At 36.8% G+C, this 59,263-nt stretch overlaps 4 protein-coding genes across 10 annotated transcripts; 2 read left to right on the top strand and 2 right to left on the bottom strand.

Annotated features, from left to right (window-relative positions):
* Nucleotides 1–10,210: 10,210 nt before the first annotated feature.
* Nucleotides 10,211–12,795, bottom strand: LOC121798326 (probable xyloglucan endotransglucosylase/hydrolase protein 32). Its single transcript, XM_042197266.1, has 4 exons — nt 12,396–12,795; nt 12,044–12,144; nt 11,643–11,860; nt 10,211–10,937 (listed from the first exon to the last, which is right to left on the bottom strand). Exons 1-4 carry the CDS (start codon nt 12,601–12,603, stop codon nt 10,571–10,573), a joined length of 894 nt encoding a protein of 297 aa, XP_042053200.1. The 5' UTR covers nt 12,604–12,795; the 3' UTR covers nt 10,211–10,570.
* Nucleotides 12,796–25,437: 12,642 nt separating this feature from the next.
* LOC121799028 (FAD synthase-like) lies at nt 25,438–34,472 on the top strand. Of its 6 annotated transcripts, none has more exons than XM_042198342.1 (17): nt 25,438–25,703; nt 27,667–27,792; nt 27,872–27,917; nt 28,189–28,358; nt 28,672–28,789; nt 28,889–28,971; nt 29,610–29,669; nt 30,206–30,454; nt 31,317–31,413; nt 31,798–31,848; nt 31,995–32,075; nt 32,259–32,330; nt 32,957–33,019; nt 33,280–33,432; nt 33,901–33,958; nt 34,043–34,095; nt 34,166–34,472. In XM_042198342.1, the coding sequence occupies exons 2-17, from the start codon at nt 27,692–27,694 to the stop codon at nt 34,241–34,243; spliced, it is 1,533 nt and encodes a 510-aa protein (XP_042054276.1). In that variant the 5' UTR covers nt 25,438–25,703; nt 27,667–27,691; the 3' UTR covers nt 34,244–34,472. The 6 variants fall into 6 exon arrangements, with proteins under 6 accessions (XP_042054276.1, XP_042054278.1, XP_042054273.1 ...); XM_042198344.1 differs by lacking the exon at nt 25,438–25,703 and adding an exon at nt 27,208–27,358 and having other exon boundaries at nt 30,206–30,437; nt 31,312–31,413; XM_042198339.1 differs by lacking the exon at nt 25,438–25,703 and adding an exon at nt 27,208–27,358.
* An 80-nt stretch (nt 34,473–34,552) lies between these two features.
* Nucleotides 34,553–37,000, bottom strand: LOC121799029 (S-adenosylmethionine synthase 3-like). Of its 2 annotated transcripts, XM_042198346.1 has the most exons (3): nt 36,895–37,000; nt 36,718–36,790; nt 34,553–36,041 (listed from the first exon to the last, which is right to left on the bottom strand). In XM_042198346.1, the coding sequence occupies exons 1-3, from the start codon at nt 36,983–36,985 to the stop codon at nt 34,862–34,864; spliced, it is 1,344 nt and encodes a 447-aa protein (XP_042054280.1). In that variant the 5' UTR covers nt 36,986–37,000; the 3' UTR covers nt 34,553–34,861. The 2 variants fall into 2 exon arrangements, with proteins under 2 accessions (XP_042054280.1, XP_042054281.1); XM_042198347.1 differs by lacking the exon at nt 36,895–37,000 and having other exon boundaries at nt 34,553–36,078; nt 36,718–36,856.
* A 15,795-nt stretch (nt 37,001–52,795) lies between these two features.
* Nucleotides 52,796–58,096, top strand: LOC121800789 (protein BIG GRAIN 1-like B). The gene is made up of 2 exons (XM_042200289.1): nt 52,796–53,251; nt 58,025–58,096. Exons 1-2 carry the CDS (start codon nt 52,796–52,798, stop codon nt 58,094–58,096), a joined length of 528 nt encoding a protein of 175 aa, XP_042056223.1.
* The last annotated feature ends 1,167 nt before the right edge of the window (nt 58,097–59,263 follow it).

The raw sequence follows: 59,263 nt of genomic DNA, 5'->3' as shown, positions 1-59,263 counted from the left end.
CCCGATCGACGACCAAGATGCCCCCAAAGGGCAATATGGGTGGACACCCGAGCCTAGAGCGAGGTCGAGCGGCCTCTCCCAAACTCCAACTCCTCCTACTCGCGGTGCCCGCACACCGTACACTCCGGCGGAGATGGAGCAATTGTTCAAAGCGTTCTTGTCAATCTCCAAAGATCTGGAGGTTGGCGGTTGGCACGAACCAATCCGGCGATCATTATTGGTGGCGCATCTGTCGCCGGTATAATGAAAACCGGCCGGCTGGAACAATCGAGCGCAACGAGAGTATGGTGCGCAACGCCATATACAGAGCCAACGAAGAAATCCAAAAGTTCTAGGGGTATTACCTCCAGGAAGAGCGGTCGGCGGGGAGCGGCCGGAGCGAGGTCGACATCATCAGTTCCGCCTTGTCGACCTACCAATCCATGAACTACAAGCCGTTCAAGTACCTCAACATTTGGCAGGAGACGCGGTCGCATCCGAAGTATAGGGGAGGCGTAACATCCACCTCTAGCGGTTCCTCCAAACGGTCAAGGTCGGTATCCTTATCCGACGCCGGCTCCGAAGACATAGCTAGCCAACTTGAGTAGCCCGAAGCCGGCCCGAGCGGTTCCCAGCGCCGACCGCAAGGAAGGAAGAAGGCGGCGACCAACTGCTGTCGCTCCGCGACTCCATCCGCCCCCGATCCCTCCCCCGCTCCCTCCCCCGCTCCCTATGTGCCACCTCAACCCCCCACCAACTCGTTGTGGGGGGGTTTTGGCCCAACTCAATTTGGCCGATAGGTCAAATATGACCCCTGAGCAACTTTGATGGCATGTGGCGATGATACGGGGTCTCCAAAGAATGTTGGGGGTATTGCCGGATGATGACTAGTCTTCCCCGGATTTATGCTTAAATTATGTAATTTTTATTTTTTAGTAGTTTAATTATGTAATTTTCATTTTTAGGATTTTAATTATGTAATTTTCATTTTTAGTAGTTTAATTATGTATCTACATGTGAAAAGAAATCAGCTGATTCAATATATCGTCCACCGAGATGACGGCAATGACACTAGTTGTACGAGTGGTGAGTGCTTTATCCCATTTTCTGGATTTTGCTAACGCACGTGACTGATGCGCTGGTCCTGGTCCATTCACTACTTGTGTTCTTCTCTCTATTTTTTTATTAATTGGAAATGGTGAGAATTTAATTTAATTTAATTCAATTGATAGTTTACGTCTGTCTGTTATACTCCCAAAACCCAATCTAACCTCTGACAATACCGCATTAATATAAACCTTACTTTCCTAATTGAATATTTACTACTCCCTTCCTCCTTCACTAAATATCTCATTTTATTTTATTTTTATTGTCAAGCAGTTAATAAATATTTCATTTTATTTTTCTATATTTAATAAGGAGACCATATGTTCCACTAACTCATTCCGCTCACATAATATTATAAACCAATATATAATAGTAGGTCTCATATTCCACTGACTTTTTATATTCACTTTAATTTACAAAGTCAAATATTTTTTAAATTCATGCTAGTTAAATAGAACATTTAATTGTGGACGGAGAAAGATGCTAATTTATGCTAGTTAAATAGAACATTTAATCGTGGACGGAGAAAGTAGCATCAGTGTTCTACAAATAAGCAATGGAATCTGATCAATATCTCATCTGCTTATCAAGAACTTTTATACATTTGCAATTTTAAATTGGCTCCATCATGTTTTAAAGGGTTCTTATTCTAAAATCATCTTAAAAGAATTAAAAGATAGGTTGAACATAAATCAAAGCTCCTTTCCAGTAAAATTGACTTCAATCTCTTTTATTTGTTTTTATCGCGTAAATACACAATATGTAGTACATTAACAAATAGATGTGATCATGTGAAATTGTATATACGCACATAGGCATGCAATTAATTGGCGGCCTTATTAGGTCGAATCCTTTTATTATTTAGTTACTTTTTAAGTAAATTAACTTTATATATAATTATAAAATCATCATCCACCAAATACGTGTCCATCGTATATTATATGTACTATAAAGTTTAAGTACCGGTACGCCTGTTTTTTATCCATCAAAATAATTGCATCTTCACTATAACTGCATATGTTCATGTATTAAGGTCTTCACACCTCTTTAGTGTTAAGCGTCAAACAAATCACAGTTCTTGGATTCTTTGATTGGATGGTTGTGAAAACCTTCATTATTAGACAAAGACGTTATATTATTAGCCCAGATATATTATTAGACTAAAATGTTATTATAAGCTAAGTTTTATTATTAAATTAATAATTTACATTATTAGATGAGACATGTCACTAATTTAACCGTTAAATCACAAAATTCAATGAACTACAAGTATCTTGTTTTTGGCAAAACGCATCCTTAAGTCCTTATACTTTGATTGTTTATTTCTCTAGGTCCAAATACAATTTTTTCGTTTTAGTAAGTCCTTGTACTTTTATATTCGATATATTCCAATCTTTATTTAACGGAACCGTTAACTTTTCCGTTATAAAGTAACACATCATAGGTTAATTATTTAAATATATTTCACCTAATATCCTAGTTGGAAAATATGAACATAACATGTTCCGTTAAATAAGGATTGAAATATATTTAAATAATTAACTTATGTGTTATTTTATAACGGAAAAAGTTAACGGTTCCGTTAAATAATGATTGAAATATATCGAATATAAAAAGTACAAGGACTTAATAAAACGGAAAAATTGTATAAGGATCTAGTGAAATAAACAACCAAAGTAAAATGACTTAAGGATATGTTTTGCCTTTGTTTTTTAACAATATTTACATATTGAAAATGAATAAATGCATGTCTATACATAATTGATGTAAAGTTCCATTTGAAAAACAATTTAGAACATTGATGTAAAGTTCCATTTGAAAAACAATTTGTTCTAAAGTTTGGCATGTTGACGCTAATATTAATATAAATAATATAATGCTAGCAGTCACAAAACACTACCCTATGTCCAACCCTAAAGTGCTACTAATAGTACTACTTTAATTAGTTGGATATTGGAGTAGGACAGAATCTAGTTGTTTGGATAGAGTTTGTGAATTAGAATGTATAGGAATATTCAACTTAGAGACGGCAGCCAATGATTATTTAATATTGTGGTAAGTAGCCATCACTTTTTTATTTTCTGCACTCATCTTCCAAATAATACAATAATAAGGTCATCCATAACGCTATCTCTTATCCGTTACTTAACCGTATCATCTTTTTACTGTTCATGGGTCCCACTGTACTTTTCATCTCATCTCTTAACTAAGAGACAGCACCTGCAACCCTCGATCTTTTAACCATCACATCCCTTAACTATCCATTCAGTTTCATTTTCAACAAATTCAATTAATATCATAAAATAAAATAAAATTACAACTTAAAATTCAAAAAAATAAAAAAAAACACATAATTAAAATCCTAAAAAAATAAAAATAATTTAAAATACAATTTTATAGAAATTGAGTAGAACTACTCCGTCGGCGAATCATCCCCGAAGGAGGTGGCGGTGCACTCAAGCTACCTGGAGGCGGAATACCAATTTATCTTGCCATATACTCAATTCCGGCAAGATGGGCTTGATATTGGGGAGGCGTCATGCGGGAGCGTCAGCCATCGTGGCGGTCAAGTACATGGACAATAGGGTGTTCGAGCCCGAGACCGAACCCGCCTGGCTTGATTTGCCTCGGCCCCTCCTCCCTCTAGTCGCCTTCACCGCCTTGGTCCCTTGCGGCCGACGATGCCCACGAGAGGAGCCCCCTGCATCGGTGGTCGTTCCCTCAAGCTCTTGTCAGGCGTTGCCTGACCCGCCCTCACTAAACAAGTATTGGCCACCCGCCGTGTGCTTCGTGCGTTTCGAGCTCGAGCTCGTGCTGGACTGGACACCGCCGGCCCACCTTTCAACGTCTTTGACGGCCTCTCAAACATCGACATGTTTAAATTCTTTGCCGTTGTCATAAAAAAAAGACTTGCATAGCCGCTCTCATAATGTCGGCTCTACTGGCTCCGCTTTGGTATTGAGCCGCTTCATTCTTGTAGATGCCGCAAAATTTTTTAACATCTCTGTCGACTCGGTCAAAATGACTACGGAACATCTTCATGGTGCGGCGGCAGGACCGAGACGGCTTGTTCTCGTTGTAGGTGTCGGTGACCTTTTTCCTAAAAACACTTGCGGGTTTGTTGATTTCCGACGATGGGATCGTACGAGACGCTGACCCAAGCCTTGAACAAAGTCATCGTGTCCTTGCGGCTGTATGGATGACGGCCTATATCCTCCTCCTCCTCGGCCGCCTCCTCCTCTTCCTCCACGGCGTCGAATGCGCGACCCCTGGAGCTTCCACCGCCTCGTCTTCCTTCCGGATTGTGTTCATCCGGAAAATCCCCCTAATTTGGGATAATCCCTGCGATTGCCCATACCTCGGGGCGGAGAGACGAGAGTATGCATCCACATCAAAATAGGGTGGTTGGTACGCCGCCGGCGTCGACGAGCCTTGGGTGCCGGACGTCGACAAACCGGAATCGGCAGCACCCAAGACATTGTACATGCCCCCGAGTCGCCAAACGTGTTCAAGTCATATCCGCCGGAGCCGCCCTCGTTTCCGTCGCCGGACATTTTTAGATGAAAATTAGAGAGGTGAGATGAAAATTGGAGAGGAAAGAGAGATGATTTGAGAAGAATAGATGTGTGTTTTTGTGTATAATGAGGATGAAAGATGAGTATTTATAGAGTAAAAAAGAAAAAAAAAATACAGTTGAACGGTAAAATACGGTAACATTACTGTTATAAAAATTTTTTTAATTAAAATCGATTTTTTTTAAATGATTTATTGCGTTAGCGTGACGACGCCCACTCGCGGGCCGGCGAGTGGGCCTCACGCCTAGCGCCAGCGCGCGCCACGTGGCGCTGGCGCGTGGCGAGCTGTCCCGCCAATCGTCCCTCCAGGACGAGACACCCGCCGAGACGAGACCGAGACGTATCCCTGCCGTCTCGTATCTCCGAGACGAGATAGATACAGCAACGAGACGCGTTGCTGATGCCCTAAGCATCCGATGTCTTCCAACGCAATTATTTTAATATCTAGTTGGAATTGTGTATTAATTCTCTAACTTCATTATCTGTCCCCAAAAAAGATGATTCATTTCTTAGGCAGCATAAAATTTTATGCAATTTTATTTTTTATATAAAGTGAAAAATTAAAGTAAGAGAGTGTGAATAAAATAGAAATAAAAGGATTTATATTTTTGATAATGAATCATCATTAGTGAGACAAACTTAAACAAATGGATCATCTTTTGTATGAAGGATAAAGTATTAGACCGGAGTCGTTATATTAGACTTTAGTGTCTCGTTTGTAAAACATGCGGTAGTTTAATTTAAATTTTATTTTTAGGTGCAAAGTTTTATATTACCACCCAGTAAACTGTTTTTGAAATTTTCAATGGATCTTAAATTAGTATGGTTAGCTAGATTTCACAAGCAATATCAAATAATCTCAGAAGCTACTAATTGTAAATGATATTATTTGGCAACCATTAGAAATGATCGCATAATCTACACTCAACTATTAGAAAAATAAAATACTATGGATCCAACAAATAATTCCCAGAGACAGGAGAGTGTTTGCTACTCAAACTCAACGGTTGTTAGATACTTAGTAAATTACCATACTCTCCTCTTCTCATTTAAAATGTCATATTTTTTTAAGGATGGCTTATTTAAACTAAAAAGAAGAAATATTAGCATCCATACTTTTAAATTTTTTATTTTATTTTATTCTCTTTTTTATTTAATATTAAAAATAATATTATATAAAACTTTATGCCGAAAAAGAAAGATTCTATTTAAATATTGTGGAAGGATTATATCATATGCCAGAAAAATACAAGAATATACTTAAAAGCATGATTATTGTAAAAATAATTTAGGCATGTCTGATATAAGAGGGTCCACAATAGGACTGCCGCGGCGATCTATTACTGGACAAGGGTGAGCCGTAGTGGGGAGGGCGCAGCCACATTTGCGGCGTGGACGGGGCGGTGGCGGTGGAGCTGCACCACCTATTGCACGGCGGAGAAAGCCGCAATGGTGTCCGCCAGATATTTTTTATTTTTATTTTTAAAATTTTTATCTATAAAATATCTATTCCCAATTTATTTATTTTCATTCCATTCCATTCTATTTATTTTTGTCCAATTAATTTTGTTCCGGTCTAATTAAAATATACCAACAATTGATAAAATAATGTGATTTGTAGTTGTGGCGTGGTTGTGACGTGACTGTTATTGAGCTGGACAAGTTTTTGTGACTGTGCCTTCTGTGGTATGATTGTTCCACTCTACTGTGGACACTCTAAGTGTGACACACCTTGCAAAATTATTGGAAACACGTGTAATGTGGTGTGTGTATGATAAGCACTCACTGTTGTATTGAGGCATAAATTATTTTGTAAGGGCATCCATATCTTATTATGGAGATATAAGCAATTAAATTCATACTTCAATTTTTATGGCTTTAACTGCTCCAAGTGATTATTTTCGTTATCTTTATCTATATTAAAAACCAGTACTCCATCTGTTCCATAGCACTGATGTTACATTTCCATTTTTGAAAAAAAATCACTCTCACATTAATATAAATATACTATTTTTTCTTTCTCCACTCAACACACAAAAACAACATCTCCTAAAATCTCGTGTCATTTCTCAAGTGTGCTATCTATTATGGGACGAAGGGAGTACATAGGCAAACCTTTAAGTTTTAACACCAGAGTGACACCACTCTTAAAGTGACAACGTGAAATATGTGATACATAGGCAAACAATTCGATATATGGTTCCAAGCAGTATGAGTTACGAAATCAAAGCACTATGGTGACACCATAGTTAAAATGACAATTTGGGCAAGCAATCTACGATACATAGACAAACATTATGCGATACATAGGCAAGCAACCCGGAATATGGTTTCAAGCAATCTGCGACACGAAATCAAATATAATCAAGCAATCTACGACACATAAGCAAGCAAGTCTGTCACGTCACCATGTGGCAGGCTAAGGTTGAATCTGCTCCTAAATCTAACGGCCGTCCTTAGTGGTACAATGTCATCTTAAATGGTATTGTCATTTTAACACTATTCACGTTTATGCACTAAACCTGATTTTGTGAATATGCACGGACCTCAATCAGATCATTCGGAAGCTGCAATAAGGTTTGCGAGAGATGTCTAAATGAAAAGTTTGGCCACAAACTTATTTAATAAGAATGGTTATTTTGAGATACGTGGTTACAAAATAACGACGGGTCCAATAATCATCGTCGGATCGAACTATACTATAAATCTAAGAGATATTTAAATAATTATTTCTCAAAAATGTACAATCAATACCATCAAAAATTTAATACTATTAACTTTGTATAATGATAACCATGTAAGTTACATTTACATTTGTGTATTAAACAAAATTACAAAAGTAAATATTGAAGGATCGAATATTATTTTCTTATTAGTTTTTGAGGATCAGAATTTGCATAAAATGTTAAATCCGTATGAAAAAATATGGCTACAAATTAAAAAAAACATTTTTCTGGCCATACTGATATTGAACCCCCCATGAATATGACTATAATAATAATCTAGTTTCTGAAAGCGTGTTCAATTTTTTAACATTCTTAACTCCCCCTTAATTACTTGTATTACTTTTTTATTAGAACTTTAGTAACAACATAAATATTATATACAGTAATTATAAATGAAAAAAGTTAATGAGTACAACTTATATAGTTTTTAGAAATTTTAATATAGTTATATAAACAAATCAATGATACACAAATATTAATCATAATTCATACAACCTACACCTAAAACTCATATCAAGTTGGTAGGATGGCTATTGGGCCATAATTTTAAAAATATAAAGGAAAATTTAAGCCCAATTACAAAATACTCATATTTTCAAAGAAAACACAAAAGTGAAGGTGGCCGTTGGCAGACCAGTGGAGCTGTGGGGAGTATAAATTAATACTCCTTCCGTCCGCCATTTATAATCTCCTGACTGTACACGAGTTTTAACAAATTGTTTAACGTTGTAAAGAAAAAAATGAAAATGAGTTACTGGAATGTAGGCCCCACTTTTATATGGATTCATTTATCCGAAATGGCAAAATGAAAATATAAATCGCGGATAGAGGAAGTATATATAAAAATAGGATCTGCATTTGAATAACTTTTTCACTCATTTATTTATAAGGTCAAATAATTTTTTAAAACTCTTGGTGAGGTAAAACGTAAACTACTCTTCACGTCCCTAAAAATTTGTCACTTGTTTCTATTTATATTCATCCCGAAAAATTTGTCACCTTTCACTTTTACTATTTTGACAGTTGACCTCATATTCTACTAATTCATTCTCACTAATATTTTATTATAAAGCTAATATATAAAAGTATGACCCACATTCCACTAACTGTTTTAACTCACTTTCTATTACATATCTTAAAACCCGTTTTCGAGTCATATGTTAACAAATTATTGGGGACGGAAGGAGTATCCTTTATTCATGATTGGAGGGAGTATGATTTTAAAACCATGCGGAAGTATTTAGCTACTTATGTTCATAGGAATTCTAGCAAAGTATATTTGGTAGAAAACAATAAAAACATGAGCAACTAGGAGAAATGGATGTCACGGAGAAGAGCTGGACGGATGAAAGTCTTCAAATCGATGATATAAGTCATAAGGAAGTCTTCCTCTTGCTCTAGGACAGATTTTCAGTGTTTTGAGCGTGAATAGATGTGTTTGGAGTCGTGTTTGAGGCCATTAAATAGATAGAAATTCGAAACAGAGTCGAATTTGTCTGTGTATGTTCCAGCGGGTCGGTGACTAGTTTCTGGAAAAGTGCACTTTTCGGCGAGTCGCTGGAACTGCGCAGCTCATGTGCAGTTTTCATAAAATGGCCATAACATACTTTATCGAACTTCGATTAACATGTACAAGGAACACACACGAGGATTTTTAGAAGATAAAGAGAATGGCGGTTGGATTACTTTTGACATTCTGACTTCCTTCACTTGTCCACCGTGGTGTTTTTGGCTTGTTTCACGTGTTTTCTTACATATCTCACACAAAATGGTCAAAATAACATAATATAGTGAATATAATATATTAATGCCCTTTTAACGAAAAAATATACATAAAAATTATGCAATTCCTAACTCTAAACACGTGCAAAATCCAAGCTTATCACCTAGGTGTTAGCTTTGTTAATTGAGTTTAAAACCTTTTTTGTTAGTCAGTTTTTCATTAGATTTTCGGTTTCATGTATGCCATCTCTTGAGTTCGATTAAGTGAATAAGATCTCTCTTTCACGAAGTTCCATTCTCATCTTTGGTCACACGATTGCAGCTCAAACGTTTCAAGTATTTTAAACTAGTCGTTGACAATTAAAACAGCTATGCTAATGAACTTCTCTGGCATACCTCTAATATATTCTCTTCATCTCCCATTAATTGGCACCAATTTCCTTTTTTATTCGCTCTTAATTAATTGACACTCTTATTTTTTACTACTGTTGGTGATGAACCACACATTCCATTAACTCATTTTATTCTATAAAATTATTATATAAAAGCAAGATACAAATTTTACTAACTTTTTTCACTCACGCTATATTTCGTAAAATTCGTGCTAAGTTAAACAGCGTCAATTAATGAAGAACAGAGAGACTCCGTAATATATAGCCGTTCTTCTAATTGTTGGGGGTCCTATGGACCGCTGCCATTTGCCAGTGCACCTCACTCTAATTACATGAGTGAGAATACCAATTACATGCATTTTTTTACCACAAAACCTTGGTGTTATTAATTCAGAGACCTGAAATTTAGTGATGGTGTTGGTTGTTGCGGCAGCATCAGGGTGTAGATCAAATTGCGTTGATCACTCTCCAACCACATCAATAAATATGTTTTATACTTTTATATATCCTTTCCCTATCATAAAAATAGATATTTTTAAAATGACATAAATTTTAATATACAATTGATAAAATATGAGAAAGAAGAAAAATGTTAATAAATTATTAATAGTAGAATGAGACTCACTTCATTAAAGATAAATGAATTATTAGGACAAACCAAAATAGAAAGAATATCTAATTTTATGTGAAAAAAATGACACATCACGAAGATAAAAACTTAAAGTTGCTTTATTTGAGAATTGACAAGTGAATATACTATATGGTAGATCTCGATGTATTAAAAAAACACAGCACTATAGTATAGTACCACTTACATCACTTATTTCTTATTATCTCCATTCTAACCCGCTCTCATTCAATGTATACCTTGAACCAAATACATCATCAAAAATACACAAGCAAATTAAATACTAGTAGTACAATAGTTTTTCCCTCTACACTTTTTGGGGTGCTTGGATGCAGCTTCTACTCTTGCAGTCGCTTATAAACTTGCAAGAGGGGAACACATCTCAAGAAACTTTTTTTTTATTCTAAGAATATTGCGATTAATAATAAATATTCAAAATAATTAGCGCCAGCACTCCGGTGTAAGGGAATGGTCCCTTTTATAGTCCTTGCAATAGTCATATACCAAATAGTGACTTTGCACCCATTGCATAGCCCTGGCTTGTTGCCCGGTTAAACGGCTCGACCAGTACGGGAATCCGGAGACAGGGCGGCAGCGGGGCGGGGAGTAGGCGGTGCAGCCGGTGGCCTTGAAGTTGGTGAATCTTCCGACAAAGGGCTGGTAGCGGTAATCGGCCTTGTATTTTCCATTCTCTGTGGCCCAAGATGATGCATCCCATATCGATCCATAAACCCACATTGGCCTTAGTGGAAATGTTGTTGCACTCTTTCTTGGATACCTCCTTATTGGTACATCATCCACAAAAAATCTGAAATTTCATTCCAACCAAATAATGTAGATTACATTATTATATATTGTGTTATTGTAAATGCCAATTGGACCTGGACAATGATTTGGAGTATTGCTATTGAAGAATGTCGCATGGATCTTGTGATAGTAGATAGCTTTTTTTGATGTTTTTCATATTGTTATGGGCTAGCATTTATTGTTGAATGGAAGTTCTAGGTGAGGTTGGCAATAAATCAATCATAGCAAATACTCACTCTCGTCTTAAGAGTCGTATTTGGTTTGGGTACAAAATTTAAGAAATGTAAATAAAGTAGGTTGAATGAATGTTGGTTCCACTTATACATATTAATTTTATAATAAAACTTGAGTGGAATAAGTTGGTGAAATGTGATGCCTACTTAACATTTATGGTAAAAAAGTGAAATAAGACTCTTAATGTGGAACAAACCGAAATAACAAAATAGGATTCTTATTGTGAGACGAAGGGAGTAGAAAATTACACTCCCAATTTTTATGTGGTCACTCCCAAGATTAGTATGGTTAGGAAAAATCTAGTGGTTCGTACTAGTGTGTTCAGTCAATCATAATTGTAGAAATAAAGATATAAAAGAAGAGATAGAATATTGCTGCAATTATAATTGAGTGGACACATAAGTGTCAGTATGTCCGGGCCATTAAATTTTTACTACTTCGTTGTGACCAACTTCGATATTTAAATACTTACGTGATTTCTTTAGGAGTCCATAGGATGGCATAATGATGAAAATCTTGAGTGGGATCGAACCATAAATGAAATTTCATCTCTCTCCCAACGATTCTTCCATCCCCACTTCCTCTCACATAGACATTAGTTTGAAGAGTATAAGGCTTCCCAAATGTTGTCCCAAGAAACTCGATGTCCACCTCATCGTGGAAGCCCGGGTGAGCTTCACTGTTGGAAAGCTGCATAATTCATGTTATTATCAAGGTTTAGCCTCATAAAAATAGGGAATCAAGATTAGTTACTAGTTAAATTCGGTGAATTTAACTTGTTTCACTAAATGTAGTTTCGGTATTTACAATGCCACTTAAGTTTTATGCTGTCATACATTCCCTTTTTTTTTAAAAAAAAACACAAAATCTTACGTAGAAAGCTGTAATAACTCCGGCTGTATAACCACGCTGTAGTTTAATGGAGGCTCCAAAGTAACCGGAACGAAATGGTTTGACGGACTTAAACCCACTTCCTAAGCACCATCCAAAACCAATAAGAATTAGACAATGATTTTACTTTACTAAAATAAGTTGGTACATTACATGAAGCAGAGACAATAACATTAATGCTTGTTTGGACTGTTTTGTATAAGATGAGGCACCTGTTAGGCACTTAAAAGCCCATTTTTATATTAAAGCCCATCTTACTCTAATTATCTTGTGTTATCTTATCAAACACTTGGCATATATTGCAAGTAAAACAAAAGAAGTTGAAGGAACCAACCCGAGTTTCTATCGAGCCAAATGGTGACACCGTTATTGTCCGCATTCTGGTGAGCCGGGCCCCATAGATTCCTATAACCTTGATAGAAGGTCATGGTGCGATACCGGGAGCTAGGGTAGTAGCCCGGAGAGGGAGGCCATTGAGCTGCATTGGCAAGAGTGGAAATGAGGGAGATGATGAGCGCAAGTGGAAGAAATGGAGATGCCATGGCAATAGGAGATGATTCAAATCAATGGCAGGGTAATTGATTGTTTGGAGTTATAAATGTGGGGATGGGGAGGGAGTATGGTGTATTAATAATGGAAAATGGTAGGGCCAAATGGAGAAGTCAGTGATTTTGGGTTTTGGTGCCAGAGTAACTCAGACTGCTAGTCTTTGCCATAGGTGTAATTTTGTGGTGATGAATTACTTACATTTTTCAGGCAATTTAGCTAGGCCAAAATGTCCAATTATTTGTGGATCTACATAGGAGAATTGTAGCCCCTATTCTATGATTGGGGTAGTACTACTACTAGTGCACACGGTGAGTTTCGCTTCGGCCCTTTTTTACTGCTCCTCTCATCGATAGCATCATTGCTACTCTATTACCACCGACTCACAAATGGGTGGGGATCCTCTGCTGTGCCGAAAAGCACTGCAGCCCTTGCTGCCTCACCCAAAAAATAAAATAATCAAATAAATAAAAATAAATTTAATTAAATAAATATATATTATTTTAATGTTTTGTGTGAGGCAGCAGGGGCTGCTGTGCTTTTCAGCACAGCAGAGGATCCCCTCCCCTCACAAATTTGTTGTTAAAAGAGCATGCACAACTGTGGCCCCGCGTCCGTTCGCGCCTCTGGCAAGGACGAGGCTCGCTGCCGCAGCGCCGTACCAGCGAGCAGGACACGTGGCGAACGGCTTTGAATATATATTTTTTATTAAAAATCAGTTTTTAATTAAAAAACCGATTAAAAATTAAAAAAAAAATTCACTTCCCAAAAAAATATATCCGTTTATTACCGTTTTTTACCACTTTTTATTTTTTTTTTATTTTTCCCCCCAAAAATACACACTTTCATCAATAAATACCCCCACTTTCACACCCAAAAATTCACATCAAACTACACAATTCTCATATTCATTCTCTCATATCCATTCTCATCTTCATTCTCTCATATCTATTCTCAATCTTTCTTCCACCCTACAACATAACAATGTCCGACCAAGGTGATGATCACCCGCCCTCTCACGGTTGGAACGCCGAATGGTTCTGTTCACAACTGTTTCCTAGTCCAGAAATGGAATATTCGGCCCCTCCTCAAACCCAAAGTTCGGGCGTTCCGGGTGGCTACCGGTCATACCTAATCGACGATCAAGGTGCCTCCGAAGGGCGATACGGGTGGACACCGGAGCCTAGGCCGACCGCCCCCTCCCAAACTCCGACTCCTCCTACTCGCGGTAACCGCACACCGTACACTCCGGCGGAGATGGATAAATTGTTCAAGGCGTACTTGGAAATCTCCGAAGATGCGGTGGTTGGCACGAACTAATCCGGCGAGCACTTTTGGTGGCGCGTCGCTCACCGGTACAACGAAAACCTCACTGCCGCGCGAGCACCTACCAATCCGGCAACGCCATCGGCCGAGCCAACGATGAAATTGGCAAGTTCAATGGTTATTTCCTCCAGGAACAACGGAATGTCGGGAGCGGCCGGAGCGAGGTCGACATCATCACTGCCGCGCTGAGCACCTACCAATCCATGAACTGCAAGTCGTTCAAGTACCTCAACGTTTGGCAGGATACGCGGATGCACCCGAAGTATATGGGAGGCGTAGCATCCTCCTCTAGCTGCTCCTCCAAACGGTCAAGGTCGGTATCCCTATCCAACGCCGGCTCCGAAGAAGTGGCTAGCCAACTCGCCGGAGCTAACTTGGGTAGCCCCGACGCCGGACCAAGCGGTTCCCAACGCTGACCGCAAGGAAGGAAGAAGGCGGCGGTCAACCGCCGTCGCGCCGAACCTGCTCCCTATGCGCCACCTCCACCCCCGAACAACTCGCTGTGGATGCTCTTAGGCCAACTCAATATGGCCGATAGGTCAACTATGACCCCCACGCAACTTCAAACGCACGAGGCCATGATATTGGGTCTCCAAAAACAATTGGAGTTAGTGCCGCCGGATCAGTAGTCTTCCACGGGTAATATTACCCAATAATTATGTAATTTTTAATTTTTAGGAGTTTAATTATGTAATTTTTAATTTTTAAGAGTTTAATAATGTAATTTTTAATTTTTAGGATTTTAATTATGTCTTTTTTATTTTATTTGTAATTTGTAATATTTATTGTGGTTTTTTATAGAATTTTAATATTATGGAAATATTTTTGTTTAATTGAATTTTAAATTGAATTGTGCTCGTCCTTGCGGAAGAGCACAGCTGTGGGTGTTGTGCTTTTGCCAGAGAGCAAGCAGGAATAGTGTGATACGAGCGTTATCTAGTTTAGATATTATAGGGATTTAGCATATCTTCTTTTATTATTTTGTTTAGATATTATAGGGATTTAGCATATCTTTTTGTATCCACACATATTATAAATATGTGTGGAGTCTTCCATAATATTCAGTCGATCAATATATGAATTTATTCAATTGGCTCATTATCGTGTGCTTCAAGAAACTATCATCAACGCTGCCGACGAGAACCTCTCTCGCGCCCAGCACCCCCCCTTGACCGACGTCATCGCCGACCCAAACCACTTCGGCGCTCGACCACTACGGTCTCTGTTTCTTGATTGTGAGGATTCCGACAGTTAAGGAAAGGCATTCCTTAACAACTGGTGCTTTCATTGAGAGCTCACCCTCCCACCATCTCGAACCGAAGCTACACCGCTGCCCGACAGAAACCATTCCGTGCACAGCAACTGCTTTGGTTGCCTATCCGCCAGATTTATCTCTTCATAGTTGTTCTCCGTTCTACCGAACGTTAGGGATTCAGGTCCTTAACAACTTAGTTTTTAAGGAATGCCTTTCCTTAACGGTCGGAATCCTCACAATCAAGAAACAGAGACCGTAGTCGTCGAGCGCCCAAGAGGTTTGGGTCGGCGATGACGTCGGTCGAGGGGGGGTGCTGGGCGCGAGAGAGGTTCTCGTCGGCAGCGTTGATGATAGTTTCTTGAAGCACACGATAATGAGCAAATTGAATAAATTCATATATTGATCGACTGAATATTATGGAAGACTCCACACATATTTATAATATGTGTGGATACAAAAAGATATGCTAAATCCCTATAATATCTAAACAAAATAATAAAAGAAGATATGCTAAATTCCTATAATATCTAAACTAGATAACGCTCGTATCAACTCCCCCACGGTTAAAATCCACCTTGTCCTCAAGGTGGAAACCACGAAGCAATGAAGAGTTGAAAGAAACAGCTTTGGCAATTTATCTCCTCCGGGATCAAATGTAAACGTGCACGGTCGTTGTTTCAATCTCCAATAACCTACTATTGAATAATCGATGTAAACATCCTCAATGAATATCCTCATGATCGTAACATGAAATGGCTTGTTTTCAAGTTCCCCCATCCTCTTCACACCCATAGGAGAGTATATGGACTTGTCTTTCAACCCATTAACCGTATCTTCGCCAGCATCTTGTAGCTCATCGTTGTACTGATTATGGAGCTTCTCTGGTATTGAAGGAGACACGAGGGACCATGTATCTGTATTCACTCCCTTCACAGATGTCTTTGTTAGACAACCATCAAAATCAAATGTTGCAATTTTACTTAAATCATGAAGACCATCATCGTCATCAATTTTATCCACCTCTATAGCTTGTACTTCTGCATCTACTAATTTCTTCTCATTGTGCCGCAAGGCAACTTGATTCAACACTTTTGAATCACCCTCAATTCCCAAGTATTTCTCTTCACAAGAAACAAGCTTCGTAGCGGAGCGGAGGCTCGGGGGACGCAGGCAGGAGGGCGGGCGTTGGAGCAGGGGCTGCTTCACAGTAGTAGGCAATTCGAGGCAGGCCTCAGCTTGACGGGAGGTGAGTCATAGGATGGCCGCAGGATGGCGGTCGTTGCTGATCCATGTACAGCGGCGGGGGCGGTGCAGCAGCAGGGACTGGCGGCGCTGCTGCGCGGAGGTGACTTGGCTGTGGTTGTTGGTCGAGCACGTGCTGCAGTGGTGGCTTCTGGTCGAGAACGAGCTGTGGATGTGTGGGGGTACGGGGGCTTGGGAATGTGGTGTGCCTCGATCCGGAATAGAAGTCCACATAGTGTTGTTGTTCGGACTCGTCCATCCCCAGGTGGTCGAAATAATAATCGACCCTTGAAATCCAATTCGCCGCGTCTGATTCGTCGAAGTGGGGAGCCTTCATGGAAAGCTCTTTCGGTCTCTCCGTCCTGTGGGTACCGTAATCTTTCCGAGGGAGGGGTGAGTCCCAAGACGTCGGGTGGCGGTACCCCCGACAACTCGTGTCGACATCCCCCAGATATCGGTCCCGCGGCCTGTCCCAGCACGTGCGGTGCCGAGGCTCGGGGCAATCGTGGTACGACGCCCGATGAACGTTCTGCTGCGGAAAACGGTCGTCGGCCAATGTAATGCACGGGCAGCGCCTCGTCGACGACGGATATCCCCACCACGGTCGCGTCGTCCGTGGATGAAAGGCCGATGGACATCGTCGTCTGCCGCCCAAGAGTCGCGCGGGGAGTGATACCCATCGTCATCAAGTTCGTCCGGCGCTTCCAACTTCTCCAGCCTGAGTTCCATTCTGTCAAATCGCGCCAAGATCTTCTCCAACCTGGTGGAGGAAATCGCGGCTGGAAATCGCTCCGCGGATATCGCGGCTGATCGTCGCCGCGTGAAGCCCTTGTGGACGCGCGGCGCGAAGAGTTTCCGATCAGGACTTGCGCATTGCCTCCGGTGAGGAGCCCCGTCGGCGGTATACGTTCATCCGATCCAGCCATGGTGAGTACGCAATGAAAGCAACAGTTGTTAAGGACCTGAATCCCTAACGTTCGGTAGAACAAAGAACAACTATGAAGAGATAAATCCGGCGGATAGGTGGGTCTCGACAACCAAAGCAGTTGCTGTGCGCGGAATGGTTTCCGTCGGGCAACGGTGTAGCTTCGGTTCGAGATGGTGGGAGGGTGAGCCCTCAATGAAAGCACCAGTTGTTAAGGAATGCCTTTCCTTAACGGTCAGAATCCTCACAATCAAGAAACAGAGACCGTAGTCGTCGAGTGCCCAAGAGGTTTGGGTCGGCGATGACGTCGGTCGAGGGGGGGTGCTGGGCGCGAGAGAGGTTCTCATCGGCAGCATTGATGATAGTTTCTTGAAGCACACGATAATGAGCCAATTGAATAAATTCATATATTGATCGACTGAATATTATAGAAGACTCCACACATATTTATAATATGTGTGAATACAAAAAGATATGTTAAATCCCTATAATATCTAAATAAAATAATAAAAGAATATATGCTAAATCCCTATGATATCTAAACTAGATAACACTCGTATCATAGTGGCGCCGGGCCCACAACCGTGCTCACTGGCAAGAGCACGGTTATGGATGCTCTAAGTTCAAATCACAATTATGCCTTCTATCACTCTCCCATCCGGGCCCACAACCGTGCTCACTGGCAAGAGCACGGTTATGAATGCTCTAAGTTCAAATCACAATTATGCCTTCTATCACTCTCCCATTCTTTAAACTTTTATTTCCTACTTTGCTCTTTCTTCATTTAACTAATTAACTATTCTCATGCCAAAAAGAAACATTATCACTTAAAAAGGAACGAAGTGGTACTACTGATCACTAGCCACGACCACATTGGTGGGGTCTGAAAATTTAAGGCGGTGAGGGATGGTAACAAAGGCCGAGGACTTTGTTTACCTAAAAAATAAAAATTATTTTAACTTATACTAGCAAATTTTCTTTCATGGAGTAGGGACAAGAGTATCTTAATATTGAGTTTGAAGATATGATTTGATTTTCTGTCTGATTTTTCCGGAGATTTATATTTTGGACGGTGATTTTCAACTGCAATTTAGTTCAAGTACACACATATATACAATGCAATATGCCTAATTACATTCATGCTTGTTTTTCTATATAAATAGTTTTTCAAGTTACCAATTATTTTCATTTGAGAGTTTCACAAGAAATAACCGATTATAACCAAGCAAACCCACATTAAAAATGCACTTGACTTGCACTGTTTATAATTCATATACTTACTTTTTCATTCATCACCTTATATCGATGACCAAGAACAATGACAATGTACTTCCTTCAACATTATTCGTCAATCTCATTATTATTTTTAATCTTTTTATTGAATTTTAAAAATGAGAAATGAGAATCATGAATATCATTGAGTACACAATTGAAATAAAAATTTTATACAATAATAAAACTATCACTACATTAAAGAATTTTAATTTAGCCTCCAAACCTTTCAAAAACTAGAGTGCTTTTGTGATGAGTATGTTTGATGTGGATTTGGTGCTGAATTTTGTTCATATACTTACCATTCAGCAATCCAATGTTTTATATCTCTCGATTGTTTGGGACCAAAGATTAGGCCATCAGCATTTGTTTCTTTTTTTTCATATTGTTTGTTTATTTATTTTCCAATGTGCCAACTCTATAGCAGATATTATTTGAGGTTTTAGTGCTTCAGTTTTTCTTCTTGTAAATTATATATATACAAATATACGTCCGTTATTATTGAATTAATTAAAGTACATACAAAGCAAACGTTTTCTTTTTTTCTTTCTTTACACATGTATTTGTTTTTTAAATATTAATCGAGGAATACACTGCTTGAGTCATAATGAAAGAAAAGGTCTTTTATTGATAAAATATATAACTATGTATATTACTTCAAAACAGATGTCATCATGTGATGAAGACATGATGTGCTATGAAAGAAGTTTGAAACAAGCGCATGAAATACAATAAAATAAGCTTACTAGTTTGTCGAAATCAAAAAAATTAACAAGACGTATTAGTGGTAATTAACAATTTGATCAAACTCTTACGAGGGCAATACCAACTAAATATGAATAGAGATATACCAAAAAATACAGTAACTAATTTTAAAATGATTACATTTATCGATCGACTCATCCAGAAATTGTCATGTGGCAAATAAATTAAATCCAATTAACATTTACTCTCTTCGTTATGTTATGATTGATTGGTTTATTTGAACACGAAATTTCAAAAAATTGATATTTATTAAACAGACGAAGAATAATAATAAAATAGGAGAGATAATAAAACAGCGAGCGTAAAGTATAAAGCGAATAATCAGACGAAGAACATTGTTTTTTGTTAAAAACGGATTAATCAGTTGTAGCGGAACAACTTAAGAGAAAATGCTTGTCGTGGAATAGATGAAGATAAAATAGAAAAGAGAATAACACATAGAAAAAAGTGTTTCTATTTTTAAAAATAAGTCATTTTAATGAGACAAATAAAAAAGAAAATTGAATTATCTTTATTAGAATGGACGGAGTATAAAAGATTAAAAAATTAAGTTTTTACATGATTAAATTGAAAAGAAAGAAAAAAGAAGAGAAAAACTGAACTTAAATGAAAGAATAAAGTTGCAAATGGGAAAAAAAATCTAGTTTTGTAAATTTGGGATAAAATTTGACGGGACATTTTTTTTAGTCCACGAACTTTGCCTAACTATCATATTTGGTCCGTAACTTTTGAAAATATTTTTCAGGTCCGTCAACTTCGACTTCATATTATTTGAGCTGTTTTTTATTTTTTTTGGACAAAAATATCCTTATGACCATTAGGGTAATTTGGTCTATTTACTCTCTCTTCTTCATTATAATATTTAATTTCCCTCTCTTTCTTTTTCCTCTTCATCCTTCTCTCTCATCTTCCTCATCTCAATCGTCCCTATCCAAGTTAATTCCTACACCAATTTGAAAAATTCAAAGCATCAAACACAAAAAATTCAAAGTCACTTTTTTTCTCTAACTCCTTGTCACCCCCAATTTTAGTGAGAAAAAATTTACCTTTCTAACAACTAATTGTAGTATAGTTCTCTATTAGCTAATTCATTCCTAGTTTTGTATGGACGTCCTACATTAACATGATATAATTTTGTACCATGCCATTTCGATACTATATATACAGTGATGCCTATAATTTTGAATTAATACTACAGACCGGCGTATGTGTGTGTAATAAATAATATTGTACCAACCAACTCACAAAACCATGCTAATAATTCATGTACGGTTCCATTCTAAAATTCGAGTCATTCGACAGTTTTAATGACGAGGGACCTCTTTTAGTATGTGTATGTGCCATTTTTGGTGCCATTTTGCCCTGAATTAGTAATAATATTACTCCATCTTTTATGTTGCAATTAAACTATAATTTATCTTCATTTTCCCATAATTAGGGTAACCTTATTATTTATTATAATTAAAGTAGTATCAATCTAGCAGTATAAGATTATAATTATTAGTACTATATTATTATATTGTTATTGTTATACCAATAATACACCAGTATTAGATTATTTATTTTTCAAAAATTCATATCGATTCTAATTACTTACGTACTACTCCACTTGTCATTTCTTGAACAAGTAAGACGACTTTTCCATATTATGTGTCGGCAATATTTTAGCCTAAATTGGATATTGTTTGAGGGCTTGCTTTTTAATGTGGAAATAACAACTGAAAATTTCCTGCTTTAAACCAAAAGTATCACTTAATTTTTTAAATTTAATATAGCTCTATGGGTAGAACTCCCCATGGTGGATCAAGAAACGAGTACCTCATGTTTGTCATTAAGACTTGAAAGAAGAGTAATTAAGATGGAATTCATGAGTAATTAGGATTATCATAGGACATTTCACTTTCACGCCCTAAAAAGCAAGGCATATTGAAAACAAGCTCTTTGTCTTTATGATCTAACATTAAATCTTCTTCAGCGACAATATCCCTAAACGAGGACAGCACGTGCAAAATCAACACTCTATCCGTTTCATTAAAAGTGACGCGTTTCCTTTTCACACTTATTTTGGGATAATTATAGTACTCCTCTACATGGAGAGAAGTTGAAGTAAAAGAGAGAATATTGTAGATGAGACTCTCCTCTACATTATTCTCTTTCTTACTTTATTTTCTCTTCACTTTAACTATTTATTACTATATGATTTTTCCAAAACATGTGCGAAAAAGAAATATATCACTTGTAAGGCCATCCACAACGCTGTTCCTATACCGTTTCTATACCGTTCCTTAAACCACTATTTGAGGGTCCCACTGTACTTTTTTACTCCATTCCTTAACTAAGGAACGGAACCTGCAACCCTCCGTTCCTTAACCGTTCCTTAACCGTTCCTTAAATTACTATTCATTCAATTTCATTTTTTTTTATTTCCAACCCAATTCAATTTAAATAAACACACTTTAATAAAAAAACAAACACACTTTATTAAAAAACACACAACATTAAAAAAAATTCAACTTAAACTTAAAAAAAATAAAAAAAAGCACACAATTAAAATCCTAAAAAAATAAAAAACAGAAAATAAAAAACACACAATTAAACGTGGGAAAATAAAAAAACTACTCCGCAGGCGAATCATCCTCCGGAGGCGGTCGAGGTTTAGGGGGAGGAGGAAGACCAAGAATTCCTGCCATATGCACAATTCCGTTCCACCAGGCCGTGAATTGGGCGTACGAGAAACGGGAAGTGTCCGCCATTGTGGCGGTTATGTACGCCACCATAAGTGTGTCCGAGCCTCCCCGCGAGCCCGATCCCGAGGCCGACTGGCTTGATTCGCCTCGGCCCTTCCTCGCTCTAGCCGCCTTCGCCGCCTTCGTCCCTTGCGGCCGACGGCGCCCACGGCTGGATCCCCCGTATTCGTCGGGCGTTGGATCCCCCGTACCCCCAAACACCTGCGGTTCACCCTCGCTGGCCTCACCGGTGTCACCAGACGAGTAGTTGCCGCTCGCCGTGTGCTTCGTGCGCTTTGAGGTTGAGCCCGAGCTCGAGCGGACACCGCCGGCCCACCTTTCCTCGTCCTTGACGAGCTGCCAAATATCAACATATTTGAACTGTAGACCGGTGTCCTGGTAGAAGACGCGCAAAGCCGCCCTCAGAATGTCGGCGCCCGAAGCTCCGCTTTGGTAGTTCGCCGCTTCGGCCGAGTAGATGCCGCAAAATTTTTTGACCTGTGCGTCGACTCGGCAAAAGTGAGCACGGAGCATTGTATATTTGCGCTTCCGGGCCCCTTTCGGCTTAGTCTGGTGGTAGACATCACGGACCTTTTCCCATAAGCACTTGGCGGCTTGTTGGTTCCCGACGATGGGATCGTACGAGACGGTGAGCCAGGCGGTGTACACCGCCTTAGTTTCTTCGTTGTTGTACGGATGCCGGCCCAGATCCTCCAGTTCCTCCTCCTCCTCCTCCTCCTCGGGTGCCTCAGACGCAGCCCTAGAGCTTCCACCGCCTCGGCTTCCTCCCTGGGTGGGTTCAACAGGGATATCCTCCCGAATCTGGGACAAACCCTGAGAAAGCCGCGAGCCGGGTGGTCGAGCGTAGGCATCCACATCGAAAGTGGGTGGTTGGTACCCACCCGGCGTCGCCGACCCCTGGGTGCCCGGCGTCGACGACCCGGAACCACCAAGTGTGTTGTACATGGTCTCCCAATCGCCGAACGCGTTGAGATCCCACCCACCGGAGCCGCCACTGCCGTAATTCCCGTCGCCGGACATTTTGTGAAGGAGATTGAAATAGAAAATTGGAGAGGAATTGATGTTGGTTTAGGAATAGTAGATGTGTAGTTGTGTGTGAAATGTAATAAATTAGGTGTATTTATAGAATAAGAAAATAAAAATAAAAATAAAAAAAATTAAAAAAAGTTAAAAAAACGGTAATATTACCGTTAATTTTTTTTTTAAAAATCAATTTTTTTTAAAAAAATTAATTATTGCGTCATAGCTGACGTGTCCCACTCGCGGGCCGGTGAATGGGATGCACGCACGAAGCGGGGAGCGCCACGTCGCCCCAGCGCCACGTGCGCCGCAACGCGTTCCGCGGCGAAAACGTTCCGGCTAAACGGCACGCGGAACGCCGGCGGCACGCGTTGCGGGTGCCCTAATGGGACGGAGGGAGTTCTCCACATTAACCTAAATGCAGTGTCTTATAAAATTAAGTAATTTACTGTAAGGTGTGTAACGGTATCTAGATTTTATATTTTGAGAAGAATAAAGATAAATGTACATAAATTGTACACATAAATAATATCCTTAATTTTTAGATTTAATTGAATTAATTAAAATTTAATTTTGTTATTTGTTTTATTATTATGTAGCAATAAGAAAGGAATGATATAGAAACTTTATGCCAAATTGTAACATGATTTCGAGTTTGATTAAAATTAATTATATATTATATAATAAAAAATGTTTTTTCTTTAAATATGTAAATATTTAAGTTAAATTTTCATTTTTTAAATTCTTGCATCATGATTAGTATGTAATTAATTTTAAATAATTAATATTTTTACATAAATTATGTATAATTACCTGCCAATCGTTTAAAATATGTTTTTTGATACTCTATTTTTTTTGTCTACCGACAATATAGGGAACGCCTTAAGATGCTGCCAGCCGACAATTTTTTATTTTTTATCAATCTACTGCAATAATACATTCATTTTCATATAGTAGAACTTTAATTTATGAAAGATGCACCGTCGATTTTTCTATACATAAGAAAGCAGCTAATAAACTCTCCCTTCGGTGCCTATCTATAAATGCCAAAAGAAATTTATACACGTTGACGACTGATAGATTAAATTTTATTTTCTATTTATTTTATCATAGTTTATATCCAATTTTTTACAATATTTACATTTATCTTAATATTTATAAATATTATTTTATAGTTAATTTTTAAATTTTTTTATTAAATCTATCACTGATCTACAACTCAATCACATTTTCATACATTTATTTATTCCGTTTCATCAATTTTCTCTATTAATTTAGAATATAGGAGTATTATTTAATCTATTTTTATTAGGATATTGTCATATGTTTTCCATAGATGATAAGGATTTGATATGTTCTTATTTGATTTGTTTTATTTTCTTAGGATATCTTTTTGTAGGGAAGTATTAATGTCCTTACATAAGTATATATACCATATAAATCACAACCATATAATAGATGGATTGGATGAATATGATTTAAATCACTCGAGCTACATTATTTGGGCATTTTCATACATTATCAGGGCAAAATCGGTATTACACACAAATTTGTAGCAATTTCAAAAGTGCAGTTCTGAGATTTCAGTGAGATTAATTTGAGCGGCGATTTCACAACCCACTCTCTCTCCTTTCTCTTTGTCAATTCTATTCTCATTCACTCTCTCTTCCCACCAATTCAACCCTCCCCAAATCCTGGACACCACCAAATCTCACTATAAAACCGAATTTACACTTGTTTTTCGTTGTCAACAAGATAGAAATTGTACATTATTCCAACGTACAATAACTTTTCATCATTATTAGGAGATACAATACATGCAATACTCATTCAATAAGTGAAATATTGATAGGGCTTGTTTCAAGCATGGTTTATTGGTGGTTTTACACTAATCGGGGCACTAAGGTTGAAAAAATGTAGTCGTTTAAGTGTGCAGGAGCTGAAAAGTGTTGGCGGCTAAGTGTAGAAGCAACTTGATCAATTCGAAAAAGAAGCGAAAAACTAGCCAGAACTGAAGGTAAACTGATCAGTTGGAGACAAGTGGAGCAACTGAGCCTGACAAACTGAGCGAGTTGATCAAGATGAGCTAACCACATGAAGACATGAGATGATGAGTCAGATGAGAGAGAAAGAAGAGATGCACTTTTTGGCAATGGACATTAAAGCCAAATCAGGAGGACTCCGCCCTAGGGATTGATGCCTAAGTTGTCCTATAAATAGAGGAGGAAAAGAAGGAGAAATCATTATCGATCAACACACACTCTACATTCTCATATACACTGGGCCGTTAGATAGTATGGAGCAAGGAAGTTAGCCGCCAATGGAGTTGACGTTCTACCATTACATCCCTCCCTTCTTCCTCTTCTAGGGAAATATAGAATAATAAACTACCACCTTCTGCACCAAATCGAGCTAAAAACAACACTATTCGGAAGAATATAAAAGAGATAAAGGATGGAAACTCACACTTCTGGAGAAAATCAAAAGAGAGAGAATTTAAGAGATCAAGGAAATTGGAGCCAAACTGATTTTATTCACAAAAAGGTACTATGCCCACTTCTTCAAACCTTCTAAGTCAATTTAAAGACATAAACAAGTTACTTTTACCGTCCCACGACTATTCACTTTTCTTGATGTTTCATTTCTCATTGCTTAGTAATTCAGTGAAATAGATTTTGATAAAATGCTCATTAGTTATCTTTAATTCCATTATTCTCTTCATTTTGATGTCCATCAGCACATGCAATTTGATCCCGTTTCCGATTCTACTCTGATGAGGTTCAACAACATTTATATACTCCACGTTATCAGCCTTGTCATCAGCTTCATTAACCCGTTGATCATTTGGCAGCAATTCTTCTAGTGGAACCATACTCGTTTCTGTTAAAATGAAAATTATAGAACAAATTGAGTTCATGCACATCAAAATATTCCATCATAATTATAATTACAAAATAAAAATAGATTTATCCTTCATAAAATAATCTATATTTTTTCAGCCTTAAGTTTTAAAAATCATTCCATCTAATTATTCCATTTATGTCGTTTACTCTGATATAAAAATGATTAAGAATTATATCTATATAAAATTATATTTATCAGAGATCATTTGGTATATTTCTGTTGATCCATATAATTGTATTTTAGATCCCGATAGAGTAACTTGTGAAACAATTATTTTCACGTCTGTTGCATTTATAACTTTACCTCCTACTCATAGTAAATGTCACACTTAGTAATGATACGGGATTTTAGGAGAAGTTGTTTTAAGTGTTAAGTGGAGAGAGAAATTAATAGTATATTTATATCAATGGAAGAAGAAATTATTTCCAAAAAATATAAATGTAACCTCTTTTGTGTGGCAAACTAAAAACTAAAGTGTGATATTTATTATGGGACGGAAGAGGGACTGCACGGGTGATTTGTAAACAAATTAAATTATGAAATATAGTTACAAGCTAAAACCCAACTTCCTAATTATGCTATAAATCTATTGGGTAATGGATGTGTGTTTTAGTGGAAATATTTTTGAATTTGTGTTTTAATGTATAATTGAATATTTGACTCATAAATAGATTTAAAGTATTTTTGTTAGATAGATGAAAATAAAATTAATGCCTAATTATGTGCAAGTGTGTTTACTGTGCGGATTGGGGATCGAGGATGCGATCAAATGCAAACTCTATATATTGTACAATCACTAATCTATGATCTTGATCATTAGAAAATGTCAAAAGATGGTAAAATAATAACAACAAAAAATATCAACACAGTGTCAACGATTGATGTTGTATTGAAATTGTCTTGACACTGTGTTCATATTTTCTGTTGCTATTATTTTGTTATCAATTGACATTTTCTAACAGTACGGATCATAATTTAGAATTGTACAATATATAGAGTTTGCATTTTATCAGCACGCGTGCGGATTGTATGTAAGTTTTACGCATCAACCAACAAATTTGGAATTGAAATTTAAAAATCCCACCAAAATCGAATTTAGTTTATGTGACAAAACGAAGAATGCTCCACTTTAATTTCACATTAACAAAGTATTTTCTTAAGCGGGAAGCTTGATGCATGAGCAGCTACAATGATAGTTTTGGCATTTTGTATAAAATAATTTTTAGGATTTATCCATACGAAACTAAACAAACGGTTTGAGCCTTACAATTTCTTCGCTTCACTGGATGTGGAAGGTAATGCCGCACTCCTAAGTCCTTCAAACATAAAATCTCCTTCACGTTTCGCGTTTCGCGTTTCAGAGCTCATCATTTCTGCAGATTGGTTTTGGTTTTGGTGTTGTTCTGCTGAATTTTCATTATTTGCAATTTTTGTAAGCAGCATCTGATTTTTCATTGTTAAACCCTTGAGATCGTATGATGATTCAGTGAATTCCTTAAGAATGCTTATGTGTATGGCTACGGTTGCATAATTTTTCCGATTATTCATAAAATTCCACTTGTGAAGGCTAATTGAGTTGCATAATTTTGGCACTTGAATTCAGAGTGGTTCAATCATATAAGTCAGAGATGGAGATTGACAGAGCAATTAAAGAATGCGATGATAAAAGGTTGAAGACAAAGTACAACAATGCCATCTATGTTATCCAAAGGGCTCTTGCACTTTACTCGTATGCTCCCATTCCCCATCACAATTCTAAGTTTTCAACTTTCTTAGTAGATTTAAAAACTGAATATTTTCATTGGCAGTGTTGAAGAGGTTGCCTTAAGCTTCAATGGAGGGAAAGATTCAACTGTAAGTAACACTTTTTCCCCCTAATAAAATCCTAGGTTGCATTTGGACTTTTGGAGTGAGGGATGGAATCCAGTAAAGTCACTTGAATGATTATTTTTATAATTTATTTACAATCCATAATTCTCAGTTCAAATATTTGATTCTGTTAAGTTGCAATAATATGTAGCCAATTGAAGTACTTTCCCCATATTCCTCCACAGAAATGCAACCTTAAGACGTCTATTGTCATGAATGCTAAACATATGTAATACTATAGTTCTCTTTTCTATAGGTTTTGTTGCACCTTCTTAGGGCTGGCTATTATTTGCATATGGCTGGGAAGAATCAGTCCTTTGGGAATCATGGAGATGGTGAAACCACATTGCCAATAAGGACAATTTATTTTGAGAGCCCAACTGTTTTCCCTGAAATCAATTCATTCACTTATGAAACAGCTTCTATGTATGCTCTCTCTCTCTCTCTCAATTCATTCACTTATGAAACAGCTTCTATGTATGCTCTCTCTCTCTCTCTCCGCTTTATCTGATTCTCTTATCTTTTTCTCCTTTGTTGCTTTGCGTGAAGCTCTGCATGCTTCTTCCTTTCTTTCCGTTATTATGAAAGTAGAGTAAAATTTATAAATATGCATGGCACAATATGATTATATTTCTTTCTATTCTCTTGCAAATAGACGACAGGTGCAACAGTCCTATTTTGCATCCTCTAATGATATTATCCTTTTAGTATTTATACACTTTCTTTCCAACCTTGATAGTTTCAGATTGCAAATGGACATTGTCCGCTCAGATTTCAAATCTGGCCTGGAGGCTCTTTTAAAAGCTAAGCCCATTAGAGCTTTTTTTCTTGGTGTTCGAATTGGTGATCCGACTGCAGTATGTGTTCCACTTTCTCTCTGCATGGATGTTGACTATGCACTATTAGTTTGAATGAGAGAACAGAATTTTTAGAGATTAATTTACCATAATCTTTAGGTAGGGCAAGAGCAGTTCTCCCCTAGCTCACCTGGTTGGCCACCATTCATGAGAGTGAATCCCATCTTGGATTGGTCTTACAGGTTGGTCCTCTATTTTGAAGTTGTATCAAGTTTTTGTAAGTGTTTAGTAGTATCTGAATGATATAGTTATAAAGATATATGAGTTAGTGGAAGATTTTTGCATCATATAGTGGCAAGGTTTCAAAATATTTTCTGATATCTTTCAACTCAATACTTCTTCAGTTCGGATAAAAATAGATGTACCTGGTGATTAGAGTATGCTCTTTTTCTTTATCCTTTTTTAAAAGTATTCAAAAAGTATGAATGTTTCTTTAATCGTAAGTCGGTTATCTAGAAACATAAAGAAACATGTATATTAAACTGTTCGTAAGCTATAATAGATTATTATCATACAACATTGTTGCATATAATGGTGTTTTATTAAACTGTTACCATTAATCCAAACCGATACACACATACATGGACACAAAATTAGGATTAATAGAGGATCTAGGTAAAGGTGCTTAGTGGTTTATATTACTTGGAATGCATGGCTTGATTAAGTTTAATTATCATCTTATTGGCTACTTGTTCATTTTGGGAGGAAGCTACCCAATAATCATGCCGGAAATTTAGAACTTATTTCTTTGTAGGATGAACAACTTCTTGTTGTCTGTTACCTTAAGTGTATGTCTAACCTTTAACTAATTGTGTTGCAGAGATGTTTGGGAATTTCTCTTGACTTGCAAGGTCTCGTACTGCAGTCTCTATGATCAAGGGTAATTTATTGCCTGTAGGCCTTTGAATCTCAAGTTACTAAGAATACTACTCCCTCCATCTTCCAAAACATGACATGTTTTGCCGTTTCGGGTTGCCGCCATTTAAAGACACATGTACCTTTCCATATTTAGTAAATGGGTCTCATACTCCATTAACTCATTACACTCACATTCTACTATAAAATTAATATACAAAAATGGGACCCATATTCCACTAACTTTTTCTCTCATTTCCTTTATAAAGTTAAACAATTTCTTAAAATCCATGCTATATCAAAACGTGTCTTTAAATGGCAGACAGAGGGAGTAGTTTTTAGTAGCTAGCATGCATCTTTTGAATAATTGGTTAAAATCTAATATCTTTCTAGTGTTTGTTGTTCTCTCCTTGATTTTGGTCTTATCTTGTCTTTAAATTTACTGTATTCTGCCATGTTCTCTAAATTGTTTGTGGTATTTAATTTTCATTTCTTTTATTACTTTTATCTTTTTATGTATTTGATATTGTTCTAATTGTTTTTCTATAACTTTTTCTCCAGTTACACTTCAATTGGTAGCATTCATAACACAGTTCCTAATGCACTGTTGTCCCTGAGCAAATCCACCAGCAGTGAAGATAAATTTAAACCTGCTTATATGCTTTCTGATGGAAGATTGGAAAGAGCTGGGAGAGCTAAAAGTTTCATTTCTCAGCCATCGTCTGCTGCTGTTAAGGGCTTCAAAAATGAGGATTATTTCATGAAAAGCATGTTTACAGCCTCGGTCATTGCTGTGGGTGAAGAAATCCTGTGCGTTCTTTGTTGTCCATTCCTATCTTGAAAACTCTTTTCGGCCTTGGCCTCCATAGGGATGCATGTTATCTTCAAAAGTTCTAATTGTGGTTGAATGTCTTCTTGCTTAATCCATTAATTATTTTTCCTCATTTAGCGTTTGTCTATTAGCTTGTATTAGATTTGTTTGGCTATCGTTTTTCTACATTTTGTATGCTCAATAGTCAGTCGTTCTTGTGTAGTTGTGTTTGTGTAAGTGTGCATGTGTTATTCTTATTTTCCCATGATAAATTAGTTTTGTTGCAGTTGGTTATGGACCCCATATACTTTTGTTTAGTTATAACTCATTCATGGAATTTCGATTTTTCTATTAACATTTAGTGTAATGTATCCACAAATAGGTTTTATTATGCCAACATTTCCTCCATCTTCTGAGACTGTTGCATCGATTGAACGCGCCTTATTTAGCATTTGTACACACAACTAGATCTATAAACTAGTGGCACTTGTTTCATGGAGAATTTAAATTTAAATGCAGAGGTCCTCCATCTTGCTTCTGTATAGGAAAACACTGTCAATAGAAAGGTATCTTTAGGGCCTGTTTACTTTGCAAGTTATGCCAAGAAAATAATGATTAGATAAATTTTACTTGTGTTTAATTTGCAAGTTACAATTTTTAATGGGCCTTAGAAATAATCTTAGGTCAGCATTTGTCATTTACTAATTCATAGTTAGTATTTCTCACCAAAAAATAACTCTATATTCTCCAAACATTGTTCTAAAAGCTAACCCTATCTATCTAGTTATTGTACTATCTGGTTAGAATATGTGATTCTCTTTGTTTTGTAAACAATGTTTTTGTGTTGTTCCCATAGCTCAGGTTTGGCACAGTTGAGGATCCAATGAGATCCATATTGTCCAGAAAGCTTCATTCCATAGGCTGGGCTGTTTCACATGTTGCTGTTATCAGAAATGATGTATGTTTTTCTAATATGACGCCTCTTGTTTTTTACTTTGTTCATGCTCTTTGTCCTGCTGCTGAATCATACGTTGAGCTATAGGCCTCTGCTATGTAAATATATGAGTTTTAACTCATTTGGCTAAGATGTAAACTGGTGGGTTGCACTTGCACCTTGCACATTCCCCCCTGCACCTCGCACAAGTTGCATTTTTCAACATCTTCTGTGTGCTTGCATAATGCTGGGAAATTCATCACCATGCTTTCTGATTTCATCTTCTTCTTTCTCGAGCAAGACATGCTTATTTGCAGCCCTTTCCTTTATAAGAGCTTATGATTTGTTGAGATTCTTTTCTGTTCAAATGCATTACATGCGTTTGACTTCACTTTGGTCATCTTCCAGATTGATTCTGTTGCGGATGAAGTTGAGAGACAAAAGTCTATGACTGATATGGTATACCTTATGTCTCTCTCTCTCTCCCCCCTTACATGTGTGCGTAACTGCGTATGCACACACATATGATTGTGAATTAAACATATTTAAATGCAATTTGATTTGAGACTTTCTCTAACTGATATAAGGGTGTATTGCTACCACAGGTTTTCATATATGGAGGTTTTGGTCCATTACCATCTGATGTTACTGCAGCTGGTGTCGCCAAGGCTTTCGGTGTCCGCATGGTATATCTTGTCTGTTTCCTGGATCTTTTAGCCTATGTTAATGATTCAAAATTCTAGTCCTTGTGGTCTTAGTTAATCTTGTAATGAAAAGTTAGGAGTCAGTTAGATGCCTTTGTAGAGATTAATAATTGGCTGTTACCTTCACTGCCCCATACGCTTATTACTGCTCTTCTTTCTCCAAAGGCCCTTGAAAAAGAATTTGAAGAATGCCTACAGAATCTTATAGGGGAAAAGTGCACAGTTGAGAGGAATGAGGTAACTTAATGTACAATTTAAGTGTAGTTAATGATTTCATTTCATGATGAAATATTGCTAGAAATAGTGGGACTATATGGATAAGCAAATTTATACCTGGATGAATGTGAATTTACTCAGTAGAAAACCTTATCCACTACCTGCTAGAACTAGCATAAAATTTTTCTTATACAAACATGTCAGCACAACCTACTACGTTGAAGATGTAACATCTTAGTTCATTTATTAGGTTTGCATAAGAAGTGAGTGTGAAGTGAAGTGGGATTAATTCTGGACATCATCTTCTGTAAATGATAAGAAGGGTCAAAAGTATATGTGAAGGAGAAGTTGGTTCAGAGACTAGGACTGGAGCATTTAAAGAACTTGGCATTAATCCAAATTAGAGGTTTAAACAATACAGTCAAGGATGATTATAGTACATTAGTGAATAACTATCAAACCTTCTCTTGCAGTTTTTAAGTTTCAGAGAACTAATTTTTGAGAAAAGAGGGTTACTCTTTTTTATAAAAAAAATTAAAATAAAAACACCCCTAAAGAGAGTTACTCCATTGAATCATTGATGTCACATAGCATAAGTATATTGAATTTCTTGTTGACAGTTTATCTTGTCTGTTTCCAATTACCAGATGGCTAAGTTGCCTGAAGGAATCACTGAGCTGTTGCATCATGAAAATCTGAGTTTGCCTTTGGTAAGTTAATCTCATCTCCTGCAGTTTTGGCCCTTATATTCATATTTCATACCAATTACAAAGTTTTTGATAAGAGTGTTTGAGGCGTAATGCTGACTGCTTTAAGATATTTGCCTCATGAGAGAGCAACGGAAAATCTTTTCATTTAGAGACTAGTAACTATTAAGCATGTTAACCCATTATTGCTTGGAAATCACTTGTCTTTATTTGGGTATCTGAAGATGGATCTATATAATTCTGTTTCCATCTCTATTTAATAGATCAAGTGCCAAAATGTGATCATTCTTAATGCAACAAATGTTAAAGAGCTGGAGCAGGAGTGGGATTGCTTGATTGAATTAATGAGATCCTGTGGGTATTTGCAAATGACGGGACCATTTGTGTCAAAGAGATTAGCGACGATGCTTTCTGATGTGAGTCTCTATGAGCCTATTTACTTATACTCCTTCCGTCCACGACAAATAGACCACATTGTGAATGGCACGGGTTTTATTGAAGATTGGTAAAGTAAGAGAGAATGAAAAAAAGTAAGAGAAAAGTGGTGTTAGTGGGATGTGAGGTCTATATTATTAGTAGTGTTTAATTGTGTTAGGTAGCAAATGTGGGGTCATTTTTCAAACTTGGTTTATTTTTTCGTGGACAACCAAAAATGACAAATGTGATCTATTTTTTATGGACGGAGGGAGTATGTTATTATTCTTCGGTTTGTCAAACCTTGCATTTTAGTCAATGGACAAATTCCATGGTCATGACTTACATTCGTGGTTGAATCTGGGTAATATTATGAGTACGCATTGAATAATCTTCCACTAAATAGGTAGAAGAAGATATCTTCCTAAATTATGTCTGATGATACAACGTCGTAATCATCCGTGATGCAGGTGGAAATTGCTGAACCTCTGTCGGAAATTTGTATGGAGTTTCCTGATCTAGTCATTGGTAAGATTATTCTGATAATGGATCACTTGGTTGATCTGATCTTCCATCAAACTTAATTATGTCTTGTTTCATTGGTACGTGAAGGTGGCTATAGGGAATCGAGAAGCGGCCCTGTAGTCGTTACCTTCAAAGGGAAGGTATGACTGTTTACAATATTTCAACAACATACGTATAATGAGGTTGCATAACATGTCGAACAATTTGCAGGATAAAGCTAGAAGCAGTGCTGCTATAGCAGCATTACGTAAGAAGTTCCATCATGGCGCCTTTTCTGAAATCGACTGAACTGGATTGCTATACAGTACTTGAAAACCTGCTTCGATTTGTCAAGACTGTGGTAAAGGACTATAAGGAAAGATGCCGAACAGATGAGACGAGGACGAGGAGTGGAGTCCTGATTGAAAGGGAAAGGAATTGAAATATGAACATGATGAATGATGGCTCACTGTAGTATCACAAGGAAACAAATTTCATGAATTGATTGCATCCAATAAAAGCCTCTAGTTAACATGCATTTGAATGGAGGGACATGCGATGTATTAATGAAGAACCCCACACTGCACCAATGTTACTATAATATTAATTTCTGAGTAATTATAGGTAAAAAGGATTAGATAAATCATAAAATGAATTACAGTAATATTCAATCTCAGTATCCAGAATGTGAAACGTCTTGATAAAAATGGTTAAGAGGAAACTTTTGGTAGCACAAAACAGGGCAAGGTAATTGAAAAAAAGGAAGGAAAGTACAACCACAAAATAAAAAATAGAGCAGGCTCCCACATTTGAAACACACAAAATAACACTAGTACAGCATCTGGGAGTCCTGAAAAATATAGGCCGTAGTATTTTGATATATCAATCCAAGCTTGTTATTGGACTGCAGCAACGAGCTCAAATAATTCAAGCTTTAGGCTTGAGGACCTTGACAGTCTCCCAGGTGAAGTCGGGATCATCGCGGCCAAAGTGACCATAAGCAGCAGTCTTCTGGTACCTGAAGTTTCCTCCTCTCAGCAAGTCTAGGTTGATGGCCATCATTCCTGGCCTGAAGTCGAAGTTCTCCTTGATAAGGCTCAGAATATCCTTGTCTGGGATTGTCCCCGTCTTGTATGTATCAACAAACACAGACAGTGGCTCTGCTACTCCAATAGCATACGACACTTGCACAATGCATCTACGGGCAAGACCAGATGCCACGATACTCTTAGCTGCTTGCCTCACAATGTATGCTCCACTTCTGTCCACCTTGGTTGGATCTTTGCCAGAGAAAGCACCACCACCATGAGCACCCCACCCACCGTAGGTGTCAATAATGATCTTCCTACCCGTAAGACCAGCATCTCCATGGGGACCACCAATCACGAACCGGCCAGATGGGTTGAGATGGAAGATGGTCTTGTCATCAAGATACTGTTCAGGAATCACGGGCTTGATGACATGCTCCTTCAAGTCAGCTGCAATCTGATCATTTGTAACAGTCTCATCATGCTGGGTAGAGATGAGGACTGTGTGAACTCTAATAGGAACCATGGCACCTCCTTCGTTTCTGTACTCAACAGTAACTTGTGTCTTGCCATCAGGTCTCAACCAAGCACAGGTCTTGTTCTTCCTCACTTCCGTGAGTTTGGCCCCGAGCTTGGTCGCAAGGACGTGAGTGAGCGGCATCAGCTCTGGTGTTTCATCAGTGGCATAGCCGAACATGTGCCCTTGGTCACCAGCTCCAATCTCTTCAGGTTTCTTGGTGAGGTGACCGTGAACTCCTTGGGCAATATCAGGGCTCTGTTGCTCAATGTTGACAAGGACCTTGCAGTTATCAGCATCGAGGCCAACATCTGGTGATGTGAACCCGATCCCTCTGCAGGTATCACGAACTATCTTTTCATAGTCAACCGTAGCCTTGGTTGTGATCTCACCAAAGACCATGACCATGTTGGTTTTCGTGCAAGTCTCACAAGCGACTTTGCTCTCGGGGTCCTGTTCTAGGCAAGCATCAAGAATGGCATCCGAGACTTGATCGCAGAGCTTGTCAGGGTGTCCTTCATTGACAGACTCTGAGGTGAACAGGAAGGTATCCATATCGGATCTGGAAATCACGATCAGCGATGCGTCAGTTATAGATTCTAGCATATGCAAAAAATTCAATAATTTAAATGACAGTTAAGTAACTATATAGGCGCCAACCTAAAAAGCTACCCCTATAAAGGTGCAACAAAATTTAAGTTGACTATCACAAAATGAATAAACAGCAAGTAGCTATAGTAGAATCAACTTATATTTTTCTTCCAACTCCAAAGTTACCGGAGTAAATGGTACAGACTAATTCATGTATAGGAACATTAAGAACTTTTGAAAGGCAGATCTAGCAGATCTAGAAGTTCTATATTAAGTAAACAATTTCCGAATTATGGATCAATAAATAATTTTCCGAATGATGTACAGAATAAAAAAAACAGATCTTAAGCTGATAGCCACAGCATTCTCTTAATGATGAACAAGATCTGAATCTAACTTACAATACAGTTCAAATATCAACATCCACCATCACAATTGCAATTAAAAATCTTCGATTCGGTAAACGAAAAGGTATTGCAGCACATTCATCATCGAAAACAATATAGCTGCCGACATTAAAGTTGCATAAATTTCAGAGATCGGTATAACACAAAAATGAAAGCGAAACACTAGATATACAACAATAACAAAGCATGATTGCCAAATCTAACACAGAATTAGAAAAAAAAAGCAATCATTGTGCGTACCTTCTGGCAAAAGAAGAGGCCGAGATCTGCAGATTGATATGAGGAAGGATGAGAGAAGCAGCGTAGTGAGAGACTGAAATGAGGCAAGTGTATTTATAGATCCGAATCCAATGGAATCGCTCATTCACATGATAATTAAAAATCAAAGAATAAAAATATACACTGTCCGGGACCCACCTAGAGGCCTTAAGATGTTGCCAGCTGACTGCCGGGGGCTCGATCGACGGTTGTCTGCTGTATTCTCGCGGTAGGTGAGTTGTAAATTCATAAATACCAGAAAATACTGTAATATAATATGTGAGTTGTACCAGGCGCATTGAGGGATTGTACTTGGGTTGGTGGAATGGGGCAAAACTTGGTTAACATTTCTCTACGCGGTGCAGACAAAATAAAGTTGAATCGGAAATCAAGAAAAATCATAAAAATAGAAAATATTTTGGGATCTTGAATAGTAATAAAGCAATCCTGACTAGAATAATCTTTGTTTTTTCGAATTAATGCATAACCATTATTTTTTCCATTTTCATATTGCTAATAGTAAGACAATTTAGGAAAAATTTTGGTTTTAATAAATTGATGTATTATATGCCATATATGTGTCTTTGTTCAAAAATTTGATAGTTTACCGACCCAAAATGTTACACCTTCATGTATTGTATACGTATATGTGTCCTTGTTCAATAATTTGATAGTTTACCAGAAATATTGACTGCCCCACCTACTTTTACATTAATTAGCTCTCTTTCCAAGGTAGATATTGCGCAATATCACTACCAATTTTTAATGCAACTTAGAGCATCTCCAGTGGGCGGACATCCACTAGGACATCCCAAAAACACCTCCTGCCACGTCACTAGGACATCCCACCCCACTGCTACATCACTAGGACATCCCATGCATATCCGCCCTTCCCATCGCCCTTCTCACTAGGACATCCCGCAATAAAAAAAATCATAAATTCACAAATAAAACAATTTACGTTTACGGAAATAAAATTTGACCGAGAATACGAACGGGAAAAATTAAAAACTTTATCGGAAAAAACATACATGATTCGAAAAAAAAATTACACACTAATAAAAAAAAAATTCATACATTATCACGTCAACCCCTCCGAGTCCAAACCTCTTCGATAATATCCTGCTGAAGTCGAATATGGGCATCTGTTTGCCGCATGTCGGCAAATGCACGCAGCCGCTCGACCTCTCCATGAGGTACCCCCAATTCACATTCGCGGTGGCCACGCCGTGACTTGGACCTGCACCCGTATCATCTTCATTGGTCCACTGAGTCAGTTCCGCAGCTTCATTTTCGACAATCATGTTCCGCAAATTCAACGAGCCGTATATATAGAGTTTCAAAAAAAAAAAAATAATAAAAACGGGACGTCCGACCGGACGTCCGAGTTGAAGCCACAGTGGCGGACGTCCGCCCGCCCGTCGCCGGGATGTCCGAGGACACCCGACGTCCTCACGGGACGTCCGTATCCGACCTCCGACCTCCCAACGGCGGACGTCCCGTCGCCCTTCCCGGTGTCCGACCGGACGTCCTACCGGAGGGGCGCCATAGGAGATGCTCTTACCTTTTATTTCATCATCACTTCTAATTGCAAATTGTTTCTCGAGATTGGGGTGACCACCCTCATAACTGTTTAGCTCCAAAAATAATTATGCCCAATCAACTAATGCTCCAAGGTTCATAATTTATCCGACGGAATCTATTGAAAAATAAAATTAAAGAATTTTAAATTGTTAATTTGTTGTTTGGAATTTTTTAGTTATATTTTTTCGTTTTCGTTTTTATCTTTTTTTATATTTAGTTATATTTATATTTTCCAATTAGAATATTAGGTGGAATATATTCAAATAATTAATATATGATGTGTTATTTTATAACGGAAAAGTGAACCACTCCGTCAAAAAAGGATTGAAATATATATATATATATATATATATATATATATAGGGTAGTGATCTATGGGAAACACACCTTAACCAAATAACTAGAGAATAAATCATAGCCACAAGATCAAAAAAATCAAGGGCTAGTATTAATACATGTAATTTTTGAATTTAAAGGAGAAATTAGTTCCCCTATCACTAATTTACTTCACAATAACAAAGAGGGGGTATAATGGCCATTGCACATACAAAACTATCAACACAAACTTTTATGCTTTTCTATGGTGCGGGGGTGATGGCGGAGCAGCCGCGAGAGTAGGAGCGGCCGGAGCGCGGCGGGCTAGGGATCCTGTTTGCGGAGAGAGCGTCGTACGAGATGTAGTAGTGGATCGCTTTGTTCCAGAACAGAGATCGCCGATTAGGCGCACCTTCTTCCTCGCCGTAGGCTGGCGTCTCACATTGGTCGGCGGCGGAGAGGAGGGGCTGCTCTTCTAATCATTCACTGTCTTATTTATATGCATTCATTCATTAATGTCGACTACACACAGGTCCTAGAAATTCTCTTTTGGATTTCATCTCTTGTAGTTGTCAAAGATGAATTTGTTGAAGAAAGATGAATTTCTAGATCCATTGTCCATCAAACAAGCTTTATGGAGATTCATAATCTTTTCAGATATAAGGACTAAGGAGAATTTTTTATGTTGACATGACGTCCTATTTGTAGAAGGTTATTTTAATGTTTGAAAGGATCTATTTATGGCTTTTTTTACGATCAGCATTATTGATATACAAGATGGCATTTGTTTATTTATTTCCCTTAGAGCTAATAGTGATGTATTTTGTTAACAACAATGAAGTAAAATCATGCTAAAAGTGATGTGTTTTGTGAACAAGAGTGAAGTAAAATCATGATAAGAGTGATGTGTTTCGTAAACAAGAGTGAAGTAAAATCATGATAAGAGTGATGTGTTTCGTAAACAAGAATGAAGTAAAATCATGATAAGAGTGATGTGTTTTGTGAACAAGAGTGAAGTAAAATCATGATAAAAGTGATGTGTTTTGTGAACAAGAGTGAAGTAAAATCATGATAAGAGTGATGTGTTTTGTGAACAAGTGTGAAGTAAAATCATGATAAGAGTGATGTGTTTTGTGAACAAGAGTGAAGTAAAATCATGATAAGAGTGATGTGTTTCGTAAACAAGAGTGAAGTAAAATCATGATAAGAGTGATGTGTTTTGTAAACAAGAGTGAAGTAAAATCATGATAAGAGTGATGTGTTTTGTGAACAAGAGTGAAGTAAAATCATGATAAGAGCGATGTGTTTTGTGAACAAGAGTGAAGTAAAATCATAGTAAGAGTGATGTGTTTTGTGAACAAGAGTGAAGTAAAATCATGATAACAGTGATGTGTTTTGTGAACAGAGTGAAGTAAAATCATGGTTACAGTGTTGTGTTCCAGGGTAAGAGGGATGATTCTTTGGTTAAATTAGTAACAATACATTTGCATTGTTTCTTATGCATTTATAATCATTACATACTAAAATCTTGCCAATTTTACTATAGTAAATTAGTAAAATTTAAATCAATTCAATCAAGAGGGAGACACACTTCCACGCTGGTGGTCTTCACCATCCGGCAAACAGGGCAGCATCGCATCGCTTGCAGACGCAGACGTGGCGGCATGACCACACCATCACATTCGCCAGCTCCCTCTCGCACACCTTGCAGTCGAGCCTGACCGGCCCCACGCGGTCAGGGTCCTCGAACGACGACTCCCCCTCCTCCTCCACCGCCTCCGCGTACTGGCGCGCCGCGTTGGTCTCCTGCAGCCCCTCGCTCAGCGACACCACCGCGTGCTCCAGGTGAAACCGAGGCTTGAGCGGCGTAACGCGAGGAAGAATATCAAATACGATTACTCGCTCTCATCCGCCTCAGCTCCTCCGTCGTCATCTTCGTCGTACTACACCGCGTCGGAGGAGTCTCTGCACACACGGTCGCTCGATTTGTACGGTGGGAGGCAGAGTTTTAGGGTTCAAGGTATCGACGACGAGATCGAGATTATGTGCAAAAACCTAGGTTTTTCTGGTATTGATGATTCCGCGGGCGTTGCGATGGCGACGGAGTGGACATTTCCATCTCAGTGAACTAAATCCTTCTTCCACTGCACAACTGCAAAGTTAAATCTATAGAATCTAAATTCATGAATCCATACGCAAAATTAGAACATGAATTCTGATTGAATAAAATTAGGCGAATGACATGGAATCAGAAGTTGAAACAGAAGCATAATTAAAAGATCTGCAGCACTGCTCAAAATGTGAAGAAACGTCGAAATTGAGGGGAACAAAGTTGATTTCCAAAAATGCCCTCATGCAGTTTTTTATTAACTAAAAATGTTTACTTATTTTAATCATTGGATTAAGATAATGTATGGCTGAGATTTGTTCTCTAGTTATACAGTTAATATTAGTTATACTTTGATCACTACCCTATATATATATATATATATATATATATATATATAGGGGAGCATTATTCTCCTTTTCACATCTTAGATCCTTTTTCCTTCTTAATATTACGCATTAGATCTAAGGCATCAACGGATCAGATTGATTCTATAAAACTGGTTCCGTGTTGCATTATAGAAGGTGGTTGTATGCATTACAGGGTTATTATTGACATTTGAAGGAAAAGTAACTGCCACATTTTGGTATCTGCGAATAATGCACCACATGGTCACGAGTAATGCATATAATTGACTATATAATGCACAATATGTGAACTGCAATGCATACGAATAAGATGTACCATGTTATGATGTTTGGACACACGTTTATTGTTTCCCCTAAGGGTTTAATAAGCTTAGGGGCTAGGGTATAGTACGTAGACACGTATGTAATCTTCACATGGTAACGAGTAATGGATATAATTGACTATATAATGCACAATTTGTGAACTGCAATGCATACGAACAAGATGTGTTGTGTTATGATGTTTGACACACGTTTCTTGTTTCCCCTAAGGGTTTAATAAGCTTAGGGGCTAGGGTATAGTACGTACGCATTAATAACAAATTATAAAACGATACGAATAATTCAGCAAATTGTCACGAGTAATGGATGTTATTAACTATATAATGCACAATATGTGAACTGCAATGCATACGAATAAGATGTACCATGTTATGATGTTTGACACACGTTTCTTGTTTCCCCTAAGGGTTTAATAAGCTTAGGGGCTAGGGTATAGTACGTAGACATTACTAACAAATTGTTGTTATTGGAATATACGTATGTGCATTATTTGGTTTAGGTAGTGCATTATGTAGCTGTTAATTGTCATTATCTCAGTATATTATGTATTATTAGAGGTATTGTGTATATGGGTTAATCAACGGATTGAAGATTACATACGTGCATTTAGTAATGTCTATGTACTATACCCTAGCCCCTAAGCTTATTAAACCCTTAGGGGAAACAAGAAACGTGTGTCAAACATCATAACATGGTACATCTTATTCGTATGCATTGCAGTTCACATATTGTGCATTATATAGTTAATAACATCCATTACTCGTGACAATTTGGTGAATTATTCGTATCGTTTTATAATTTGTTATTAATGCGTACGTACTATACCCTAGCCCCTAAGCTTATTAAACCCTTAGGGGAAACAAGAAACGTGTGTCAAACATCATAACACAGCACATCTTGTTCGTATGCATTGCAGTTCATAAATTGTGCATTATATAGTCAAATATATCCATTACTCGTTACCATGTGAAGATTACATACATGTCTACGTACTATACCCTAGCCCCTAAGCTTATTAAACCCTTAGGGGAAACAAGAAATATGTGTCAAACATCATAACACAACACATCTTGTTCGTATGCATTGCAGTTCACATATTGTGCATTATATAGGCAATTATAAGCATTACTCGTGACCATGTGGTGCATTATTCGTAGCGGTTTCCAGCCATTATTAGATTACTATTGCACCCTCATAATGCACAAAATAGGACAAATAATGCAACACGGGATTAATTACCCAATGTTGATCTTGACCGTCCATTTCTCTAATCTAATGGCTGATATGAAGAAGGAAAAAGGAGGAAATATAGGAAAAGGAAATGAATACATCCCTATATATATATATATATATATATATATATATATATATATAGGGGAGCATTATTCTCCTTTTCATACCTAAGCTCCTTTTCTCTTCTTAATATTAATCGTTAGATCATATGAATCAACAGACCATATTGATGCTGAAATTCTCAGTCCGCGTTGCATTATAAAACCTAACCTTATGCATTATGGGGGTAATATAGTAAATGGGAGAAATTCGCAGCGCCATATTTTTGGCAATCGCGAATTTTCAGCGATTTGAAAGTATCCATCTCTTCAACCTCTCTCATTCATTACTCTCTCAACCTATTCCACTCTCCCCACTCCCTCCACTCTCTAAAACTCTAGCCGTCCATCGAGGGTGAATAATTGACAGCAGCGATCCAAGATTTCGGCGATTAAAGTCCACCGGTGGTAAAATATTACCCAAATCTACACTCCTTGACTCGTTTTGGGGCATTTAAATTAGGGTTCTGTCCATTATTTAATATTTTGGGTCAATTTTTTCCTCAAAAAATGAAATTGTAAACTTTTGATCTAGGGTTTTGTCCATTATTTAATTTTTTTTAGTTTATTGCTGAGTTGTATTTGGTATATGTTCGATATTTCCAATTGAAACCATACGGATTTTGTAGATGTTTCTGGAAATTGTCGATTTTTTGTTCAGTGTGATGTCGATTCTGTCCAGTAATGACGATTTGGTTGATTATTGAGTTATATCTATGTTTTTTGTCGATTTGGATGAAGGAATTTAACTAATTTCGTTGGTGTGTATTACAGAGCATCAATGACGAAGAGAGACAGACCCTTCAAGAGTCAACCAACACAAACTGAAGGTTACATAATTGTTTCCATTGTTCTGATGCAGTATTCGTTGGCTGTACTACATTATTGGTCAGTATTCTTGCATTATTTTGTATATGTAATGCATTATGTAGAAATGTATTGACATAACCTGCAGTATATGATGCAATTTATGGGTATTGCGTGTATTGTTTACGTAAATCATTGAAGCTTACTTTTATATATTATATGGTTTGATTAGTGCATTATGTCTATACTGAAAACCGTCATTATGTGCAGAAAAGTATGCAATATGTATGGTGTTGTGTGTTTTAGTGACTACAATCAGTAAATAGTACATATGTGCATTTTTTTAGTTTGTACTGTGCATTATTGAACATGATTTATGCATTATGTTTACTAAATTATGCATTACTAAGCGTATTGGGTGTGTACTAATATTTACTCAGTCAGGATGAAATATGTTTATTAATTTGTGCGGGTACTGCATTGAGAATCTGTAATAGTACATTTGTTGGAGTATATTGTGCATTATATGAGTGGTATTCATTATGTGCAGTAAATTATGCAATATGTAGGGTGTTGTGTGTTTTAGTGACTAAACTCAGGAAAGAGTACATATGTGCATTTTTTAGTATATACTGTGCATTATGGAACATAATTTATGCATTATGTTTACTAAATTATGCATTAGTAAGGGTATTGGGTGTGTTGTAATAGTTGCCCAGTTAGTATGAAAGTTTTTTATTATGTTGTGTGGGTACTGCATTGTGAATTTGTAATAGTGCATTTTTTTGTAATATTGTGTGCATTATATGAGTGGTATTATTTATATTGTTTAATACATTTTATGTGTAACACATGTGCATTTTTGTGTTTAGACAATGCATTACGAGTAATTTTTAATGCATTATGAGGTTGTGTTATGCATTATTTCATATGTTATATGCATTAATCTGTAAAAAGCTAGCAGCATTATGTATTCTGATGTATTGATAATGTTTTGATGTATTACTTTGTTTGTTCCATATCAGAGAAGCGGCTAAGATCAGAGATTGGCGATGCAGTTGACGAGAATTATGGTTTGGAGTGAGTCTTGGTTCGGCTATAATGAGATCTTGGTTAATGGGTAAACTGATATTCGGATAGATGTTTCAATTTAAAACTGTACTTTTTCGCAACTTAATAAGTGCGTTTGGATATTAGCTAATGATTTTGAGACTGCGTAAATTGTCTGTATTCAGCATTAGAGATTGTGCATTGTGTTTTACAATCTGTGCATTACTCCTTTATCGACTGTCATTATTTGCAGTATATTGTTTGTTACGATAATAATTGTGTATATGCAAAGTTTGAGCATTATGTGTAATTATATCGTCATTATTTACAGTTAATTATGCATTATAAGAAGTATGCATGGTAAATTTAAAGTGTATATAAACGTTGCGACAGAATTCAGGGGTGCTTGGTATATTTCAACTGGATATAAATTCAACATTAGATAAATTAGTGCATTATTTGATTAAAACGTTGCATTATTTACCAAGAAATTATTATTATTTAAAATTTTGTATTGAATAAGACATATCAACGGGCGGCATTATTTATTCCAATAAGTGAATTTTTTAATTTAATCATTTCGTCAGAATTCAGGGTCCATGGAATATTAAAATCGGATATCAATTCTGCAATAGACATTTTAGTGCATTATTTTACTAAAACGTTGCATTATGACCTAGAAAAAAAAATTGGGAACAAACAAAATAATTCATCAGAACACAACTGATACAAAGTTGACTTCTTTAAAAAAAAACCAAACATTGCATTATGACAGATATAAAGTTCCAATAACAAAAACAAAAACATGACCTAGTGCAAGACACAAGAAGTTGCTATTTGTACGTACTATACCCTAGCCCCTAGTCTTATTAAACCCTGGGAGGAAATAAGAAACGTGTGTCAAACATCGTATCACGGTACATTTTATTCGTATGCATTGCAGTTCACATAATTTGCATTATAAAGGCAATAATATGCATTACTCGCTACAATTTGGTGCATTATTCGAATTATTTTACTATTTGTAATTAATGTGTACGTACTATACCCTAGCCCCTAATATTATTAAACCCTTGGGGGAAACAAGAACCGTGTGCCAAACATCGTATCACGGTACATTTTATTCGTATGCATTGCAGTTCACATAATTTGCATTATAAAGTCAATAATATGCATTACTCGCTACAATTTGGTGCATTATTCGAATTATTTTACTATTTGTAATTAATGTGTACGTACTATACCCTAGCCCCTAATATTATTAAACCCTTGGGGGAAACAAGAACCGTGTGCCAAACAACGAAACACGGTAAATCTTATTCATATGCATTGCAGTTCAGATTTTGATCATTATATAGTCAAATATATCCATTACACAATACCATATGTTGTCAGACATAAACTGTTATTAAACCTTGGGGGGAAACAAGAAACATGTGCCAAACATCGTATCACGGTACATCTTATTCGTATGCATTGCAGTTCACATAATTTGCATTATACAGTCAATAATATGCATTACTCGCTACAATTTGGTGCATTATTCGATTTGTTTTACAATTTGTAATTAATGTGTACGTACTATACCCTAGCCCCTAATCTTATTAAACCCTTGGGGGAAACAAGAACCGTGTGCCAAACAACGAAACACGGTAAATCTTATTCGTATGCATTGCAGTTCAGATTTTGATCATTATATAGTCAAATATATCCATTACTCAATACCATATGTTGTCATACATAAACTGATATTATGATCATTATATAGTCAAATATATCCATTACTAAAACGTTGCATTATGACCTAGAAAAAAAATTGGGAATAAACAAAATAATTCACCAGAACACAACTGATACAAAGTTGACTTCTTTAAATAAAAACCAAACGTTGCATTATGACAGATATAAAGTTCCAATAACAAAAACATGACCTAATGCAAGACACAAGAAGTTGCTATATGTACGTACTATACCCTAGCCCCTAATCTTATTAAACCCTGGGGAGAAACAAGAAACGTGTGCCAAACATCGTATCACGGTACATCTTATTCGTATGCATTGCAGTTCACATAATTTGCATTATACAGTCAATAATATGCATTACTCGCTACAATTTGGTGCATTATTCGAATTGTTTTACAATTTGTAATTAATGTGTACGTACTATACCCTAGCCCCTAGTCTTATTAAACTCTGGGGGGAAACAAGAAACGTGTGTCAAACATCGTATCACGGTACATCTTATTCGAATGCATTGCAGTTCACATAATTTGCATTATACATTCAATAATATGCATTACTCGCTACAATTTGGTGCATTATTCGAATTGTTTTACAATTTATAATTAATGTGTACGTACTATACCCTAGCCCCTAGTCTTATTAAACCCTGGGGGGGAAACAAGAAACGTGTGCCAAACATCGTATCATGGTACATCTTATTCGTATGCATTGCAGTTCACATAATTTGCATTATACAGTCAATAATATGCATTACTCGCTACAATTTGGTGCATTATTCAAATTATTTTACTATTTGTAATTAATGTGTACGTACTATACCCTAGCCCCTAGTATTATTAAACCCTTGGGGGAAACAAGAACCGTGTGCCAAACATCGTATCACGGTACATTTTATTCGTATGCATTGCAGTTCACATAATTTGCATTATAAAGTCAATAATATGCATTACTCGCTACAATTTGGTGCATTATTCGAATTATTTTACTATTTGTAATTAATGTGTACGTACTATACCCTAGCCCCTAATATTATTAAACCCTTGGGGGAAACAAGAACCGTGTGCCAAACAACGAAACACGGTAAATCTTATTCATATGCATTGCAGTTCAGATTTTGATCATTATATAGTCAAATATATCCATTACACAATACCATATGTTGTCAGACATAAACTGTTATTAAACCTTGGGGGGAAACAAGAAACATGTGCCAAACATCGTATCACGGTACATCTTATTCGTATGCATTGCAGTTCACATAATTTGCATTATACAGTCAATAATATGCATTACTCGCTACAATTTGGTGCATTATTCGATTTGTTTTACAATTTGTAATTAATGTGTACGTACTATACCCTAGCCCCTAATCTTATTAAACCCTTGGGGGAAACAAGAACCGTGTGCCAAACAACGAAACACGGTAAATCTTATTCGTATGCATTGCAGTTCAGATTTTGATCATTATATAGTCAAATATATCCATTACTCAATACCATATGTTGTCATACATAAACTGATATTATGATCATTATATAGTCAAATATATCCATTACTAAAACGTTGCATTATGACCTAGAAAAAAAATTGGGAATAAACAAAATAATTCACCAGAACACAACTGATACAAAGTTGACTTCTTTAAATAAAAACCAAACGTTGCATTATGACAGATATAAAGTTCCAATAACAAAAACATGACCTAATGCAAGACACAAGAAGTTGCTATATGTACGTACTATACCCTAGCCCCTAATCTTATTAAACCCTGGGGAGAAACAAGAAACGTGTGCCAAACATCGTATCACGGTACATCTTATTCGTATGCATTGCAGTTCACATAATTTGCATTATACAGTCAATAATATGCATTACTCGCTACAATTTGGTGCATTATTCGAATTGTTTTACAATTTGTAATTAATGTGTACGTACTATACCCTAGCCCCTAGTCTTATTAAACTCTGGGGGGAAACAAGAAACGTGTGTCAAACATCGTATCACGGTACATCTTATTCGAATGCATTGCAGTTCACATAATTTGCATTATACATTCAATAATATGCATTACTCGCTACAATTTGGTGCATTATTCGAATTGTTTTACAATTTATAATTAATGTGTACGTACTATACCCTAGCCCCTAGTCTTATTAAACCCTGGGGGGGAAACAAGAAACGTGTGCCAAACATCGTATCATGGTACATCTTATTCGTATGCATTGCAGTTCACATAATTTGCATTATACAGTCAATAATATGCATTACTCGCTACAATTTGGTGCATTATTCGAATTGTTTTACAATTTGTAATTAATGTGTACGTACTATACCCTAGCCCCTAATCTTATTAACCCTTGGGGGAAACAAGAACCGTGTGCCAAACAACGAAACACGATAAATTCGTATGCATTATGACACAGGAATGGCTGTGTCATACATAGGCAATTGCTGACTCCAGATCCCCACGATTTTTGTAGATAACGCCCATGTTGCAATATGCTTCAGCATACATAGGTCGCTCTATTGCAGCTTTCTCGTAGCAATTAAGGGTTGTGTCATATTGCATAATTTCAGAATAGACGACACCGAGGTTATAATAAGCAGGCTGCAGGCAATGAAGTTATACATCAAAATTCAAATACCAGAACAAAAAATCAAGTAACGAAAACTAATCATGGAAGTCAGGAAAATGTTGAATTACATCATAGTGTGGATCAATTTTGATAGCTTCGTAATACTTCTGAATTCCCTCTTGAGTATTACCAACAAGCTTTAAGCTGGTTTCCAAGGTCCGTTAAAACAATGGCCAAGCATTCCGCTGCAAGCTTGTATGCAGGGTCAGCCTTAAGAGCTTTCTGATACATCTGCACTTAATTAAACACGCTGAAGATGGAAGGTGCAATCCCAAACAAGAGAAAAAAATACTAACGACGAGGGCGCGTTAACGGATATCCGATAATTGCAAACAATGATGATCGAAAAAAATCAATTGCAGCGAGGGGAGTGTGGAGAATTTCACGTCTGGAGCGTGTTGCAGGGATGAATAACCGCCGAGATCTTCATAAGCGTGAATTATGGAATTTCCATAACCAACCCACATATTACTTTCCTATTTAGCCCTTTTCGGGTATTGTAATCATTTAATTTAATGTTTTTACAAACAAATTTAGGCCATAGGATTTCGAAAATCAACGGTTAAGATCAAGAAGGAAATAGGAGGAAATATGAGAAAAGGAAATGAATACATCCCTATATATATATATATATATATATATATATATATATATATAGGGTTTTGATCTATGCAAAACTAGATTTAAATACAGAAACGCAGAACAATATCATAATTAGGGCACTTTTATGTCATAATTAGGTAATTTTTAGGTCATGCTAACAAAGCATGACCTAAAACGATCTTAGCATGACATTAAACCTAAATATTATAATATGACCTAAAATTGCTTAATTATGACCTTCCGTGTTTTTGGTTAATTATTGACCATTAGATCATCTAATCCTAGGGCCAAGATTTGGTCTGCATTTCTGGATTTAAACACATACTTATTTTGATCATCTCCCTATATATATATATATATATATATATATAGGATTGTATTCAAATCCTTTTCTCCCCTTAGATTTAAGTTCCTTCTTAAATTGGACCGTTAGATTTGGAGGATGGACGATCCGGATTACATTCCTAGCTAATCATCCCGTAGTTCATTATTTAGTGTATTTCGTGCATTATGAGGGTGAATTAGTAATTTCGTGCATTATGAGGGCGAATTAGTTCATTATTTGGCATAATCTATTCATTATTAGCCGATGTGCTTACATTATTTGTCTATGTGCATGCATTATGTTCATCTCTTTTTTTAATTGTCGAATAACAAATGGAATAATTGTTTATTCAGAAGTAAACATAATTCATGGAGGTAGGAAAATAATGCAATAACATATGAACGTAATGCATAGATTATATGAGGTAATGAATAAACAATTATTCCATTTGTTATTCGACAATTAAAAACAGAGATGAACATAATGCATGCACATAGGCAAATAATGTAAGCACATCGGCTAATAATGAATAGATTATACCAAATAATGAACTAATTCACCCTCATAATGCACGAAATTACTAATTCACCCTCGTAATGCACGAAATACACTAAATAATGAACTACGGGATGATTATTTGGAATGTAATCCGGATCGTCCATCCTCCAAATCCAACGGTCCAATTTAAGAAGGAACTTAAATCTAAGGGGAGAAAAGGAGTTTAACACTACCCTATATATATATATATATATATATATATATATATATATATATGAGTGCATTATAATGATAACCCCAATTTCCGTAATAACCCTATAACTAACTCTGGACCACACATTTTTAAAATCACGTGGTATAGATTCAAACTTAGATTTACTTCATAAAAAAAGCGCGGAGGTAAATATATCATTCTCTCATGATAAAATTTACGTATCCAAATTTCGCTCATTTAATTTCTGAATTTCGCTCATTTTATCAGTCAGTCAAAAGTATCATTTTATCAACCCAGAGTATCATTCTATCCGGCAAAACTATCATTCTATGCAATAAACCTAACATATATCATTTTATCATTTTAACAGTCAGTCAAAAGTATCATTTTATCAACTCAGAGTATCATTCTATCCGACAAAACTATCATTCTATGCAATAAACCTAACATATATCATTTTATCATTTTATCAGTCAGTCAAAAGTATCATTTTATCAACTCAGAGTATCATTCTATCCGGCAAAACTATCATTCTATGCAATAAACCTAACATATATCATTTTATCAGTCAGTCAAAAGTATTATTTTATCAACTCAGAGTATCATTCTATCCAGCAAAACTATCATTCTATGCAATAAACCTAACATATATCATTTTATCATTTTATCAGTCAGTCAAAAGTATCATTTTATCAACTCAGAGTATCATTCTATCCGGCAAAACTATCATTCTATGCAATAAACCAAATATAATCGTCACAATACATAATATACAAACCTACAAAGCAGTAAACGTATCATTTTATCAACTCAGAGTATCATTTTTATAAGGTTACTGTCATTTTATCCGCTTAGATGATCATTTTATCAGGTAAAAGTATCATTTTATTAAACAAAAATGTCATTTTATACACCAAAAATACCTATCATTCTATCGGCTGAAAGTATCATTCTACCCGGCAAAACTATCATTCTATCGGCTGAAAGTATCATTCTATCCGGCAAAACTATCATTTTATGCAGTAAACCTAACATTTATAGCTAAAAGTATCATTTTATCAACTCAGAGTATCATTCTATCCGGAAAAACTATCATTCTATGCAATAAACCTAACATATATCATTTTATCATTTTATCAGTCAGTCAAAAGTATCATTTTATCAACTCAGAGTATCATTCTATCCGGCAAAACTCTCATTCTATGCAATAAACCTATCATTTTATCAGTCAGTCAAAAGTATCATTTTATCAACTCAGAGTATCATTCTATCCGGCAAAATTATCATTCTATGCAATAAACATATCATTTTATCAGTTAGTCAAAAGTATCATTTTATCAACTCAGAGTATCATTCTATCCGGAAAAACTATCATTCTATGCAATAAACATATAATTTTATCATTTTATCATTTTACGTGATATTTGGCGAAATTCAGAAATTAAATGAGGGAAATGACAGTTTTACCCCGCGCTTTTTTTTATGAAGTAAATCTAAGTTTGAATCTCAACCGCATGATTAGAAATATGTGTGGTCCAGATTTGGTTATAGGGTTATTACGATATTTAGGGGTTTTTAGATCGAACCACCGAACCATACCAAATTAGAGTTTTTAGATCTAGTTTTTTATGGATGAGAGACACAAATTTATCAATTATTTTCGCCTTCATCACGAGCCTATTTTAATTCATCCGAAGGTAAATAAGTCATACTAACATGTTACGAAGATTTAACTTCATTCCAGTAGGTTTTTACTTCATTCCAGTAGGTTTTTACTTCATTCCAGTAGGATTATTACTTCATTCCAGTACGTCAATGCGGTTTCGCCGTTGCGTGCCGTTCTTTCTCTCTACAATATCTATCACCACCGCCACAACGCTGATATGGTGTAATAAACACATGGAATGATGTAATAAATTATTGGAATGAAGTATGTGTAGAAGCATTTGAAGTCCCACTGGAATGAAGTAAAAACCTTATCCAATGAAGTAATAACGTTTCTGAATGAAGTATTCCAGCAGTTTAGCAAAATATTTTATGCAGATTTCGTTGAATTGTTACTCCATTCTTCCGGGTTTAATTGAAGAATGTGAAGCAGTCGATTTCCCCCGGCGGCAAACTCGCCGAATTCCTGAACTCGCTCTTCGCCGACGGAAATATGAAGAAGAGCAAAATTGGCGGTGACGTGTCGTCGTTGCTGAAATCCACAAACGCATCGACGTGCTACTCCGCTTCGTCGTTCTCCCGATCCTGCCTCAGCAAAACGCCGTCGTCTAGAGGCAACCACTCCGCCGGCGCAAAGAGATCCGTGAGATTATCTCTGGTCAGCGTGATTGTCGACGACGATCGCCGCCACAAATCACTACAATCAGAAATCAGCAACAAATCATCACCAAATCGCGACGTTTCCACGAAGAATCACAACAACATGAACAACATCAGAAGCGTGATCAACGATGAGCTCATGGCGCCCGTCATGGATCAAAACCGTCGCGTCGAGGGGGTGGCGAGAGATCTGCTGAGGAATTATCAGAGGAAAAATCAAAATCCTCACATCAAACACGAGGTTGTCGATCGAAATTTCGATGAAGACGAAGACGACGATGCATTATATGTGATATACATAATCTACATATTGTATAGTATAATGCAGAGTATAGTTTCTGTATTGCATTATATGTTATATGCAATGAACATTTATCTTGACCCGTTTAATTTAACTTATGCCGTGTTTTGATGTTTGGCGCACGTGTCTTGTTTTCTCTAGGGGTTTAACAAGCCTAGGGGCTAGGGTGTAGTATGTTCTAAGTCTAATTAACGTTGTCCAAATACACGAGCTGCAGTAATTCATCTGGGGTTGCACATTCATAGCGCGTAGCTTTATATTGAAACATGATTGCCAGTTTGTGAATGTGGGGTTTATGGTTCATTCATTCCCCTAGGGTGGCCCAATTATGGGGGCTAGGTGTGTAGTATACTGTGAGAAACACGACCTCTACGAAGGACCGCGAGTATGAGGCATTCCTTTACGATTTAATTTTCGGTATGGCTAGGTTAGTAGTTTAAACCGCTACAAGTAATGCGTCAAATGTTATTGGATAATGGATGGTATTGATTATATAATGCATGATATGCGAACGGCAATGTATAGGTTTTATGAGCGGGTTTGTTTGTATATGTTATAGAATTTCATGAATAGGTCAGTCGTTAAGGGTTTAGGGTTCATTCACTCCCCTAGGGTTGCCCAATTCCGGGGACTAGGGTGTAGTATAGTGTAAGCAACACAACCTCTACGAAAGGCCGCGAGTATTAGTCCGTCCTTAAGGGTTTAGATTTTGGCGTGGCTAGGGTAGTAGTTTAAGCCGACACACATAATGCACCAATTATTTATAGATAATGCATGTTATTGAATATATAATGCATGATATGTTAACTGCAATGTATTGATCTTTTAGTCGTTTAGTCTGGTTTTGATTATTTGGGGTTTAGGGTTCATTCATTCCCCTAGGGTTGCCCAATTTTGGGGGCTAGGGTGTAGTATATTGTAAGCAACACAACCTCTACGAAAGACCGCGAGTATTAGTCCGTCCTTAAGGGTTTACATATTGTAAGCAACATATAATGCACCAACTGTTTATAGATAATGCATGGTATTGAATATATAATGCATGATATGTTAACTGCCATGTATTGATCTTCTTAGCCGTTTTGTCTGGTTTTGATTATATGGCGTCGCTGTTGTTTTTTATATAAGCAAACAAAGGATGCGGAAGGTGGACAATGTTACAACATGGTATTATGTTGTATGTAATAGCGGTACAACATAATGTCTAAAAACTAATACATGATGTACTAATAAATAATGCACAGAAAAAGCCCAATAATGTACAGATTCAATCAAGTAATGAACATACAAATAATGCATTCACTCTTTGCACCATGTAGAACAGCAGTCACATAATGGCTAAACCATGATAAATAATGCATCGAAATATCAACATTATGTACAGATTCGATCTAATAATGAACATGCAATTATTGCATTGACCCATTGACCCATGTAAAACAGCAGATTTATAATGCCTAACACATGATAAATAATGCATAAAAAAGGTAAATAATTTACAAAAAGGTAAATCCTGCCCCGTTTCATTTAAGTTGTGCCATGTTTCGATGTTTGGCGCACGTTTCTTGTTTTCCCTAAGGGTTTAACAAGCCCAGGGGCTAGGGTGTAGTATGTTTTAAGTCTTAAAAAAGTTGTCCAAATACATGAGCAGCAGTAATTCATCTCGGGTTGCACATGCATAGCGCGTAGGTATTTTTTAAAACAGACATACATAAATAACATTTTAGTGTAGTATAATGCGTAGTTTAGTTTCTGTCATGCATTATTTGTAATATGAAATGAATATTTATCCTGACCCGTTTAATTTAAGTTGTGTCGTGTTTCGATGTTTGGCGCACATTTCTTGTTTTCCCTAAGGGTTTAACAAGCCTAGGGGCTAGGGTCTAGTATGTACGACAACAACCACGTGATGCATAAAACATGATAAATAATGCATTCAAATAGTCAAATAATGTACAGAATCACTCAAGTAATGAACATACAAATATTGCATTCATTCTTAGAATCATGTACAACAGCAGTCTAATGATGCATAAATCAAGATAAATAATGCATAGAAATAGCTAAATAATGTACAACGGTCAGAAATTTCAATCCCTAGAGATGGACGACGTTACAACCTCGTATTATGTTGTATGCAATAAGGAAGGCAAGAAGAAGTCGAACGAGGATGACCAATTGAATGCACGAGTTTCACTTATTCATCTAGGGTTCAGATATCATCTCGGCTAGGGAGTAGTTTTTACCTATACACATAATGTACATATAATGCACCATTCACACCTGTACACAAGCAGTCAATTAATGCATAATACTTGGTAAATAATGTATAATACTTGATAAATAGTGTACAGAAGCAATCAAATAATGCACAAAGGAAAATGACTTTCACCCATTCACATATGTACACAAGCAGTCAAATAATGCATAATATTTGATACATAATTTATACTATTAGTTAAATAATGTACAAATTCAATCAGATATGCACAAAGGAATACTATACAAGCAGATTTGAGAATTCTGGTTTTCACTCATGCACCTATGTACACAAGCAGTCACATAATGCCTATTACTTGATAAATAATGTAACGTACTAGCTATATAATGTACAACTTCAATCAAATAATGCACATAGGAATATTGCATTCACCCATTCACCCACGTCCCTCAGCAAGCAGTCAAATAATGCCTAATATTTGATAAATAATGTATACTACTACATAAACAATGGACAGATTCAATCCAATAATGCGCACAGGAATATTGCATTCATCCAATCACCCATGTACACAAGCAGTCAAATAATGCCTAATACATGATGGATAATGTATACTACTAGATAAATAATGCACATATTCAATCAAATAATGCGCACATGAATATTACATTCACCCAATCACTCATATACACAAGCAGTCAAATAATGGATAATACATGATAAATAATGTGTAATCATTAATTAATAATGTACCCAAACAATCAAATAATGCACACAAGAATTTTACATTCACCCTTCCACCCATTTACAAAATTTGTCGACGAATGCGCCAACGAAGACTACTTGATGTAGATCTTAGCCAATGCCATAAGCGAAGGCTCAATGATACCTCCCCTAGGCCTCAATACCAAATGCAGAGTCGGCTCTACAGAATTATTCATCACTCCGCTAATCAGAATACAGAGCGTAACAACATAACTAAATCTAGAAATGGAGAGAGAGAATTACCTTTCTGTATGTTGTAATCAGCAATTGTTAGGCCATCTTCAAGCTGCTTTTCGGCGAAAATCAATTGCTTCTGATCCGGTGGGATTCCTATACATAATTTCAAAAGGAAATCACATCAATTTACCATCAACAATTCATCACACCCCATTTTCTTCAAATTAACATCGAACATCATAGAAACCTTTTGCAACCCTACCTTGTCGACGCCTTCAACAATTTGTTCGCGAGCTACCGGAGTGAGAGTTGGAGAGTGAAACCGACGAAAACGATCACTTTCTGGAGATACCCGATGAAAAACAGTGGCGGCTAGGGTTTGAAGAGTGGTGGAAAATGGGAAGACGAGTTGCAGAGACGTAGAGAGAGGGATAGACGTTTGGAGTGAGAGAGAGAGTGAGTAGATGGAAGGTTGTATCAAAATCTCGCTGAAAATTCGCTCCTTCCGTTTTGGGTGGTTTTCAATTTTGTTGTTTTACTAGTTTACCCTTATAATGCACACAATCCACCATATAATGCACAAAATCCACCATATAATGCAACACGGGATTAAAAAATGGGATTTCATCCTGTCCCTCCATCCACCAAATCCAACGACCCACATTAAGAAGGAACTTAAATCTAAGGGAGGAAAAGGAGATTAACACTACCATATATATATATATATATATATATATATATATATAAAAGTACACGGATTTACTAAAACAGAAAAAATTCTATAAGGACCTATTGAAATAAACAATCAAAGTATAAGGACTTAAGGATGTGTTTTGCCTTGATAATACTACAAATAAAATTATATGTATACTCAAATACATATTGCAAAACTTAAAATTTAACAATTAGTAAAAAATACTTCATCCATCACATAATTGATGTCACACTTAGATAATGACGCATAATTTTAAGATATGTTGTTTGTGTGTCAACTGTCAAGTAGAAAGAGAAAATAACATGCTCCCTCCGTCCCACAAGAATATCCACTTTTTCCTTTTTAATCCTCCCACAAGAATATGCACTTTCTAATTTTGGAAAGTTTTTTTTTTCTAATGAGGTGTGACCCATTCTCCATTAACGATACTTTAATTACCTTTATACTCTACATCTCTCTTACTTTACCAATTTTACATATAAAACCCATGCCGTCCCCAAAGTGCATATTCTTTGGGGACGGATGGAGTATATATTAATGTGAATAGAGTACTTTCAAAAAAGAATTGACATATTTTGTGGATAAACTAAAAATGAAAGTGTGACATTTATTATGCAACTAAAATATTGAATAGCTAATTCATATATGGAATTAGTAAATGTTAAATAAAAAAGGCAACGTTACCTACTTTTATACTCCATCCGTTCCGTTATAAGCAATACGTTTATTTTTGGACACATGATTTAAAAACACAAGTAATATTGAAAGAGTTAAGTTGAGGAGTGTAAGTATGAGATAATACAGTGGAGAATTGACAAAAAAAATAAAGTAAAATAGAGGAAAGTTGTTATTTTTTGCTAAAAGTGAAAATGACTCATTTTAGGTGAGATGTTCACTGACCGACGCCAACGCCAACAACCGTGTGCTTGATAATGCAGATCTGAATCCCCCCTGAGGACGTAAAATTATGGAGGTTGTTGCCAAGTTGGAGGCACGGGGCGCCAGGTTACCGAGCTGTGGGAGCCACCCCAGTTCGATCCAGCGTCACCTTTTTCAGTAACCATCCGTCGCCACAGCCTGTCCACAATACCCTTCCTCCGAGGAAGAATTGAAGCGCTAACGTTGCCTGAGCCGCAATATCTGTAATAGCCGAGATCCAATTTCTCGGAATTCATGAATTAAAGACTAGAAATTTAAAGAATGAGAATGAAAGAGTATTATTATTTCTTGAGTAAAAGAAATACAATCTAAAGAATTTCAAGCTAATAAATTACCAATGTTTGAAATTAAATACACACCAACTATAAGAGCTACTACATTCTTGTTGAGAAAAAAAATAAAAGAGAGTTCTCATCGAGCTACAACAACCGAGAGTTCCTAGTGAGCATCCTCGGCCTTTAACGCGAGCCGTCTCGGCCCCAAAATTTTAGACGAGCTCGAGAGGACGAGACCATGAGGAAGAGCAGCCTCGGTAGCAGCCTCGGCTCCTACCAAAACGCATGAAAAAGAGAGTTTAATTGCATGAAATAAAGACAGCTAAAATCAAGCATTGGAAAGGGAAAGAGGAACATTACCTTCCCGAAAGTGAGCGAGAGCTGGGCCGAGAGAAGCAAGTCAGCCAACAGAATTTCATCTCAGTGGCTGTACTCTGCAGCCCGTACTTCACTCATATCTGCCTTTGTGCTATGGAGAATTGGTCGGTTGTGGTGCACCTGCCATAAACCAACAAAAGCAATGAATAAACCCCCATATTTCTCCAAAATCAGTTAGAAAGAGGCCAAGAGAGCTGGGACGAGCTCTGCAGAGCTGCAGACAGAGCAGCCAGCTGCTCAGCCTGAGATTTCCCCTTTTCAGCCAAGTACACCAGCCTTCCCCAGGCTTTCAGTTAGGCAAATCTTTATAAATAGCCCCTTAGTCCTTCCTCCTTCATTACCACAATCAATAGCACACCACAAGCTAAGGAGAGGGATCGAGCAGGAGCAAGGAGCAACCTCACTCATCAATCACAAGAGGTAAAATCCTCAATATCATACTAGCATCATGTAGCATACACAGTAGATAGCCAAGAATGAGAGCTTAGGAACACAAAAGCTCAAGAACATAGGAGTATGCCTTAAAACCC

Source organism: Salvia splendens, chromosome 4 (assembly GCF_004379255.2).
Source record: "Salvia splendens isolate huo1 chromosome 4, SspV2, whole genome shotgun sequence".
Classification (NCBI taxonomy): domain Eukaryota; kingdom Viridiplantae; phylum Streptophyta; class Magnoliopsida; order Lamiales; family Lamiaceae; genus Salvia; species Salvia splendens.
Note: the sequence above shows the minus strand (reverse complement) of the source record. Positions and strands in the feature narration are given on the sequence as shown.

Excerpts from the sequence above, each read along its gene's own strand:
- LOC121798326 (XM_042197266.1), bottom strand. The coding sequence starts at position 12,603 with ATGGCATCTCCATTTCTTCCACTTGCGCTCATCATCTCCCTCATTTCC. Across the intron at positions 11,861-12,043 it reads GAGTTATTACAGCTTTCTAC|CTTTCCAACAGTGAAGCTCA; the intron begins GTAAGATTTTGT and ends TGAATTATGCAG. Across the intron at positions 10,938-11,642 it reads TGGACTCCTAAAGAAATCAC|ATTTTTTGTGGATGATGTAC; the intron begins GTAAGTATTTAA and ends ATGAAATTTCAG.
- LOC121799028 (XM_042198342.1), top strand. The coding sequence starts at position 27,692 with ATGGAGATTGACAGAGCAATTAAAGAATGCGATGATAAAAGGTTGAAG. Across the intron at positions 31,849-31,994 it reads AAAAGTCTATGACTGATATG|GTTTTCATATATGGAGGTTT; the intron begins GTATACCTTATG and ends TTGCTACCACAG. Across the intron at positions 33,433-33,900 it reads TAGCGACGATGCTTTCTGAT|GTGGAAATTGCTGAACCTCT; the intron begins GTGAGTCTCTAT and ends TCCGTGATGCAG.
- LOC121799029 (XM_042198346.1), bottom strand. The coding sequence starts at position 36,985 with ATGAATTTACAACTCACCTACCGCGAGAATACAGCAGACAACCGTCGA. Across the intron at positions 36,791-36,894 it reads CAACATCTTAAGGCCTCTAG|TCTCTCACTACGCTGCTTCT; the intron begins GTGGGTCCCGGA and ends GCCTCATTTCAG. Across the intron at positions 36,042-36,717 it reads GCCTCTTCTTTTGCCAGAAG|ATCCGATATGGATACCTTCC; the intron begins GTACGCACAATG and ends CGTGATTTCCAG.
- LOC121800789 (XM_042200289.1), top strand. The coding sequence starts at position 52,796 with ATGAAGAAGAGCAAAATTGGCGGTGACGTGTCGTCGTTGCTGAAATCC. Across the intron at positions 53,252-58,024 it reads AAGACGACGATGCATTATAT|GTGAGATGTTCACTGACCGA; the intron begins GTGATATACATA and ends GACTCATTTTAG.